The sequence below is a fragment of the Scleropages formosus genome, chromosome 9 (assembly GCF_900964775.1).
Source record: "Scleropages formosus chromosome 9, fSclFor1.1, whole genome shotgun sequence".
NCBI lineage: Eukaryota > Metazoa > Chordata > Actinopteri > Osteoglossiformes > Osteoglossidae > Scleropages > Scleropages formosus.
The window spans coordinates 8178911-8249852 of record NC_041814.1 but is presented as its reverse complement, the minus strand read 5'-3'; the positions used below and the strand labels follow the sequence as shown (position 1 = coordinate 8249852).

General features: G+C 43.9%; 3 protein-coding genes across 5 annotated transcripts; all 3 read left to right on the top strand.

Annotated features, from left to right (window-relative positions):
- Window positions 1–15653: 15653 nt before the first annotated feature.
- frem1b (Fras1 related extracellular matrix 1b) lies at window positions 15654–46637 on the top strand. The gene is made up of 35 exons (XM_018726727.2): window positions 15654–15889; window positions 16001–16095; window positions 17307–17614; window positions 17996–18195; window positions 18776–19099; window positions 19396–19504; window positions 19751–19882; window positions 21586–21930; window positions 22483–22625; window positions 22853–23049; window positions 23493–23583; window positions 26626–26793; window positions 27297–27505; window positions 27921–28014; window positions 28455–28707; window positions 29044–29238; window positions 30827–31012; window positions 31097–31293; window positions 31446–31671; window positions 32692–32836; window positions 33337–33478; window positions 33794–33989; window positions 34858–35122; window positions 37010–37424; window positions 41031–41232; window positions 41347–41491; window positions 43493–43622; window positions 43740–43812; window positions 43931–44080; window positions 44236–44513; window positions 44629–44685; window positions 45228–45428; window positions 45838–45956; window positions 46094–46179; window positions 46317–46637. The coding sequence occupies exons 1-35, from the start codon at window positions 15656–15658 to the stop codon at window positions 46562–46564; spliced, it is 6558 nt and encodes a 2185-aa protein (XP_018582243.2). The 5' UTR covers window positions 15654–15655; the 3' UTR covers window positions 46565–46637.
- Window positions 46638–49418: 2781 nt separating this feature from the next.
- Window positions 49419–56524, top strand: atpaf1 (ATP synthase mitochondrial F1 complex assembly factor 1). Of its 2 annotated transcripts, XM_018726697.2 has the most exons (9): window positions 49419–49678; window positions 49986–50094; window positions 53338–53391; window positions 53623–53685; window positions 53794–53844; window positions 54132–54179; window positions 54854–54949; window positions 55364–55471; window positions 55922–56524. In XM_018726697.2, the coding sequence occupies exons 1-9, from the start codon at window positions 49458–49460 to the stop codon at window positions 56102–56104; spliced, it is 933 nt and encodes a 310-aa protein (XP_018582213.2). In that variant the 5' UTR covers window positions 49419–49457; the 3' UTR covers window positions 56105–56524. The 2 variants fall into 2 exon arrangements, with proteins under 2 accessions (XP_018582213.2, XP_018582216.2); XM_018726700.2 differs by lacking the exons at window positions 49419–49678; window positions 49986–50094 and adding an exon at window positions 50759–50914.
- A 372-nt stretch (window positions 56525–56896) lies between these two features.
- On the top strand, window positions 56897–66047 carry rab3b (RAB3B, member RAS oncogene family). Of its 2 annotated transcripts, XM_029255149.1 has the most exons (6): window positions 56897–57477; window positions 57763–57883; window positions 58393–58617; window positions 64658–64776; window positions 65082–65206; window positions 65491–66047. In XM_029255149.1, exons 3-6 carry the CDS (start codon window positions 58393–58395, stop codon window positions 65676–65678), a joined length of 657 nt encoding a protein of 218 aa, XP_029110982.1. In that variant the 5' UTR covers window positions 56897–57477; window positions 57763–57883; the 3' UTR covers window positions 65679–66047. The 2 variants fall into 2 exon arrangements, with proteins under 2 accessions (XP_029110982.1, XP_018582211.1); XM_018726695.2 differs by lacking the exon at window positions 57763–57883.
- Window positions 66048–70942: the final 4895 nt, after the last annotated feature.

Sequence of the window (70942 nt, the reverse complement as noted above, 5' to 3'; positions counted from 1 at the left end):
ATGGAACACCTGGGACTCAACGCAGACTGGGGCATAAAAGGCTGCATCAGAGCAGCAGCTGATGCGGAACCTTGTTCAGCCTTCTCCTTTGCGACCTTCTAGCCAATTCCTGTTCTCGAACGCCTTCCCCGATCCCGTCCCTTGTTCCCACGATCCTGTGCCTCTTTATGATCATCGACCTCTTGCCTGTGTACCGACCTTGCCCTTTGGATTCTCCCTGTTACGACGTTCGCACCTCGAAGACCATTTGCCAGTTCTCTGACCTCCTCTCTTGGATTTCCCCGAAGACACCACGTATACCGCTCTGCACTTGGGTCCGCCACTTCCTTCCAGAGCCAGACTTGACAGAAGGTTCCGCCTGGTATACGGACCCAGCGGAGCTAAACCGTCTACAGGCGGAGTTGGACTCTCGCGAAGCACACTTGACAGGTATAGAACAGACGCTCAACAACCTCATCACCTCCTACAACCAAGTGGTAAGCGTGCTGAAAACGTCGCGGGCGGTGCCCGCCCATTGCAAAACGCACAGCCGGTCCTGCAGCGCCTGACTCGTCAAACACAACACCGTCTCTATCACGCAGCTTCCACTTGTCTCCCCCGACCCGCTTTGAGAGGACCCCAGCACAATGTGCAGGTTTCTTGTTTCAATGTGAACTCATTTTTTCCAGTATGCCCCTTGTTTTCAACACCGAACAGAGCCGGATCACCTACATACTCTCCCTGCTCACGGGCAGAGCGCTTGATTGGGCGACAGCACTCTGGACAAATGACTCACCCAGCACATATGGCATGCACAGTTTAAGAGCCGGTTCCTCGCCATTTTCGGACTGGTTCACCCAGAAGAACATCTGAGTGAAAAACTTATGGATCTACAACAAGGTAACCGACCCGTGGCAGATTACGCCATAGAATTCCGTACCCTCGCAGAGCGCAGCAGTTGGGGAGAGAAAGCTTTGTTGGCTGGTTTTCGCCGTGGTCTAAACCCGCACATCCGCAGAGAAATGGCGTTCCGAGGAGAAAGATGGACCCTAGATCGGTTCATAGAAACCGCTGTTGCTGTAGATCACCAGATCAGAACCCAGGAACCAGTCTCAGAACCTGCCCCAGAAAGATGCTGTCCCGCTCAGCAGGAAGCAGAGCCAATACGGTTGGGGCTTGGGCGCCTGTCCTCCACAGAACGGCAGCGAAGACTACAAAAGCACCTATGTCTCTACTGCGGTGACTCCGCTCAGTTCCGTCTCCAGTGCCCTGTCTGCCCTGAGGCCAACGTAAGTGGCACCCTGTGTTGTACCCGTTATGTTGTCATGGGGCACAGGACAGGTAAAGACTCAAGCTATGGTAGGTTCGGGAGCAGCAGGGTGCTTCATGGACACTGGTTTTGCTTGGACCCATAGTATCCCGCCCAAACCCATTGGGAGGTGTCTCAAAGTGAAAGCTCTGGATGGCCAGCCCCTAGGGAAAGGTTTTGTGGACCACCAGATGGCACCTGTAACTGAGTGTGGGGGTATGTCGCCAAGAGATGTTGCGTTTCTATTTGATTACTTCTCCGGAGTTTCCCCTGATTAGGGTTCCCTTGGCTCTCCCAGCATGACCTGGTTTTTCAGTGGAGTACTGGGGAGTTGGTGGCTTGGGGACCCTAATGTGAGAGGACATGCTTAAAGCTACCCTGCCGAGCTACGTCCATAGAAGGCTCAGAATCTGCCCTACAGGTGCCAGTTCTTCCCGAGTATCAGGATCTTGCTGAGGTTTTTAGCAAAAGACACGCATCCGAGCTACCACCACATTGCCCGTGGGACTGTACAATTGAACTCCTGCCAGATACCACGCCTCCGCGTAGTTGCGTTTATCTCTTGTCCAGACCCGAGCAATTAGCCCTCCAGACATATATCACCAAAGCCCTAGAAACAGGAATCATACCGCCATCTGCATCTGCCAGGTTTTCTTTTTTTCGAAAAGAAAGATGGGGGGGCTATGCCCCTGTATTGACTCGGGGGCTGAATAGCATTTGCGTGAAATACCCACGTCCTCTGCCTTTGATCACAGCCGCCCTTGGGAACATCCAGCAGGCGCAATGGTTCACGAAGCTAGACCTGAGAAGTGCATACAATCTAGTCCGTATCCGGGAGGGTGACGAATGGAAGACTGCTTTCAGTACCACCCTGAGTCGTTACGAATACCTGGTTATGCCTTTTGGTCTTGCGAACGCACCCAGCGTATTCCAGGCGTTTGTAAATCATGTGCACGGGGACATGATCAACAGTGGCGTCCTGGTATACCTTGACGATGTTCTGATTTATTCTGATACGTTGGCCAGGCATGTAGTGACTGTCTGACAGGTGCTCCAGAGACTGTTGCAAAACAGATTATATGTGAAGTTGGAGAAGTGTGAATTCCACAAGCAGCAAGTCTCCTTCTTGGGGTTCATACTCACCCGAGACAGCATTGCTATGGATCCCGGTAAGGTCCAGACCATCCAGCAATGGCCTCGCCCGACCCCCCCCCCCCCCCCCACTAAGGCTCTCCAGCAGTTTTTGGGGTTCTCTAATTTTTACCGCTGGTTCATCAGGAACTTCAGCATGATCGTCGCCCCACTGACAGCGCTTACAGCGAGTAAAACCCCTCGTCTCCTGTGGAACCAAGAAGCCCAATGAGCCTTCAAGACCCTCAAACACAAGTTTTCTACAGCCCCCATCCTGCATCAACCCGACCCCGAGTTACCATTCGTGGTTGAGGTGGATGCCTCAGAGTCAGGGGTAGGCGCTGTTCTTTCGCAGAGGCAAGGTAAGCCCCTTAAACTCCTTATGACAAAAAAATCAAGGCGTCCGTTTACCCCGCCCGGTATGGGGTCACCGGGGCCCCACCCTGGAGCCAGGCCTGGGGGGGGGGCTCGCATGCGAGCGCCTGGTGGCCAGGTCTATGCCCACGGGGCCTGGCCGGGCTCAGCCCGAAGCCACAACGTGGAGCCGCTCTTCGGTGGGCTCACCACCTGCCGGAGAAACCGTAAGGGGCCGGTGCATTGTGAGTTGGGCGGTGGTCGGGGCCGAGTGCCCGGCCGACCCAAACCTCGGGCGCCAACTCTGGTTTTTGGGACTTGGAATGTCACCTCACTGGCGGGGAAGGAGCCTGAGCTGGTGCGGGAAGTTGAGAGATACCGTCTAGATATAGTCGGGCTCACTTCCACTCACAGCTTGGGTTCTGGAACCACTCTACTCGATCGAGGGTGGACTCTCCACTATTCTGGCGTTGCCCAAGGTGAGAGGCGGCGGGCTGGTGTGGGCTTATTAATAGCCCCCCAGTTCAGCCGCCATGTGTTGGAGTCTACCCCGGTGAATGAGAGGGTCATCTCCCTACGCCTTCGGGTCAGGGAACGGTCTCTCACTGTCGTTTGTGCTTATGCGCCTAGCGGCAGTGTAGAGTACCCGGCCTTTTTAGAGTCCCTGGGGGGCGTGCTGGAAAGCGCTCCCAGTGGGGACTCTGTCGTTCTACTGGGGGACTTTAACGCCCACGTGGGCAGCGACAGTGATACCTGGAGGGGCGTGATTGGGAGGAACGGCCTCCCTGATCTGAACCCGAGCGGTGAGTTGTTATTGGATTTCTGTGCTAGTCGCGGTTTATCCATAACGAACACCATGTTCATGCATAAGGGTGTCCACCAGTGCACTTGGCACCAGGACACCCTAGGTCGGAGGTCGATGATCGACTTTGTAGTCGTTTCTTCTGACCTTCGGCCATATGTCTTGGACACTCGGGTGAAGAGAGGGGCTGAGCTGTCAACTGATCACCACCTGGTGGTGAGTTGGATTCGATGGCGGGGGAAAAAGCTGGACAGACCTGGCAGGCCCAAACGCATAGTGAGGGTCTGTTGGGAACGTTTGGCGGAGGCCCCTGTCAGAGAGGTCTTCAACTCCCACCTCCGACAGAGCTTCAACCAGGTCCCGAGGGAGGTGGGGGACATTGAGTCTGAATGGACTATGTTCCGCTCCTCCATTGTCGGTGCGGCTGTTCGGAGCTGCGGCCATAAGGTCTCCGGTGCCTGTCGCGGCGGCAATCCCCGAACACGGTGGTGGACACCGGAAGTAAGGGATGCCGTCAAGCTGAAGAAGGAGTTCTATCGGGCCTGGCTGGCTCATGGGACTCCTGAAGCAGCTGACAGGTACCGACGGGCCAAACGGAGCGCGGCTCTGGCAGTCGCTGCGGCAAAACTCGGGCTTGGGAGGAGTTCGGTGAGGCCATGGAGGAAGACTTTCGGTCGGCCTCAAAGAGATTCTGGCAAACCGTCCGGCGACTCAGAGGGGGGAAGCGGTGTTCCACGAACACTGTTTACAGTGGAAGTGGTGCGCTGCTGACCTCAGCTGAGGATGTTCTCGGGCGGTGGAAGGAGTACTTTGAGGATCTCCTCAATCCCTCCGACACGCCTTCCGTAGAGGAAGCTGAGGCTGGGGACTCGGAGGGGGACTCGTCCATTACCCTGGCTGAAGTTGCTGAGGTAGTCAAAAAACTCCTCGGTGGCAAGGCTCCGGGGGTGGATGAGATCCGCCCCGAGTTTCTCAAGTCTCTGGATGTTGTGGGGCTGTCTTGGCTGACACGCCTCTGCAGCATCGCGTGGAGTTCGGGAACGGTGCCTCTGGACTGGCAGACCGGGGTGGTGGTCCCTCTTTTTAAGAAGGGGGACCGGAGATTGTGTTCCAACTACAGGGGGATCACACTCCTTAGCCTCTCTGGGAAAGTCTATGCCAGGGTACTGGAAAGGAGAATCCGACCGATAGTCGAACCTCGGATTCAGGAGGAGCAATGCGGTTTTCGCCCTGGCCGTGGAACACTGGACCAGCTCTATACCCTCACTAGGGTGTTGGAGGGTTCGTGGGAGTTTGCCCAACCAGTCCATATGTGTTTTGTGGACCTGGAGAAGGCATTCGACCGTGTCCCTCGTGGCATCCTGTGGGGGGTGCTTCGGGATTATGGGGTTCGGGGCTCGTTGCTACGGGCTGTTCGTTCCCTGTATGACCGGAGCAGGAGCTTGGCTCGCATTGCCGGCAGTAAGTCAGACCTGTTCCCGGTGCATGTTGGACTCCGCCAGGGCTGCCCTTTGTCACCGATTCTGTTCATTATTTTTATGGACAGAATTTCTAGGCGCAGTCAGGGAACGGAGGGTGTCTGTTTTGGTGGCCGCGAGATCTCGTCTCTGCTTTTTGCGGACGATGTGGTCCTGTTGGCTTCATCAAGTCAAGACTTGCAGCGTGCACTGGGGAGGTTTGCAGCCGAGTGCGAAGCGGCGGGGATGAGAATCAGCACCTCCAAATCCGAGGCCATGGTTCTCAGTCGGAAAAAGGTGGATTGCTCCCTCCGGGTTAGGGGGGAGTTGCTCCCTCAAGTGGAGGAGTTTAAGTATCTTGGGGTCTTGTTCACGAGTGAGGGAAAAATGGAGCGGCAGGTCGACAGACGGATCGGTGCGGCATCTGCAGTAATGCGGTCATTGTACCGGTCTGTTGTGGTGAAGAGGGAGCTGAGTCGTAAGGCGAAGCTCTCAATTTACCGGTCGATCTACGTTCCTACCCTCACCTATGGTCATGAACTCTGGATCATGACCGAAAGAATGAGATCGCGGATACAAGCGGCAGAAATGAGTTTCCTCCGCAGAGTGGCTGGGCGCACCCTTAGGGATAGGGTGAGGAGCTCAGTCACCCGGGAGGAGCTCGGAGTAGAGCCGCTGCTCCTCCGCATCGAGAGGAGCCAGTTGAGGTGGCTCGGGCATCTGTTTCGGATGCCTCCTGGACGCCTCCCTGGGGAGGTGCTCCGGGCTTGTCCCACTGGGAGGAGGCCTCGGGGCAGACCCAGGACACGTTGGAGAGACTATGTCTCCCGGCTGGCCTGGGAACGCCTTGGGGTTCCCCCAGAGGAACTGGAGGAGGTGTGCGGGGAGAGGGAGGTCTGGAGTACTCTGCTCGGACTGCTGCCCCCGCGACCCGGCCCCGGATAAAAGCGGAGGAAGATGGATGGATGGATGGAAGGTAAGCCCATGAAGTTATATCCTTGTGCATTTTTTTTTTCCAGGAAACTGTCTGATGCCGAACGAAACTATGACATAGGGAATAGAGAACTGCTAGCAATCAAGTTAGCCCTTTTTTGATACTTACGGATCATAAAAATTTACAAATCTGCGGACAGCACGGCGCCTCAACACACGTCAGGCCAGGTGGGTCCTGTTCTTTTCTTGATTCAACTTTACTGTCACTTACAGACCAGGTACAAAAAACATCAAAGCGGACGCCCTTTCCCGGCTTCATGATGAAACGCAGGAGGTACCAAAACCAGACTACATCCTGCTTTGTGGCACCCATTCAGTGGGACTTCACCCAGGACCTTCCCCAAGCACAACAAGCGGACCCCGAACCACCAGGTAAACCTTCCAGAAAACAATACGTTCCCCCAGGTCTGAGAACCACACTCCTACAATGGTCCCATGACCATCCAGCCACGGAGCACCCGGGGTTTGGGAAGACCCAGGCAAGAATACAGCAGCTCTACTGGTGGCCGTCTCTCCAGGAGGACATACAGGACTACATCCGGGCGTGTCCAGTCTGTGCTCAGTCCAAGGCTTCGAATCAGAGTCCAGCAGGGCTCCTGGAACCCCTGCCAGTACCCAACCATCCCTGGACGCACCTAGCGTTAGATTTCTTGGTGGACCTCCCTCTGTCTGAGGGTAAAACCTCCATATTGACGGTAATCGATCGATTTTCCAAGGGCTGTTGCTTGATTCCTCTGCCCAAGCTCCCCTCCGCCTTGGAGACCGCAGAGTTGCTGTTTCATCATGTATTCCGGCTCTATGGTATACCCAAAGACATAGTGTCCGACAGGGGTCCTCAGTTCACATCGTGTGTCTGGAAGGCTTTTTGGAAAAAAACTCGGGGTCATGGTGAATATGACATTGGGATACCACCCTCAAGCCAATGGGCAGGTAGAACGGCTACAGCAAGATATCGGTCGGTACCTCAGAAGCTACTGTCTTGTACACCCAACTCACTGGGTTCGATATCTTCCGGGGGCAGAATATGCCCACAATACGCTCACCCATATCTCTAGAGGTGTCTCCCCATTCCAGTGTATCCTAGGGTACTAGCCGCCACTGTTCCCATGGCAGTCGGGATCCAGCGATGTGCCTGCTGTGGACTCTTGGTACCGGACCAGCAGTGAGGTATGGGCAGCTGTCAGACGACACATCCTAGAATTGCAAACCTGTATCAAGCATCAAGCCGATCGACAGCGGCGGCACCCCTCCCTCGCACCAGGAGAGAGGGTATGGCTATCAACCCGGGGTCTTCAAGGACCCTACATGTCGAAGAAACTCAGCCCAAGGTACATAGAACCCTTCAAGATTACCCGTAGAGTAACCCCGGTCTCATATCCCCTGCAACTGCCCCAACATCTATGAACACATCCAATGTTCCACCTGTCCTTCCTCAAGCCCTTGGCCGCCTCACTATACCAGCCAGCAACTGCGCCTCCGGCCTCAATACTCCTGCCTGACGGTGGCGCACCCGCTTATGCTGTACGGGCGCTCCTGGATTCCCGGCGCCATGGAGGGGCCCTTCAGTATCTGGTAGATGGGGAAGGATACAGGCCTGAGGAACGTTGCTGGGTGGCAGCACGAGACATCCTAGATCCGAGCCTCAGCGTCGACTTCCACAGAAATCATCAGGGGCAGCTCCTCGGGGGGGGGGGGGGGGGGTACTGCCACGCCCACATCTCCGAGCCATCACGGAACACCTGGGACGCAACGCAGACTGGGGCATAAAAGGCTGTGTCAGAGCAGCAGCTGATGCGGAACCTTATTCAGCCTTCTCCTTTGCGACCTTCTAGCCAATTCCTGTTCCCGAACGCCTTAACCGATCCCGTCCCTTGTTCCCACGATCCTGTGCCTCTTTATGATCATCGACTTCTTGCCTGTGTACCGACCTCACCTTTTGGATTCTCCCTGTTACAACGTTCGCACCTCGAAGACCATTTGCCTGTTCTCTGACCTCCTCTCTTGAATTTCCCCGAAGACACCGCGTATACCGCTCTGCACTGGGGTCCGCCACTTCCTTCCAGATCCAGACATGACAGTAGGTATTTCTGGTGATAAAAACCCATCCCTTAATTTAGAACTTGAGTAGCTGCTGGTATTATTGTGGGTCAGTTGAATAGCAATTCAGCAAGGGCTATTCAGAAATATTAACAATTGTTTCAGTATGACAGCACACATAATAAAATCATATACATTTCAATTAAAATACTCTTTTGGAGGTTCAGCCATGACTGAGTTTTCAGGCTTTTTGCCACACTCCTTGACTTCCATATGCTGTCAGTGCAATGATTGTCCATAGCATTAAGAGTCCTTGTCAAGCCCGAGCACACAGCCAAGAGCAAAGATGCGATTAACTTTACTGTAGGTGAACAGATTTGCTTCAGAAGTGAAGAACATACTGCTGTGCATAACACGCTTAAGGTGGTTTCCTTCCCCATTTCTTACCTAAACTCATGCTACCTTACGGGTGCAGCTGGTAGCATAAGGGTTAGAGCTACTGCCTTTTGACCTGAAGGTTGCAGGTTTTAAGCTCACCTCCAACTATAGCATCCCCAAGCAACACACTTACCCTTAACTGACCAGTAAAAATGACTCAGTATATACGGGTGATTTGTTACAATTTAGTTTAAGACTGAAAGCTGGAGAAAAGCATCAGTTAAACAAATAAAATGTAAATATTACACATTTTAAGTATTGTTAAGCAACATTTCCATCCAGTTCTTTAACAAACCACAAAAGCCATGATTAACCTGCAAGTTCAAGATCTTCGGTCCAGCTGCCGGGGAATGACGTGTCATGCCATACCTCTAAGACCTGAACTCTCATTTTTAAAATAAATTCACTGTTTAACATACACTTTCAACTTTATTACTTCTTTGTAGGTTGGACCACAGTCCTGCTCTCCGGTGGGTCTGGGGTTCGAGTCCCGCTTGGGGTGCCTTGCGACGGACTGGCGTCCCGTCCTGGGTGTGTCCCCTCCCCCTCCAGCCTTACGCCCTGAGTTGCCGGGTTAGGCTCCGGTTCCCCGTGACCCCGTATGGGACAAGCGGTTCTGAAAATGTGTGTGTGTGTGTGTACTTCTTTGTAATAGAGCTCGTTTTATACTTGTTTGTGTTATGTAGAAATAGACCAGTCGAGTCACTGAGAGGGGCAAGAAAAAATTATAGAAATGGTGGCAAATACTGTCAAGGTGCTACAGTGCAACAAATCTATTTTGATGAATGTCGCTTTTTTATTTGAATTCAGCTACTCTGAATAGCTATATAAATCAGCTGTGGAAAAATATTGTTCTTTCTGCTTTCTGGTTAAGGCCATAGACAGTACTGTCATACTTGCTCCTTTCAATCTTGTACTGCTATTCAGTGAGATGTTGCCCCTATGCAACTTTGGTGGTATTGTGCATGTAACATGAACTATTTCGGTGTTGTTCTGTTTTTAAAGTATTTTTTCTTGGATTTACAGATATGAATAAAAGCGAATTTCTGAAAATAAATTTGTGACAAACCTACATTCAAATGATTGTCTGGACTATCAGAAAACAAAGAGAAATTTTCATCGCCTAATTCTAACTGAAACATGGATGTTACGCTGCTGCCAAAGGTGATTTTTTTTAAAATCCAAAGTGAATAAAATACATTAACTTTGTTGATAACTGAGGAAAAGTCAAAGCCCAAGTGTGACAGCACCCCGCAGGCTCAGGTGGGCATTGAGCCAGTACTGTGCCATGTTTGCGCTTCGTTAAAGTCACATCGCAAAGGGTACCAGTCAGAATGCATCAACAGTAAGTGGACTTTTGATTCAAATGCAATTAAAACTACAGCATCGTTTCTGGCGCTTTGTCCATTCAGACACAATGGCAAGTAAAGATGTGTGCATAGGAAGAACAGGCAACAAACTTGAGCCAGCAACAAACTTGTGAAGAAGGGCTGTACCATGTCCACATGACAACAGTGCAAGGTTTTGTTCCATTTTCATCAGTCCCGTTTCTTAACAAGGGACCTCACTTTTAAACTTGTTTGACCAGCAGATTGTTCAAAGGTTAAAGAAATAAAAGTTTTATGTTCAGCTTCTTGTGTTTCATGGTATCGGCTCTGGATCACAGCAATCTTGGAGTTATTCAAAATCATTCAGTAAGTACAAATTCTTGACACACACTTGCTGAAACCGCTTGTCCCAAGCTGGGTCGCAGCAAGCCAGAGCCTAACCCGGCAAAACAGAGTATAAGCCTGGAGGGGACACAACGAGGACAGGATGCCAGTCTGCCACAAGGCACCTCAAGCAGGATTCGAACCCCAGACCCAGCAGAGAGCAGCACCCGGCCAAGTCTGCTACGCCACCGCGCCCCCTAGAAGTTCTTGAGACATAGTTATTAACTTTTCACACTCATTCTTCATAACCATTGTCAAGATGGGACCAAGTGAGCTGTTGGGTGTAGTGTGAAAGCATCAAAACATTTTAAAGAACCGTTGGGGTCAAATCAGCAGCGGATCATAAAAAACCTTTTTTTTTTCCCCAAGTCTGAACACACCGCAACATTGTGAACAGTCTACTGTCACACTCCTGAGAAAAACCGAACCTTCCCATCGTTGATTTGTACACAGAAAACGATACAATATTTTTAAAAGTGCCGTGTGAACAAGGGCCTTAATGGAAGCTGTTCTCCATAAACAAATGTAGAGCGTTACACTGCAGCAGTAAAGTCTGCAGCTGAGATTTCCATTTGCCTGTTTCACCTGGGAGATTGTGGCTCTCTGGAGAGGACACGAGAGGCTAATTTGAGCCAGCAGCCTAATCTAAGCAGAGAACAAGTGGCCGTGTTTTGTGTCAGTGCCTTGTTAAACATGCCTCAACACATTCCTGATTGGACGGAGTTGTGGACTAATGGGGTCTGACGGGTCTGTGCCATCAGCTCTGCCTGCGTGCATCCCCAGATCGGCGACAGTAATCACTGAACACTTACTGTTCACTGAGCCCATGTGTGTGCAAAGACCGCAGCTTGCCTCGTGCGTGCGTGTGTTTGTGTGTGTGTGTGTGTGTGTGTGTGTGTGTGTGTGTGTGTGTGTGTTTTGTATGCCTGAATATATGTTTTTGCAATTTCAATAACAATATAAGGGTGATCTACCAAATGACAGCAATTCAGTTAATCAAAAAAAATCATAGGATTCTTATGAAATATTCAGTCAATTCTTAGACAGGGAATAGAAAGTTTCTCCCCTCCTTTTTTCAGAGCAGAACTTAAGCACAAGACTTTGTTGCTGAATACTGTCTTCAACATTTTTCTAAAAACAGGAAAAAGATATTTAAAAATTAAAAGAAAAGAGTTTTCATTTTAGTAATATAATCAGCACTGATGAAGTTACAGCTTTATTTGCCCAGATCCATGAATATGTTTGTCACGGGCAAATGTACGAAGAAAGGCATTTTTTTTTCTTTAACATGTACTGTTTTATTTAAACATTTAGCATTTGTTTGGGAAAGTCCTGGAATATGAAGGATATCTCAGAGCATTGATTCTTATTTCAATACAAGCCATTATTTGTGAAATTAGATATATAATTTAAATTTATTTATTTAGCAGATGCTTTTCACCAATGAACTCTATGCAGTGTTATCAGCCCAAACACCTTATTCACCAAGGTGGCTTACACTGCTAGATACACTACTTACACTGGGTCACTCATCCATACATCAGCAGAACACACACTCTCTGTAACTCACACACTGTGGGTGAACCTGAACAGTGTTAGCCAGAAACAATGAACTTGCTGTACTCTCTTGATCTGATCGCTAAAATACTTCAGACCAATAATAGTTTGAGTGTACACTGGCAGGGCTGGTACACCTGGCAGAGTTGCTGTCTTACATTGTCTGGGCTGCATGAACATCGGCTTGAATCCTGCTCAGCTTTTGTGGAGTTTGCATGGTTTTTTTGTGTTTGAGGCAGGTCCCTCTGGTTTCCTTTTGAAGTTCAAATACAGGCATTTCAGGTTAATAAGTGACATTAAATATTGTTTGAGTGTGACTGCATGATGTGACTATCCACAGTCTACTTGACTGGCATCCCTTCCAGGGTGAACCCTGATGGCTCTAGCAGCCTAGGCTTCTGGGACAGGGTTCAGACTGCTGCAACTCTAACTTGGAGAAGTGGTTAATGATATTGAATGAGCGAGGCTACACCGACTCGTGCTGAAAACATTCAGGTTTTAACTTTTTGAAAATATGAACCTTTTTCCCAGGTTATTTAATTGTTCTAATAGCATTTTCTTCATTTATCCTTTCAAAATGCTGTTTTTTTTAACCTGTATTATTTTTTACAGTGCATATGAAACTATTATCCTAATATTAATATGGTAGGAACATGAAGAATTCAGTTTCTCTTAGCATTACCTACACACTTTGCTTAAATGGATGAAAGAGGAGTGACTCAACCAATTAAACAGTTCAAAAGCAAGGCATGTTTAACTCATAAAAATAAACTCTTACAATATAGGGAAAATGTTCTTAACTTATTAATCACTATTAAACTGACATTTTTTTTTCTGATTTCACTTACACTGCCCATAAATGAACTATTTTGTCAACCAAGTAAACTCCAACTTATCTCACTTTAAAGGAGACTGTAACTGGAAATTGACAACAGTCAATGGCATTTGACATTTACATTTATTAATTTAATGTTATAATATATGATATATAATATATAATAATAATAATTAATTTAATTTTCTCCAAAGCGAAGCTGTCAGCAAAAACACAAATTTGTGATACAATGAGATCCACAGATGATGTTACCCTGACAGTGGTGAGGTGCGGGTAATGGTTGTTTTTCTTATTTTTAAGGACCTAAACTTTAAACATTAAATCTGAAAAATTCTGAAGTAATGAGAAGTAGGTGGCACAAATATAGCAGAAAAAAATTACACTTCTTTACAGTCTTTATTTAAATACTGCTCCCCTCGGCTAGTAGTACCAACAGTGAGTAGCATAAGAGCTTAATTAATTAAAGGGAGGTGTTAACTATGAACTACCTTTAATATATTGTGTCTTCATACAAAGCAACACCTCCATCCTCCATTTGTTTCTTTCTCTCGTGATAGTTTCCTGAGCCTGTGGACATCAGCCCAAATAACCATAAGTTTACACTGTATAAAGGTAAGCTCACTCCTCCATATTCTATCCCATGCTGACTGATATCTAGAGCAGTTAAAGTACATGTTCTTAAGAATTAATAATCCTTAGGAGTTTTTCAATGACACTCTTGTTATGAATTCTGTTTAAATGAATTTTTTTCAGCGAATTGAAAAAACAACATGACAGAATTCTTGCCAAAAAGGACCTTTGCTGCTTTCAGATATTATTATTACGTATTATTCTATTATTATTATTGGCTGTATCACAGTATGGTCACTTTTCTCTCAACCTGTGCACCAGCTGAATAAATCTAAATAGTTGTGGTGTCCGTGTGTGTGCTCAGTCGAGGAAAAGACCGGAAGGAGTGAAGAGGTCAACTCTGCAGTCTCTGCTCAAAGGAGTGGCCCAGCAGGGAAGAGGTATGTATTTGTCCCACAGGTCAGCCTGGGGCAAGAAGATTTTAGTAGAGTACCCATGTGTGCATGTTTGTCTGCGTGTTTCTTTGTGTCTGTGTGTGTGCACGTGCCCATGTGAATGTGTGAATGGTTCCCACGATCCAAAACGATCCAAACAACCAAAAAAATCATTTCGCAATTCAAAAATTCTTCTTGGAATGCTTCTTTCAGCATTTTATCCACAAACTTTTACCAAAGAATATCTTTGCCTCTTTGCCATGAATGAGTTCCTGAGCTCATTATGTGAGCTATTCAGCCGCAAGCCAGGGCTATTTTTCTTCCTTCTTTCCTTAGTACAGCAGGCATCTGCACAGGGGCCTGAGGTTTTCCTTCCCTCTTTGGGGAATATGAACATCTGGGCTTGTGAATGCAGGAGAGCGATAAAGAAGTAAAACTTTTGGAGCTGTTCTGCACATTTCCTGTGTTTTGAGGTAAAGCTCTCTCTCTCGTTCTCTCTCTCTCTCTCTCTCTCTCACTCTCCCCCTTCACCCATCCCATGTTTTTTTATGTTGCCCTGCTCCTCTTAATGGTCTGGCAGAGAGACAATCCCTAACAGCCACCCAGACCTTTCTTGCTTTTGTTTCCTTCATCTTTGTTCTGGCTTTTCCTTGTTTTTTTGTGGAGCAATGGCCCCTCTTTGTGAGAAGGTGCTCGAGTGTAAACAGTGACTGCGCAGTCATCGGGAGGCCACGCTGACAGAATTCCTCCCTGAGACGGTGCGGGTACAAAGTAGAAGAGGCCGCGAGGACATCTCCAGCTGCAGGTACGTGACAACTGTTCCTCTCCCTACAGCTTCATGCCTCTGACAGGATAAGCCCTTTGTGAGAGTTTTTGCGCAATTATAGGAGTATGAATCCAGTTTTTGGGGAAAAGAATAAAGAGAGGTTCTTGTACCTTGTTTCTGTGACTTCTTTTCTCGTTTTACCTGTTTCTTCCCGATTCGGGTATGCAGGCCTGCACCATTTTTTGGAAGTGATTCTGTTGTCTCTTCACAAAGCACCTCAGTGGGCTGTCTGAGCGGTCTGCAGAACAATGAGCTTGAATAGAAACACATTTTGATTAATCACTAGTGAGGAATTTACATCAACTGCTGAATGCTGAAGGCAAAATTGTTTAGGTAAGACTGAAGGAACATAACACAATCTAGACAATTTACACGTTGCCTTCAAAGTTTGGGTGTCATTCCAAACTGTTCTCACATTAAATATGGATTTGGTCTTATTTTCAATTTTTTGGTGTGCTCTCTCTTCCTGTAAGTTGTTGTCACACTGTGCAGCTTCAGCGCTTTCCTGATTTGCGCTGGTTATTCATCTGCATTTACTTCTTAAGGGAAGCTGTCCTTCATCCATGGAGAAATAAAATAAGAATTGGAACATGGGACAGCAGGGTAAATGAATATTTCCAACAGATCCCTGAGGATCTCAAATATATTACAATTAAAAAGGCAGACAAAACTCAGAGGTCTATGTAAAAATGCCTGTAGTACCAGATCTTTGACTACATGTTGTGCACTCTAACCACCTGACACCTAAAGCTCTACAGCCTCACTATTGTCTTGCTGGATAGGGTAAGAAGTGACTAGGCAGCTTCAACTCATAGCCTTTTGATCTTTCCACCCATTTGGTTCCCAGCACCTCCCTAAGGTCACCTTGCTTAACCCCTGATTTCCTGGCATTTACGTCTCTGAAGTGAAATGAAGGGTGAAATGGTTTTTCGAATCTAGGTTTTAAGTCACATCAGAATGCTTATTGGTACTTACTGATGTAAGTTAAACTGAAACACACCTTTTTTCTTTCCTTGAAGGTCACAATAAATGAACAAGTACAGGAGGGCAAACGCATTGTTTGAAAAGTTCTGAGGACAGAAGCGGGTGCCAGAAGAATTCACTATAACCAGCATAACTCATTAAACTTGTTTACAGTAATACTTTCCTAGCTCGCATTACCTCAACTTTGACTCTGACATTCAAACGCCTGTAATAAAGCTGGCTGAAGTTGCTCCCCCAATGGAAGCTTCAGTCATCTGCTGGGTGTTTTTCACCCTGTTGACCTTGTCTCCAGTCCTTTGGGCTCAGAGTATAGTGCAAGTGCATTCTGGGCTCCAAGTCAGCCGAGGAAAGTCTGTTTATGTGACCAACAAGGATCTGCAGCTCAGTCTCCCTGATGATGTGAATTCCTGCAAGGTGGAAGTGGTATTGAATGAACCCGTGACACAAAGAGTTGGCAAACTCACACCTCAGGTATGCATGAAGACCGTATGGAGACACAGCAAAAAGATTTCGTTGAAAATCCCTCATTCAGCCTGCTTTCATTTCATGTACAACTCCAAAAAATAATTATCTCTTTCTTAGGTTTTTGACTGTAACTTCTTACCTGATGAGGTCAAGTACATTCATAATGGTAGTCCTTTACTGGAGGAGGACACAGTGATGCTAAGAATCTACAGGTGAGTCATGTCTTACAAGTATCTCTCAGCTTTTGTTGTCTTCCTCAATCTTTATTGAGGAAACTGGACAACTCACTCACTGCACCCACTTCGTTGGTTAAGGGGTAATATTTAACTAAAGTTTCTCAGCATTTTGAAGCCATAACCTGATCCTGCAGATAATTCCTGTAAAACATTCACAGTGTCCACTTATGCATCACACCACATTTTATTCAGGTTTTGGTCCATGCTATAATGTATCTGGTTTTCCAGGCTCCACCGTTAAGCCTTTACTTGTGATCCAGAATGTTGTGCCATGTGCTGAGTTCAAACTGCCATAGTGCCTCTCCTTCCTTGCCTCTCACCCTTGACTTCCTTTAGCTGTTCGTACCAAGTGAAAGACTCGAATAGCTGCCTACAATTCTTTAATAGGATCAGTACCCTAGCACCTACAGAGCCTCTCAATCTCTGGATGCTCAGTGGTCCCACTCATAAGGGGTTCAGAATCAAAAGAATGAAACTTCTCAGTTTTGGCCTACATGTGGGAGAATGAGCTCCTTCTCACCTGCAAAACGGCCCTTTTAGAACTCAAGAATAGTCTCAAAGTTCATCTCTATCTGACCACATCTCAGATCACCTCTTAACAGCCACCTGACTGTGTATCACACTGTCTGCTTTCATTATCTGTGTATTTTCCCTCTGACTTTCACTTGTCTAGGCAGATAGATGAATTACATGTGCCAGGAAAAACAGAGGTATCAAACAAATAATAATAATAAGTATTATTATTATTGGTGCCCCCCAGCCTTGTGCCCTGTGTTGCCGGGTTAGGCTACAGCTCGCCACAACTCTGCCTGGGACAAACGGTTTCAGACTCTGTGTGTGTGTGTATTATTATTATTATTATTATTATTATTATTATTATTATTATTATGTCTGTATCTAGAACTCCTTGTTGTGGAACGGTCCTTTTGCAAGCCCTGAACTCTGTGTCATGCTGGGGGAAAGCATCTGCTAAATGAATACATGTAAACATAAATGAACTTCCCAGAAATTGTACTTACAAAAACTAAACGTACTACAAATCACATCAAAACAAAGAAATAATGTTAAAACTATCTTAAAGCATATATTATCCCCTGGAATTCAAACTACAGTGTAAAAACATTTAAATCCATGTATTTTGTTTGTGTTTAATAGATTTTTTTTTATCCCTGTCTTGTTTATCAAAGATTTACACATTCTGAGACTTTCATAGAGACTGTTCTGCTGAGGGTGAGTGTGGTGGACCCCCATGACAGCCTTATCCAGTTTGGGAGAACTCCTTTGGTGGTCCCTGAGTTCTACAGCTTGTCTAACATCATTGACAGCAGAGTACTGACATTCCAGAGCAGACCAGGAGCGATCTGCAATGTCCGTCTTCTCAACTCTGAAACTAGCATGCCAGCATTTGGACAGCTGGTCAAGGGCGAATCCTCCATGTCAGTCCCAAAGACAGACATAAGAAGGTCCTCTGGAAATAACTCAGAGGCAAGAATGGGTAAGTATGGCAGCAACTGTTCATTCATGAACCAAAGATGTTGGTTTTCTAACTGCCAAAATTTTCAGACAGAAATCAAGCTTGACTGTGTGTCAGTGTGCTGCTGTGACCTGGCTTTGGATCCAGGATGTACCTCACATGATGCCCTGTTCTTCCTGTGACAATCTCTACCTCGACCCAGTACTGGACATGATGTTTCCGAAAATGGATGGCTGGATTGTTATATGACTCACTCATTCTGTATCTATCACCTTTTACATTAAGACAGGGTTATGGTACTCCATAGCCTATCCCAGAAGAACAGGACACTAGTTCCACTGATCAGACATACTGCACCTTAGTTTTGTGCTGTTTGTTCTTCAACACTGTTGTGTATTCCAGGTAGTCAGACTCGAGACTCATGTGCTGGTAACAAAGCCTGCATCCATGGCGCTAAGGAAGTACGTTTTTTAAAGGCCAACTGTGAGGAATTCCTGAAATCAGACTATAAGTACCAGCATCTCAATCCTCCATCCCCCGAGATTGATTACATTACAATCAGAGTGGAGCTGCGGGACAACATCTCCAGGGCACTGTTGGAGGTATTGAAATAGCAGCATTTGCTCTTAGTTATGGCATCCCTAAGACAATCACACAGTGAAAAAGACACTGACTGAAAACAAAAGCAAATGAAAAGGTTGTGAACACAAAACACCTGCCACACACACACACACACACACACACACACACACACACACACACATTTTCAGAACCGCTTGTCCCATACGGGGTCGCGGGGAACCGGAGCCAACCCGGTAACACAGGGCGCAAGGCCGGAGGGGGAGGGGACACACCCAGGACGGGACGCCAGTCCGTCGCAAGGCACCCCAAGCGGGACTCGAACCCCAGACCCACTGGAGAGCAGGACTGCGGTCCAACCCACTGCGCCACCGCACCCCCACACCTGCCACATTTTATGCAAAAATTCAAACTAATAGTTAATCATTAATATTTTGTTCTCAATGGGAATAACAATACCTGTTTCAGAAGCTGATATTTTACCACTGAAATTCAAGTGCCTCTGAATAATTGTGACTTGAACTTGCTTCATCACCAAACCCTGCATCACATTCAAATTTTAGCAATAGTTATACTGTTGCTCTCCATGTCTCTGTAAATCAGACAGAAAGCACTTGGATCCCAGTCCTAATTCATGGTGCCATGCAGAACCAGCCCCCCCATGCTGCCTTCATGTCAATGTTCATCCTGGAGGTGGACCAGTTCATTCTCACTCCCATGACCACTGCTGCACTCGATGCCAAGGACGATGAAACCACTCAAGACCAGTTGGTGTTCAACATTACTAAGCCCCCACCAGAGGGGTATGTCACTCACCTGGATGACCATACCAAGCCAATCACCTCCTTTATCTGGCAAGACTTGCATGAGATGAAAATTGCGTATCAGCCCCCTAACATAAGCTACACTGGGAGAAGGAACTATGAGGTAATATGCTGTTCTTTTCCTTTTAACTCTGAATAGGTGAGCCACTTTAGTTTGCTCAGTTATAGTGTTCAAAATTAGATGGAAAGTTGAGGTGTCAAGAGTTTACTAAAAGCTAGTTAGATGTTTTCATAATTTTGCTCTATAATTAAAACGTGCTCTAATTGTAACTATACTGCTATGTTCTGTGAGAAGAAACGTGTGTTACGAGTGACTTTGTTAACCCTTTTTTTGAACACCCACTGTTGAGCAAGCAGAAAATAGCTTTTCTGAACAAATCTTCTCTACTTGCCTTACAGGTTGAGTTCCAGGCCATTGACACTTCCTTTGCTACCAGTCCTACCATACTGGTTCACTTCTCAGTCCGGACCGCAGAAACAAATGCTCCTCGAGTGTCCTGGAATATGGGTACCATTAGCATGTAGCTAGCCAGAGTTTTAACCACACTGTGAACCTGTATCTTGCAGGACATTCGCAGTTCTTTCGTAGTCTTTGTGTTCATGAACAATTATGATTCTAGAAGATTTTCACTGTTTAGTTCATTCTGGTTTTTCTTTTAATGTTGTTCTCAGCATTCTCTTGCCATTGCTGATGGTGAGATGTTAAGGATATGACAAGTCCCATTGTCACAATGATGATGTGTGGTTTTTTTAGGACTGGATTTACTGGAAGGTCAATCCAGACCAATCACCTGGGAGAATTTGCAGATTGTGGACAGTGACAACATCGATGCAGTCTATTTGGTGGCTGTGGAGGGACCTTCACATGGGCAGCTGAGTGTGCGAGGTAAGAATGATTAATCTTGGTTATCGAGCCCTGCAGCTTTTAGGGAGCAAAAATCATCTGTGATTTGTGCCAGATTTAAATACTCTGAAAAACATGGTATGATGCAAAATAAACAAAAGAAAAATTTGAGTGCGTTGTTGGTGTATGAAAACAATTGCACATTGATTAAAATAGTCAAAATTAAAACAACCAGGTGAAGATGCTAAAATTAAATGAGTTTTCTTTCTTTTTCTCTGTATGTTTTCCATCTGTCGGACGGCAATGTGTTTCCTGGGACCCATATGTGAGGTGGCCTGCATGTGTTCGCTAATCAGGTGTAAAATGTGCTGTAGACAGTTCGCCAGCGGTCCTCTTTTCTAAGGAGCGGCAGCGTCTGTCTTTCCATGTCAGCGCACTCCAAGGCAACCTTTGTTTGCACTGCCCTTGAATGGAGCATATTGAGGAGACTTATGCCATTTCATGCCACTCTGCAAAGAGTCCAGATGTACGACACACGCCTTTCTCTGTTAGAGAGATCTACATTGTGAAAAACAGTGTCCAGGTTATCACTGCTCTGAGGGGTTTAGCAGAGACAACATGCCACAAACACCAAACCAGAAAACTCAGCACACATCCAAGTAGCAGAGAGCTTCATACTCAGATGTTGCTGTTATATGTAGCATGTTGTTGTAAATTCCCATGTTGGAACTTCTCCAGACCATTGCACAAGAACCATATACTAATGCCAGTCTTATGCAAGACCATCTGATCAACACCAGTGTCTGCTCAAACAACAGAATCTGTTCAATGCATGTGGTTCATTTAATTGCTGTTTATGCTTCAAAAAAACCATACTGACCGTTGACCTTCCTGGGCAAGGAAATATTATTTTCCAAAAGTTTGGCTAGTACACGCTTGTAAAGGCACCTGTTTGCTGCATTCGGTTGGGCTATTCCAAAAACACATGGTTTCTCTTGAGGACATTGGTTGGCACTGGGAATTGTTCACTGTGGACCTCTGACTCTGGGACTTTTACGCTGGGGAGAGTCACCATTGGACTAGTCCAATGCCTTCGGCCAAATGGAAATCTGCCTCTACTTCCACATAGTGCCCTCAGAGTTGGGTACCTGCATTAAGTGTGTTTATATTTTTGGGCCTGATGCCCACAGCCACCTTTGGGCCCAATTACCAAGTTTTTTCTCTCTGTCGGACTTGTAGCCGTTTCCCTTGGTAAAGTAGCTAATTAGGTTTATGTGAGACCATTCATCACTCAATCTGTCTGGTGACCTTGCCCTTCTGTCTCCCTGGCAAGCAAGAGCAGCCCATCCTCACGTTGGGCAGCGGCCTGCCAGCCTGGGAAGGACGCCATTTTCCTTTCTGTTTTCCATCGATGAGGGAGAGGACACTAGAGCCAACTCGAATGCCTTCAGGCAAAAAAAAAAATTATTTTCATATTCTGAGTTAAAAAAGCAAAAAAATGCAGGGACTTGGACAATTGTCGATATAAAATATTTATCTATTGTTTATACAGATAGGTGAGCCACATTTAGTTTCAAAGGCACGTTTCAATGACATCTGTGTTTTTCCACACTTTTACATGTATGTTATAACTATGACGGTTAACTAGGACACTAAACTAGAAGAAAAACAATAACTCTGTGCGTCAAGGAAATAAGCTGCCACATTAAAATATGTTTTATTTCATATATTTGATTTCTCCTTAGGTGGGAAAGGTTTCATGTTCAAGGTGCAAGACCTGCATGAGGGTGTAGTGGTGTACCATCATTCAGACAGCGACACCATAAGGGACCATATAGTGTTCCGCATCTCTGATGGTCAGCACAGCATTCGACACAAGTTCCCCATCAATATTCTCCCAAAAGACGATACACCTCCATTCCTCATCAACAATGTGGCATTTGAGGTGCAGGAGGGGGGTTCTGTTCTGGTGGAGGAATACATGTTATTAGCCTCAGACTTGGACTCCAGCGATGACTACATCTTCTATAAGGTTCTTACAGTTCCACGAGCCGGAGAGTTGATTAAGAGGTCATCTGCCCAGTTCCCAGGCAAGTATGATCCTTTTCTCCTTGATATACATCTGCATAGTATAGCAGACAATGAAAAATATTGCGTAAGATAACGGGACTTTTTTAAAATTCTGAAAAACTATAAACCAGGCTTCATACTATACGGTACTGTGAAAATTGTTCATGAAAATTAGAGTTCAAGAGAAATCTTTAAGGCAACCCCCTACCTTCAGTATTGATCTTCCAATCACAGATAACATAATATTTAACATAATAGGTTTAAAAAGCCAAAGAAAACTCCAAAGTCTCACATACGCTGCTCAAAGCTCTCCACCACCCTACCATTTCTTTTTCTTTTAACTGAGGTCCCAATAGGGGGCTCAGCTACATTGTCTGTTGCCAGATGCAAGCCCTCAAAGCAGGCCGAAAGCCAAAGTCAATAATGTGGTGTAAGACTTCTTATTAGTGAACTGATATTGTGTAAAAACAAAATCTTTTTAATAGCCTTGTACAACAGTATTTCTGTATGTTAAGCGAGAATACGGGTAGGTTACAGTTTACAGCGTTAATTATTCTTATTTTTTCTTACAGGTGTGCCAGTGACTAGTTTCCTGCAGAGAGATTTGTCTCAGGGCTTAATTTATTACAGACACTTTGGTGATGAGGTATTTGAAGATTCATTTGACTTCATCCTCTCTGACAGCCACCAACCCCCAAATCTGTCAGAAAGACATGTGAGTTTCTCTTTATGCTAGAAAAACAGTGGGAGAGTGGTGTTTGTAGTTCTAACACCGTTGTTCCAAAGGAAGGTGCAATATTATTTTTTAAAGTGAAAGTATAAACAGCCATTCATGGTGGGTTATGGAGTCAATATGAATTACTATATGCAGTTCTGTGTACATTTATGGAAGTGCTCAAATGTTTTGCCTTTGGTTTTTGACTCTCTTGTCTCCTTTTCCAGACTGTGGTGGTTCATGTTTCTCCAGTAAAGGACCAGCTGCCAGAGGAGGTGCCAGGCAGCATCCGTGCCATCACAGTGAAGGAGACAGAAATTGTCCACCTCACCCAGAGCCACCTGCACTTCAGGGACCAAGAGTCTCCTGAGACAGACCTCATGTATTCCATCATTCAGCCCTGTTTCAGCCCCACAGCATCCAGGTATGCTTATGGTGGGGCTCAGGGCTGAAAGATCTCAGCATAAAGAGTAGATAAGGGGGTAGAAGGTACACAATATAACAATCAACAGAAGACCTCAGAAGTCACAAACAAACTCACAGAATGACACACACACTGTCTGAAACTACTGGTCCAAAGCAGGGTCGTGGCAAACTGGGGCTTAGCCTGGCAGCACAGGGCTTAGGGGCTGGAGGGGGCACACCCCAGGACAGGATGCCAGCCTGTCACAAGGCACCACAAGCAGGACTCGAACCCAACACCCACCACACAGCAGGCCTTGGCCAAACTTGATGTGCCACCGTGTCCCCCCCCAATGAATAGAATTTACAGCCTAATTCAATCATACAGATCAGATACTTTTTTTGTATTTTTACACATTTTTTTAGTGTTTTTCACACTTTGTATTTAAACACTCATTTTGGCAGGATGCAGGATGCCGGCAGGCTGTTCTATACTGACAGTGCATACTCCATGAAGAAGGATCCCACTGTTCCAGTGCTGAAGTCTTTTACTCAGGTAATCAAACAATATGTCCTACAGAGTTATGAAAGCAGGGGGGGTTTGCCTCCTGTATAAAAAAACATATTGCCCATTACTGTACCAGAGTTTTATATTTCTTCCTAACAATAGGACTTCGTAAAGCAATGTGTTTTGATTTGCTTATTACGTCAATAAATAATTTTTTAATGTAACTGCTAAAGAAGTATCCATCAACCCTTCCATCCATCCATTATCAATAACCATTCAGGTTCACATTGCTCTGGAGCCCATCCGAAAAGAATAGTGTGAAGCAAGGTACACCCTGAATGTGGTGACAGTCCACCACACAGCGATTGCATATTTATTCACTCACACATGCACACACTACATACAATTGAGAGTTACAAATTCACGTAAAACATGTCTATGGACTGTGGTAGGAAACAGAAGCACCTTGAGGAAACCCACATAGACACGGGGAGAAGATGCAAATTCTGCATACAGCTGGATTCAAACCCATGTCCAAACCCCACAGCTCAGGAGCTGGGAGGCACCAGCGCTAGCTAAAGAAACATATACAGGTATCCCTCGATTTACAAGCTCTCTTTATCTAAAATTTCGATATAACAGCTCTTGGCTTTTCATACCAGTTTTTGGCTGATAGAACAAAAAATCAGTATGAAAAGATTTATCCAAAGCATGTCCAAATTTCACAGCCATACATTGTAAAAAAGAAGTGGAAGTGCAGTAACGTACTGTAGTTGGTGTGTCCGCATCAAAACCTCAGTCTGTTGGTGTGTCAGGAATGCAAGAGCGTTACTTTAAGAAAGTGGAACATCATGGAAAGTGTATTAAATTACACAGGAGTGTCTCTTGGACATAGTGGGTGTGTTATTTAATTGAATGATTGTATAGAGAGCAGAGCAATAGGCAGGAAAAGTTGAGCTGATGATTTTTCAGGTATATATGCATATTTTAAGAACAGTGCAGCTTTAAAAAGTAGTTCACAATAAACATGACAGGCTCAGTATATCCCTGTTTGGTTCATTGTTCACCCTGTGCATAACTCATCAATTAAAAAGAAAAATGGGAAATATCTTGGAGGAGTCCAACTCCAGAAAATTGCCATGAAGTTTCTCAGCGCAGTCTCAAAGCAAGGCAGCAAAGGTAACAGGTGTAATGCATTTTTGTATTATTTCCTGAGATGTATGTTGCTTTGGAGAAAAGCATCTTAATAAATAAATGTAAATACAAATGTAAATGTTTTATATTTGGTTGAAATCATAGGTTGATAGTTACATTGGTGTTTTGCAGTCGTCTAGTGATATTTGGTTTGAGGCTTTCAGATGGACTAGGAATCCATGATTATTATTCCCAATTACATTCACATTTACATGTACATTTATTCAATTAGCATACACCTTTCTCCAAAGCGACAAACATCTCAGAGAAAAATACAATGAGTGCATGACATCAACAGGAGGAGATACTTGGATGCAGACACGTGATTCCAGAGTACAGGCAATTTATCACTTTCCACCATATGTACCAGCATATGTTACATGAGAGATTGTACATTATTACATTAACTCGTAATGTAGCTTGTGCACGTTACATTATTAAACAAATTGCTATTTAAAAATTATTAAACATGAACACTTACAGATTTATTATGCACTGAGATCCAGGGAAAAGTGAATCTGAAAGAGGTGAGTTTTGAGACCGTTTACAAATTTTGAGAGAGATTAAAAAGTTCTGAAGGAGAAGGGAGGGTCATTCCAACCACATTGGAGTCAAAACCAGAAACCTTAGTGTTTTTTTTTATACCTTTTGTGTGTGGGACCACCAAGCAGGCAGAGGTGGAAAACTGTAGTAGTCTGATTGCACGCAGAAATGTCTGTTTCTCTGGGCGGAAAGCAAAGGAAGAGTTGGATATTGTGGGCATAGCAGTGATAGAACAATCTATGGGAGGTGATGACAGGGTCGAGGGAAAAGGTGTGGATTGAGAAGAGTAGGGAGCCAAGTACCGAACCCTGTGGGATGCCAATTGAGAGAGGCTAAGGGAATGATCAGGAGCCCCGCCAGACTACATGGTAGGATCTATCTGATAGGAGGACTCAAACCATATCAGTGCAGTTCCTTTGATGCCAAGCTGTCCAAGAGAGGACAGTAAAGTCTGGTGGTTGACAGTGACAGATGCTGCAGATAGGTCGTGAAGGATGAGGACCGAGGAGAGGGAGGCTGCTCTAGCCAACTGGAGAGCATCTGACACTGCCAGGAGAGCTGTCTCGGTGGCATGTCCATCTTTGAATCCAGGCTGATATCCATCGAAGAGATCATTCTGGGTGAGGAATGCAGATAGCTGATCACAGGTTGCCTGTTGCCAGAGTTTTTGACAGAAAAGGGAGAAGGGAGACTCGCCTGTAGTTCTGGACTAAGTCTGGATCCAGAGAGGGTTTCTTTAACAGTGGTGAAATGAGGACAGTTTTGAAGGCAGATGGGAAGCAGCCAGAGGAGAGCGAAGAGCTGATAATCTTGGAGATAAAACTGATATACTGTCAGTTACAAAAATGTGAAATAGGCTTTTGGTATGCGAAATTTCAATATCCGCTCTGTTTTCAGGAACAGATTCATTTCGTAAATCGAGGGATGCCTGTATAGTAAAATAATTTAATAGAAGAAACCTAAAGCTTTTGCTGGGTGCTTTAATCTTCTACTTCAATATTGGTCTAGTGCTTTAAGAATGAGTCAAGTAAAGTAACATACAAATAATGTAACTATTTCCTTCAGCTTCTTTATTCAGGGAATTAAACATGAAAAACTTTCTCCGAAACATCATCTTGCTGTTGAAGTGACTTAGCCGAAGTGCGAAAGATCCATCTTTCTAAGGCTAGAAGTTCAAGACTATACTTCTAGAACGATAAAGTACTGTTTCAGCAACATTTCCCCAGGATCAAAAGAGTCCATTTTAATTTTTGGTACCAGGCACCTCTTAGTAAACTTACAGGCCGTGTTGTGTGTCCCAGCACCCCTCTGCTATTATTTTCATAGCACTTAATGCTTTGTCTGTATCTCCAGCATGCAGTGAATCACCTGAAAGTGGGGTACATGCCCCCCCTCGAAGACATTGGACCAGAGCCTCTTTTTGTGCAGTTTATCTTCTCTCTGAATGACCAGCACGGTGGCACTCTGAGCGGCCTTGTCTTCAACATTACCGTGATGCCAGTGGACAACCAGCCTCCTGAGGTCATTCATGTTTGTTTTTGTATAAGAGTATGTAAGCGTGTGTATGTGCATGTGCAAGTGTAGTCGAGTGTGGATCTGCATTTGTGTGTTTTTGTGTATCTGTGTATGCATGTGGCAGTTCTTTCGAAACATACTGCCACATGAACAGATCTTTAAATAAAGTTTAATGTCATTCTGTGCTGATGACACCTCATGGATGCAACACTCAGATTTTAGCAGTCTAGGTATTTGTGCTGGCATCAAATACTGTGAAGTAAGACTCCAAATGACACATAAAAAGATGCGGGATTTGCAAGGGTAGACGTGATGAGTTAACTTTGAGCATCACCAAAGAGAATTATCACTGGATTTGCCCAAATATGGCTGCCAACTTGGAGCTTTAGCCAAACAAGAGAGTTGCACCTCACAGCAATACTGAAGTTAGGAAAAAAGTGCTCTAACTCTATGAGCAACTTGAGCATCTAATGGGTGTCTGAAAAGTGTCTTTGTGGTCTGTGTCTAAGATGTTCACCAACTTGATGAGGGTGGAGGAGGGAGGAAGTGGCTTCGTGACCGAAGAGCACCTCCTGGTGCGGGACACGGATAGCCAGGACACCCAGCTGATGTTGCAGCTTCAAACAGCTCCTCGGCATGGACAGCTGGAGCTGCAGGGTATAGCGTTACTGTCAGGGGACAACTTTACTGTCCAGGACCTGAGGAGGCTCAGAGTCAGGTGTGTGTGACTGTGTGTTTGTTCTGGTGTTGTGTTTGCTGGGCAGTGCTGAGTGAGTTTTGAATTTTAGTATCTACTGTGTTCTTTATAAAGTTGTAGTGTAAAGTAGTGGTAAAACAAGGCAGTGTGGAACTGTTGAACCAATGTAGCTGAACTAATCCACATACAGCAGTCAAAAGTTTGAGCACTGAAATGTGTTAAACAGCCCCATGTTGGTGAAATAAAGGCAAACGGTAGCTGTTTTCTAAGATTTGGAGAATTTTTAGAATTTAAAGAGACAACATAAATGTTGTCAATTATGAAAAAAGTTTCCAACTGGGTAACTCGGATTTTTACTGGTGGTGTACATACCGTACCCATCGCATTTTTCATTGACATTTTATACACAAAACATGATTCATATATCCCCTTAAAGGTATATTCACGATGACAGCGAAACTCTTGAAGACAGTATTGACCTCAAAGCAACAGATGGCACAAACTCTGCTTATGGATCACTCTCTGTGCAGGTATTACTTTCACCACAGGACCAACATCTTCTGTCCCAACAGCTAAATGATATTGCCACATTAATGATCATTTTCTTCTCTCCAACTCACAAAACTAACATGAACTGGAGTCATTATTAAGGAAGCATTAATGACATGAGTCAAATGCTTAAACATTGACCGGTGAAAGACTGACAATGAATACTATACCCAGCATATGTGAATATAATATTTTCAGTGGATGAGCAAACTCTTTTTTGGGTCAAGCTGTGTGAAATACAAAGGGAAATGTGCTGTTGCTGAGTAAAAGTTCAACAAAGAGGTACTTTTGATCAAAGTGTTGAAATGCTTTAGCAAATACATAGTTTTTGTAGATGGGCAAGTGCATGGGAAACAAAGTGCATGATGTTAAAAATTCCTGCTTGTCACTGTACTTCTGTGTTGTCACTGTTCATGCTCAGATCCTGCCTGTGAATGATGAGCCGCCCCTGCTCGGTGCCGGGCTACGATCAGGCCTGGAGTGTGCAGAGGGGGGACGTGTGCAGGTGAGCGCGGACTACCTGTCTGCCACGGATGCAGACAGTGATGACGCCGAGCTCATGTACATGTTGGCACGGAGGCCAGCCCAAGGAGAACTGCAGAGAGCAGGCATGGCAGTGGAAAAATTCTCTCAGTGGGATGTTGTCCAGGGGTTGATCTTCTACGTGCACACAGGTACAGCACAGCCATAGAAATATATGTATATATATAAATTTATATTTAATTCTTTTTGTATTCAGACTTGTAATCAAAAGGCTGCCAGCTCAAGACCTGATGCAATACCCTTGCACAATGTTGATCACACGAAATGCTCCGGTGAAACAAACAACCATTTGCTAAATTTTATAGAACTGTGAATTGCTTTGTAAGAAATAGTGCCAAACAACTTAACCAAGTTGTAGGGCTATAGTGTTAACTAGGAATGTTACCCATCAGAATATCTCTTCAGAGGTTTTGTTGTTCAGTATGTTTTCAGGTTTCATGAACAGCTGAGCCCTTTCATTCTCCCAGGTGGTGAGATCGGACCCCACCCTGTCTTAGACCCCGTCACCTTGATTGTGTCAGATGGAGAAGCTGGCCCTCTGGAGGGCTGCTGCCATGGAGATGCTCCACCACCACCTGTCCCTTTGCATGGATTCCTTCCTGTATACGACCTCAACATCACTGTACTTCCTGTCAATAACCTGCCCCCTGTTATCACACTAGGTACAAGACTGCATGGGCATCACAGGTCTTTGTAGCTGTTAAAAATGGAAATAAGCTGCTTCCATAACTTTAGTGCCTTTCTGCTTGAAGCTTGAACCTATTGCAGTGTTACAGAAGGGAGGGTGGACTTAACAAGCCAATACACGATATTTAGTCCACCCCACTCTTTTTGTGCTCTGCTTTGGGCTGATGTTTCTTATGCCATGATCAACCTCACAGAGATGAGCAAACACAAGAAGTAAACCAGGACATCCAATTTGCATAGTCCCTTTGATGAGGATTCCAAGGCGACAGGTAGCAAGCCAGGCTAAGTCACGGAATCACTTATCAGCTATTCACATGCCCTGTGCTGGGAGTGTCATTGGGCCCAGTATTGTGCTTCTGCATTCACAACCCCAGAGAGAGGGAGCTTGAGCCAGGACGGAGATTTTACAGTCAAGCCCTCAAATAAGAAAGGAAAAAAACATCCCTAGTTATCAATAGGGAACAGTGACCACATGGAGACAATGAGGGGATGGGGTGGGCACAGGAAGGGGGGCTGCTAAGGTACCTTGGGGGAAATCCCTGTACGGGTTTTGTGGCTGCAGTGCAGCAGAGGCGCACACAGCTGGTTGGGATTAGCATCCGAGAGCGTGGAGAGCGGCGCAGCAGAGAGCACACTCACACTCCCTGCAACAGGGGAAGACAATGGCTGCTTTGGCAAAGGGGACAAAAGAAAGTCCCCGTTCAGAAAGGAAGACACATGACATCACCCCCCCACCCCCCGTTCAGCTGACACTGCCAAGATTTATTCCAACATAACGATCAGAATTATGTTGCGCTAATTCGGTAATCACAGACAAAAAAGGTATCCCCCAAATCTAGAGTAACTTGCAGGGAAACATAATTGTTTAATTAATTTGCATTGAATAAAGACAGACTGGCGTAAGAGCATTAGCACAGCAGTAACAAGAGGAGGCCAGTTTTCCCGTCTCTCCGCATGCTGGCTGATGGTTTTATCGCCTCCATCCCAGGCTGCTGGTCATTAATTTCTCCCCTTGTTGCGGAGCTTGATCCAACCACAACCCCATCAGCGCCCACTCGCCATTCATTATTTATCTGCACGGTAAATGAGAGCAGATGCCAGGGAGAGTGGGCCTGATGGCTTTATCAGCACCCAGGTGGCAGGAGCCTGGCCAGCAGCCGAGCCAGGATGGAGGGCTAACCGGAGAGGGAGGGAGAGATGGATGAGGAGAGGGGTACCGCTCTGTGCTTTCTGGGAGTGTAAGTCAGCGGGGGGATGGGTGACTCTGATTTTCGGACTTTCTCAGAATATGCCTGAGACTGGGCCATTGCATGGTAGTAGACGCCACTCTGTCTCTTGATGTGCATTCTTGAACGTAGCACACTGAAACACTGGTGTGTTTTATTGCCATCTCCAGTCATAATTACTGTTATACCGTAGCCTTTGGATCTGGAAAAGTCAAGAAAAATGGTGATGTTTGCAGGACATCTGAACGTTGTTTGTTAGAAATGGCTTCAAATGTTTAAACAATTATAACGTAGTGATTATGAATAAATGCATATCTACGTTACATGTTTCTGCCAGGAGACATGATTGTGGTGGATGAGGGTTCCTCTGCTTGTCTCTGTGGGGGGTTTCTGGGGGCAACTGATCCTGATACACCCCAGGACCAGCTCCTGTTTTCCATTGATGTTCCACCCCAGTATGGCTTTATAGAGAACACCTTGCCCTCACCCGGGTTTGAGAAGAGCAACGCAGGACTCAGAGTTTGTGAGTTGAACTGTATACTCCTTGTTGTCATTTTGCATGTTTCCACTAGTTCATTGGTGGTTTATTACTGTTATTTTGGTTCAGACTCTTTCAGCTGGCTGCACCTCAATGCAGGGTACATCAACTATGTCCAGTCTCAGCATGAAGGGACAGAGCCTGGAGCTGACCACTTTGTTGTGACAGTCAGCGATGGGGTGCAGAGGTCAGCCTCAGTTCCCTTCTACATAATCATCAGTCCTACAAATGATGAGATGCCCACACTGCTCCTCAGCAACTTCTCTGTGAGTCTACACTCTACATTCTGAACGTTTTTTCCTGCTGTCCTCGACAATCTCTTCTAATAGGTCCTCTTCAACCTCCTCATCCTTTTTATTCCTTGGAGCTTACTTGCAGCCACAGCCTTTTTCAGAAAAGGGATCTCATGTCTTCCCAGGTGATGGAGGGAGGCATGAAGGACTTGACTCCACATATTTTGGATGCGGTGGATTTAGATGTCCCCACAGACACACTCACCCTCTCAGTTGTGGTGCCACCAGCCCACGGGATGCTACTGAATGGAATCTACGGAGAGCAGATGAGCCGCTACAGGGAGATGGGACCTGAACTCCTCCAGAGAAGCCTCAGTGTGATGGATTTCACCCTGCAGGAACTTCGTCACGGTCAGCCTTTCAACGACCTCGAGGATCTGACCTTCCAAGAGCAACACCTAACAACCTAAGATCTGGCTTCCTTTGCCATGATCCTATCAATTTTTTTAAGTTCTTTTAATAGAAATCCTCATTTTTTAAGTCACTCCTTCTGTTCATCATTAAAAGATGTGGCTGTTCAGTTGCAAAATGGGTTTGGAAGCACTTGGTGATTAGTAAAAATCCGCCATCAACAATCGCTTGTCCCGAGGCGAGCCAGAGTCTTACCCGGCAACCCAGGGTGCAAGACCAAAGGGAGAGGGGACATATCCAGGATGGGACGCCAGTCCGCCGGAAGGCACCCCAAGCACAGCTCGAACCTGAGATCTGCTACACAGCAGACACCAGTCAAACCTGCCGCCCCACCATGCCCTTGGTAGAAAGCCTAAGAGACATATTAGGATTTTACTGAAGATTCTTGTTTATATCCTTACTCCATAAATATACAGAAGATCTGTTCCAAAATAAATCATATATGTGTATTATGCAAATTTTCAATGAGTTTTTCCCAAATACCAACTCACCAAGTTCAGCTGTCCTCCCATGCTATGCAATGGGCTCCCACTTTCCCACATCGGGTAAGCTGGGTCCTGCTGAACAGATGCTAGAGACAGGGGTCGTGGAGCTTCCGCCTCCTTTGCAGAGTGTTTTGAAGCTGTTCTCTTCGCAGCTGCCACACAGTCGGTCTGCACTGCGCAACCGTAGACGAAAAGGCCATCAGCCAGGTGCAGTGACGTCAAGCAGCTATCAGTCATTTTCCTTCACTCTCCAGTCTCCCTATCTGAAAGTGGAAGGGATGAGTTTGTAAATGTTGGGGCAACCATGTGCCTAGCATCACTGGGGCAACTATGTCAATAAGCAGTCTCACTGCATGGGGGCTGACTGTGCTACTGGCTTCACTCACTCCTCACCCTTCTCTCCTCTGTGTGCTTCCCCCCTTTCATCCCAACCTCCCCCATCCCAAATCCCACACACATCCTCTACCCTCCACAGGAATGAAGATCATATACATGCACGATGACACGGAAACCCTCAAGGACGCTTTCACCATGCAGCTGACAGATGGCAGGCACACAGTCCAGGGGACGGCGCACGTCCGCGTCCTACCAGTCAATGATGAAAAGCCACGGCTGCTGAAGTAAGGACGCCCTGGGACAAATTTCAAGCCAAAAAGGCGGACGGAAGGAGATATGGGGGTGGGGGGGGGAGGGTTACAGAGCCAAAGGGATAGAAGGGAGGACAACACAACCTGCACTGCACATGTGACATGGGAGCGGGAGGACCTTATAGCCTGGTGACTGGGAATTTGGTTACATCCTTGAGCAAACTGCAATGAGCTCTTTCATAGTTTTTCCTCATATCAGGCCTCTTTTGACTCATTGCACTGGCAGAGGGTTCTCTTGTAAACTCAGAAAAAGCGGAAGTAATGTGTGTTTTTGGCAGACGCCTGCTTGCTTGTTTCTGTGCCCTCATGGATGGCAATGACAGGCCAACCCTGTTTGGCCCATTCTCTCTGAGTCAGCAGGCTGTGATGCATTTGTGTATTTATTTATTTAGGATCCATGTAGAATCACAGCCTGGGCCTTGGAGCTTCTGCTGCCCCTGATGTAGCATCTCTCTTTCTCTCACTTGGGTCAGAAATACTGGTCTGGAAGTGGAGGCAATGGAGAAGAGAATTATCTCCAGTGTGGTATTGGATGCAGAAGACCTGGACACCCCCATACATAAATTGTACTACATCCTCAGTGTTGGCCCCAAGTTCGGACAGCTGCAGATGAAGGTCAGCCGCAAGATCTATACAGATCTACAAAATCTCTTAAACTGACATTCCATGCACATTTCACAGAACTTAAAGGGGGCTAAACAGGCATTTCAGCAGTGCATTTGTGGACATCTGTGATTTCTTTATCCTAAATTTCTTAACAGGCTGAAAAAACCTCAGCGAAAAAGAAGCAGTTATCAAAATTATGTAAAAAAATCTGAGTCAAACTGGGATTAATTTTTTTCCATTGATACTATTTCTTTCATTGATGCCAGTTGCCAGTCTGTTCTCTTTATACTGAGGTGAAAGGTAGTAGAATGTATGTTTGTTCAGAAAGAGGAAGGCTGGATTCATCTGAGACCAGGCCAGAACTTCACGCAAGATGATGTGGAGATGAACCGCCTGTGGTACCTGCACACAACCATGCAAGGAACGAAAGGTCACGACAGCTTCCACTTTTTCCTCACCGATGGGGAGCACAAATCTTTGCCCCACAGCTTCTTCATCTCGCTCCGCACAGTACGAAAAGGTAACGGCTGCCGCAGAATGATTGCTCCCTGGGTTTAGACGAAAAAAATTTAATTCAAATTGGAAAGTGCCCCAATCCACAGTATATTGTTCACATTTCACATGTCGTAAAGCAATGAGACATTCTTTGCAATAAAAGCTATTGATTTATCAATTAAGTGCCAGGCTGCAATCCATAGGCCCCATGGCTGCTGTGTAACTTATTTCTCATTGTAGCCAAATATTTCTGAAAAAGTGAGATCATTGAAAATGGCTGTTTCACTGGCAGCTGCACATTCTCATGAAAGGAACGAGGAGAAGTTTTTGTTTTCCTCTCAGAGCCAAAGTGGCTGCATGCATACATGTATAATTCAGAACACAGGTTATCCCAGCAGTGGCATTGCCTTTGCCAGTTGGGTGAACATGCCAAGCATGGTCTCTGTGGTCCTCCTGGCACCATGCTGCCCCGATCCTAAAGGAGCAAAGGTGCGAATGCCCCCGAACTCAGAGTGAGGTGCCTCCATGGCCCTGTGTCAATAATTAAAGACTCAGAAGGGGAACAGATGTGGATGCCCAAATAAGGAACAAACAAACAAACAAACAAACAAAACACAAAATGAAACCCTCCACGTTGTGTTGCTGCTTTATATTTTACAGAATAATTATGATCCTTTGGCCTTTCCTGCATGTATCTTACTACTTTGTCCTAAAGTAGATATTATTGCATTACTTACTTCTTCTTCACAATGATGCGGTAATTAGATAATGAACATTAACAATGTCCCTATTCCTCTGCTTACTTCTCTGTATTCTGTTGCTTCTTCCTATATTTATGTAATTATGTTGCGTATCCTCTTGCTGACTCCTTGCTGACCCCTCTCCTGGTTCAGGGGACATCACCCTTGTCACCAGGCCCATCACCTTGATGGAAGGTCACAGGGTCGTCCTGAACACAGACATCCTGTTGGCCATGGACAACACAGGCAAAGCAGAAGAGCTGGTGTACACGGTATCGGTTCCTCCGAACCACGGGCACCTTCATGCAGTGCAGCACCCTGGCATCGCCCTCACCAGCTTCACCCAGCTGGATGTGGCAGCCCATCGAGTATGCTATACCCACGATAACAGCCGCTCAGCCAAGCAAGATTCCTTCAGGTCAGAGCCATATTATTATTGCAAAGCCCAATGCAACTCAATGTATGTCCCATGTAAATAATGTGCTTATGCAGTTAATAGTTAAAATAACGACCAGAATCACATACGTATGATTCTCTAATTATTTCATATTTTGCATACTGTTAATTGCTTTTCCATTTACAAACTGAAGTGAACCATGCTTAAGATGAGCCTTTTTTGCATTTTAAAGCTTTCTTGTATTATGCTAATCAAAAATTAATTTATGTACTTGTTAATTTCCAGAACTATAAATTTTTTGAAGGGTTTTTCAGGCCAGACTTCATAGAGCAAAGCATACAGTGCCAAGCAGTGAAAACGCATGGGTGTGAGAAAGAGTAACAGACAGTGTTAGGAAGCATGAACGGGGAGCCTTTCTGCTCTTTGTGTATGCTTCCTCTGCCAATTTGGCAATGAGACGAATGCAAAAGAGCCGTATGGCTGACCTGTCCTCTCTGCATCTCGGGTGCAGCTGCGGCTGCGTTTGTCACCCTGAGCCCTGGCTGAGTTTCACCTGAGGGTCTGCTGGGAGCCGACGGGACCTCCTCGGCCAAGCTTGGAGCACGGGGGGGCAGCTCGATCAGCAAGCACGCTAGCTCTGATCGCTGCCAACATTTCCAAAGCGAAGTGGAGCCATGCCCCACCCCCGGCCTGGCGCTTTCAAAGTGACAGCGTCTTTGGCGTGGTCCCCTACACGTCTCCCCAGCATTCCCTCTATCCACCTACCCGTCGTGGCTCAGTACCAGTGAACGCAAGACATGCCATTGCCGCGCACCTCTGTGTTGCTGCTGTGGTGCGACTCCTCGCTCCTCCTTGCTGTGTCTGTAAGGATGCGTTATGGTGGCAGTGGGCGGTGCAGAACCGTGGCGAGTCTTTGCATGTGTTCTTTCCTTGATCACTCGCAGCAGTCTGCATGAGCAGACCCTCAGACGGCATGACACCTGAGCCAACACCTGTGTGTCAATCTCAGCCCAGGTAACACCAGGCCAGGCACAGAAGGTGTTTTCATTCCCCCATTTTTTTCTTCACAGTTCCGTGACAGCACATGATAAATGGACATTATTAAGAAAATAATAACTCCGCCTGGTACTGGCTGCCATGGCTTTTAGAAGAACATCCTTCAGATGGGGATATCTCTGCACAATTACCCAACAAATGTGGGACAATGCTGATGCCAGATGTTTTGCCAGTTTTGCTTAGGGAATGAGCTTTGCGTTGCAGGCTTTGCCATGATGGTGGCACTGGTTGTTCGTCCTGCTACGCGTTGGTTGGTTGGTAGGATTTCAGGTGCATAGATGCAGGACTGTGCGGACCAAGGTGCGTGGTACTTTGGCAGCAGTCAGAGGAGGCTAGCTCTTGCTTAGCCCAGTCCCTTCTTTCAGCTCTGCTACACTGTCAATAAGATGTATTCAGCGGTTGGTCTGTTGCGCTCACACCACACTCCACTTGCGGACTTTGCATATGTCGAGTGCAGTCCAGAGACGGTTTTTTTTGGTTTTCTCAGAAATAAAATTCATTCTGTTATGGCCCGAATTGCTTGAATCTGACTTCAGTGTCTTAGAGCTCTTGTTTTTCAATGAAGGAAGAAATCTGGAAACAGCCTCATGTTTCACCGATTTTGTGGAAAGTGGTCTTATGCTAATTTTATCATAAATTCAGACGGTTTTGCATTCGGACAGAGTTACTGCACATGACTCTTAGCCGTTTAACTCAGCTGTTTGAAATGTTTCATAGAAAATATCTTGTGAAACAGTGCAGTTGGAGACCAGATTTGCAGTTTTTTCTTTTACACGCATCCTTCGGTGATCCTGTTTTCTGTGCTTTGCTTGGCTTTCTCACAGTACTTTTGTACTCTAATTCTTCATACAGCTTTGTCATCAGCAATGGTGTCACATCGAAAAGTGGCTCCCTGCTCTTCAATGTGGAACATGGTGACCGCATCCCTCCTACCCTAGTGACCAACAAAGGGCTCCAGCTCATGGAGGGTACAGTGGCACTAATCTCTCAGGACAGTCTAGAGCTGACCGACCCAGACACCACAGTGGATAACTTGACTTATGTTGTAACTCAGCAACCCCTTCACGGAAGGTTACTACTAAGAGGACAGCCTCTCTCCCAACCAAGATTCACACAGGGTGATGTGAACAACTTGGACCTGACCTACCGGCAGCAGAGTGTAAAGGCCCAGATGGATAAGTTTGCTTTCCTGCCCTCCGATGGTACAAACAAAGGGTTTCTGCTGCATGGCCAGCTGAGAGAGGATCCAGTCATTTTCATAATACAGGTAAGTGTTCGCTTTGATTCAGATATCAGTGAATTAAAAGCTAAACACAACAAATTTCATTTTAACAATATTTTTCCCAAAAACAGTCTCAGCGGAAATGAATTCTTTCAAAGCAATCTAGTGTTGGTGAAGTTATTTATCCGTGTGGTTTGAGACTGTCACTACCAGATGGGCCAGTGGGGTCATGTAGAAGTTAGATCACCTTGCAAGCACCTAGAGCAATAAATTACCTTGCAATCAAAGGACTTTAAATGATTTTAAATTTACACTTCTGCTGCAATACCCCTGAGAAAGGTTCTTACCATGACTCAGTTCCAGATTGTTCAAATGATTATTTAAAAGACTTAACTTTAAGAATCCTACACAGTCATTAAGTTCTTTTTCACAATTTTCCAGTCAAGGTCATCTGTCACATTTTATGTTCTAGCGAGCAATGCTGAATTAAGAGAGATTAATTCAGAGACAGACCTTTTGTAAAAATTTTTCAACAGGCATACAAAACTCAGACGAATATGTATGTACTGTATGTATGCACTCAAATATACATTTTGTTACGACTGATATTAATAGTTAAGAGAAAAGCTAATCTTGTGGATCCAGGTTTTAGTCATAAATTCTGTGACTAACAGGTGTTGATGAAATATCTTTATATGCAACACTTAATGTCATCACAGTGAGATCTTTAAAGAATTTTAGAACTCCACACTTTAAAAAGGCATGAAATTACACTTATTGTTAAATTTCAGCATTTTTGAATTTACCAAGTTCAAACATTTTTTTCACTCAGGGTTAATTAGTAAATCAAACTCTGAAGCACAAGAAGACATGTATTTATTCAGCAGACGCTTTTCTCCAAAGCAACTTTCAGCAAACTCTTTGTGGTGTTATCAGCCCACACACCTTATTCACCAAGGTGACTTACGCTGCTAGATACACTACTTACACTGGGTCACTCATCCATACATCACTGGAACACACTCTCTCTGTGTCACTCACACACTATGGGGGAACCTGAACAGCATGTCCTTGGACTGTGGGAGGAAACCAGAGCACCCAAAGACTTACACTGCTAAATAAACTACTTAGAATGGGTCACTCATCCATACATCACTGGAACACACTCTCTGTGTCACTCACACACTATGGGGGAACCTCAACAGCATATCTTTTGACTGTGGGGGATATAACCTGAGCACCCGGAGGAAACCCACACAGACACGGGGAAAACATGCAAACTCCACACAGACTGACCAGGGAGCGAACCCATCTCCTCTCGTACACCCAGGTGCTGTGAGACAGCAGCGCTACTCGCTGTGCCACCATACCACCCTCAGGCATTGGAACAAGCTATAGATACACTATTTGTTTAATAATGGAAAAGCTTTTATGCAGCGACTCGTGTGATCTACACTAGTTCATATGGTGGAATGTAACAAATGGACTGTACTCTAGAATCATGCATCCAAATCTCTCCTTCTGTTGATATAGTACACTGCGTTTTTTTCTCTGAGATGCACGACACTTCGGCGAAAAGCACCTGCTAAATGAGTAAATGTCAATTTAAATGTAATGAAGTATAAGGAACTTTGCAAAACAGCATTAAAATCTAACTAATGACCTAAACACAGCCGTTAAACCCGTAAATGTCAGCAATGAGGTTCTAAAGCGAATGAACTGCTACAGCCAAATAAGCTTGTTGTTTTGCAGAGTGAGGTGAAGGAAAGGAAGGAGTTAATGTCAAGCCCCCACTGTATTGCATGCAAAGCAGAAAGAGGTCTCGGTCAGGTGTAGCGGTGGAGAGACACCCCCTCACGTGGCCCCTCGTGCACTATAATATTCTGTGGAGCTGCCAGCGAGGCGGCTAACGTGCTGGCCAGCACAGCCTGCCCTGTGCCTCTGGGGGTGGGGGGGGGCACTCTGCCAGCGCAGGTGAGCGGGCCTGTTGCGGAGGAAATTTCCTGGGGCCTCCGGGACCCCCGCTCTCTGTCACTTGGCTGGAGCCGCTCAGTGCCGAAGCGAGCCAAAGAGGAGAGTCAGTTTTCTGCCTCGCGCTCGAAACCTGTCGGCCCCGAGATGCCACCGTGCATCCGGGATTGTCATAAATAATGTCTGCAGGCCTCACAAGCAGAGAACCAAGTGTGCAGAAGTAATGTAGATGGTAACCATACCTGGACCTACCAGCCCAGAACGTGGACAGAGTCCAGATGTTCTCATGATGCTAAGAAAAACAGCAAGAACACATTAACTTTAGTTTTACAAATAAAGAGGAAGTGCTGACTCTTACAGTCAGAATAAGAGTAAGATTTAAATGTTAGAAATCGTAATAGATATGAATTAACCGCTGGATTCATGGTCATTTAATTTCCTTACTCCACTTTTTTCCATTTTCATCAGCTGCTTGTCCTTTGCAGAGTTGCAGCGGTCCAGAGCCTATCCTGGAAACACAGAGTGTGAAGCAGGGTACACTCTGGACAGGACTATAGTCAATCACAGGACAGTCACACACATTCATGAACAAACACACAAGCAGCAATTTGAAGTCTTGAGTACGCATGAAATAGATGTGTTTGGGCTGAGGGAGGACACTCATACAAACATGAAGAGAAAAAGCAAACTTCCGCAAAATCTGAGTCACCCACGAAACTCGTGTTCAAAATTGCAGCCGCAGAGCTGTGAGGTACCAAAGGTACCCGCTGCACCATTGGGCCAGCTCATCTATCTCTGTCCATCCAATTTCAACAAATGCTCCTGGAAGCACTGGGTGCAAGGCTGAAGGGGGGTGCAGCCTGGACAGGATGCCAGTCCAGCTCATTTACATCTATTTATTTAGCAGATGCTTTTCTCCAAAGGGACTTCCAATGAACTCTATGTAGTGTTATCAGCCCACACACCTTATTCACCAAGGTGACTTACACTGCTAGATACACTTACACTGGGTCACTCATCCATACATCAGTGGCACACACGCTCTCTGTTACTCACACACTATGGGGAACCTGAACAGCATGTCTTTGGACTGTGGGAGGAAACCAGAGCACCTGGAGGAAACCCACACAAACATGGGGAGAACATGCAAACTTCACACAGACTGAGCAGGGCTCAAACCCACACCATCTCATACCACCCAGGCACTGTGAGACAGCAGCACTATTAACTGTGCCACCATGCCACCCATTCATGTATTTTTTCATTTATATTTTATCTTCAATTTTTTAATATAATTTGGTAGCACAGTGGTGCGGCGAGGAGCAGTTCTGCCTCACAGCACCTGAGCTATTAAGACATAGGTTTTAATTCAGCTCAAACTATGCAACCCAGACCAAGACAAGCATTTAAAGAAATTGAGTGTGTAAATATAATGTCAGGCAAAGGGACTTTATATTATAATCATATTTTAGAAACATATATCTAGAATCTTTACGGGACTGAAAGTATTCATTTAAGTTTCTTTTTAACTGATGTTAGATCATGACCCATCTTTCCAGGTTTTTCAGATAACACGAGTGGAACTGATATTAAGAGGGTTCCCCCTACTGGTAATACAATATCATAACAAAACTTTGAAAGGCAGAGAAGGAATGTGTCTGATTAGGTTGCTTTGCTTAGGTGGAGCATGTAGATAAAAGCCCCCCAAGCCTGGTGACCAAGAGAAGCCCTAGTACAGTGGAGAACCTGCATGATGGCAGGCAGGGCATCTACATCACCTCCAGAGACCTGCGGGCATCTGACCCTGACAGTCCAGATCAGGAGCTGGAGTTCACTATCCTCAGACCACCACATTTTGGGCACTTAGAGAACATCCTCACAGGTGAGGTCAAGGGGGAAAAAAATCTGCTACCCTTGAATTTTGCTGAAGGAATTCAAATCCAAAGAAGCTCTGCCGCACTGACAGATTCTAACATCTCCGTCCACTTCACCTCAGGGGGATACATAAGAGGCCGCTTCACACAGAAGGACCTGAACCAGCGTGCGGTGCTGTACATTATTGACCCCAGTGTGGAAGTGACAGGAGACAGCTTTGAGCTCCAAGTCAGTGACTCTGCAGGAAACACCATGCTGCCGGAAGTGTATGTTGGGTTGTCTTCAGCAGTCATTCTCTGCTTTCATATCAATACTCCTCATCATGTAACAGGATTTCTGACAAAAAAATTTTATAGTCTCACCTAGCACCTTATTAGGAACACCTGTGCACCTGCTCATTCATGCAGTTTTCTAATAAGCAAATCATGTGGCAGCAGTGTAATGCATCGAATCACGCGGATACAGTTTAGGAGCTTCAGTTAATGCTCACATCAAACACCAGAATGGTGAAAAATGTGATTTCATTGACTTTGACCGTGGCGTGGTTATTGGTGCCAGTGTATGTTTGAGTATTTCTGTAACGGCTGATCTTCTGGGATTTTCACTCACATCAGTCTGTAGAGTTTACTCAGAATGGTGATGTAAACAAAAAACATCAAGTGAGTGGCAGTTCTGCAGATGGAAACACCTTTTGGATGAGAGAAGTCAGAGGAGAATGGCCAGACTGGTTCGAGCTGACAGAAAGGCTACAGTAACTCAGATAATCACTCTTTACAACTGTGGTGAGCAGAAAATCATCTCAGAATGCAAAACACATCAAACCTTGAGGCTGATGGGCTACAACAGCAGAAGACCATGTCAGGTTCCACTCCTTGTCAGTCAAGAACAGAAAGCGGAGGCTGCAGTGGGCACAGGCTCACCCAAACTGGACAGCTGAAGACTGGAAAAATGAATCTTGACTTCTGCTGAGGCACACAAATTGGAAAGTCAGAATTTGGCATCAACAACATGAATCCATGGAGCTAACTTGCCTTGTGTCAACAGTCCAGGCCGGTGGTATAAGAGTGTGAGGAATGTTTTCTTGGCACACTTTGGGCCCATTAATACCAGTCAATCATTGCTTGAATGCTACAGCCTGAGTGTTGTTGCTGACCTTGTACATCCTTTTATGGCCGCAATTTACCCATCTTCTAGTAACTGGTGGTGTTGCGGTTTAAGCGGCTGCCTTTGGCTCCGAAGGTTGCTGGTTCGATCCCTGCCTCTGGCTATAGTGCCCTTGGGCAAGGTGCTTGCCCTGCAATGGCTCCGGTACCTTTGCCCAGCTGTGTGCCTCGGTAGATAGTTGCATCCCTGTGATAGACTGGTGTCCTGTCCATGGTGTGCCCCTACCCCCCCCACCTCATCCATTCAGCCTTGCACCTAATGTCTCCAGGATAGGGTCCAGCTCGCCACAATCCCATTCAGGACAAGCGGTTCTTGAAGCTGGTTGATTGGATGGTTAGTAGCTATACTTCCAGCATGATAATACATCATGTCACAAAGCAAAAGTTGTCTCAAAGTGGTTTCATGAACATGACAATGGGTGCAGTGTTCTTCAGTGACTTCCCAGTCACTGGCTCTGATTCTAGTAGAACTCCTTTGGGATGTGGTAGAACAGGAGATTTACAGCACAAATGTGCAGAAACTGTGTAATGCAATCATGTCAAAATGGACCAGAATATTGAAGGAATTTTCCAACATCTTGTGGAATCCATGCCATGAAGAACTGAAGCTGTTTTGAGAGCAAAGGGAGGCCCTAGTATTAGTATGTGTTCCTAATAAAGTGCTCAGTGTATACACATATACATTTTATACAGTACATGATATATATATATATATATATATATATATATATATATATATAATATATATATACGTGTTTTGGGGGCGCTGTGGGGCAGCGGGTTTTGCCGGGTCCTGCTCTCTGGTGGGTCTGGGGTTCAAGTCCTGCTTGGGGTGCCTTGCAACGGCCTGGCATCCCGCCCTGGGTGTGTCCCCCCCTCCCTCCAGCATTACGCCTTGTGTTGCCAGGTTAGGCACAGGTTCGCCGCAACCCTGCTTGGGACAAGCGGTTTCAGACAGTGTGTGTGTGTGTGTGTGTGTGTGTGTGTGTGTGTGTGTGTATAGAGAGAGAGAGGGAGAGAGAGAGAGAAAATAAGTGAATCAATATTACATAGTGGAATTCACAGATTGCTGATTAAGTAAAAATTTTGCCTTGTTCCTGGCAGCCTGGAGCTGAAATGGTCTCGTGTAGAGCTGTCAGCGACGTGTTTCCGTGTTTGTGAGAACATGGGGGTGTTGCCCCTTCAAGTGACACGCACCGGGAACAGCGCAGACCCTGCCTATGTCAGCATCCAGGTATGCTGTGATATCTAAAAATGGGACCTGAAATCAGAAGTGAACTAATTACAACAAGCAACTGCAAACTTCCTGTAGCCTTAAATATGGAGTTCTTGATATTTCCATATATTTCAGGTGGAAGAGGGCACTGCCAAAGTGGGGAAAGATTTTACTCATAGCTCAGCCAGTTTGATCCAGTTTGATACAGGTTAGATTTACTAGGTATTTTAAGTATTGGAGCGAACCAGTGTTTTTATGGATTTCTTGCCATTGATTGATATTGTTTTTTTATTACACAGTCATTTTCATTGTTTTTTTTCCTCCAGGGGTCAATATCAAAAGTTGGAAAATCAATCTTAAGGATGACGGACTGGAGGAGAACCATGAGAACTTTGAGGTGGTCTTGAAAGCGCAGAAGAATGCAGTTCTGGGTCAGAAAAACCGAGCAACTGTAGAAATTGTGGACCCCAGAGGAGGTGAGAAAAAAATGCATGTTTGCATTATACACACTGAGGGAAGTAAGCCTCAGTAATTTTTATAACACATTTCATTATAATTCTATGCTCATAACAAAATGACTCAAGGAGACTAAGCTCAAAATCAGATCCAGCTTTACTGTTTTCTTCATCAGGGAGTTGTGACCCACATGAGTTAATAGTTGAGGAGGAGCAGAAACAGACCCAACCATTTCCTCCCCCTCCTGTCCACATACCACCTTCACGCCCTGAGGAAGCGCAGGTCCCCTACTCACAAGCAGATTTCCCCTCGGAAGACCACCGGCCTCCTCTTTGGGGAGACATCCCGAAACGTCACCCCTTCCCGGACTACACTGCGGGAGAGGTACAGGATCAGGCCTACCCAAGTGCACGGAGGAGGCAACTGAGAGTCCTGGGCAACCAGGAGCACAAAGTAAGAGGTGTCTTCTGTACTGAATCATAGATGATTTCAGTCCAAGTTCAACCTAATTTATTTCAAAGCATTTTTGAATTGACACAACATGATGTAAAACTGAGGCCTTCTGCAGTCACAGAAGAACCTCCTGTCAGAGATTGAGCTGAGGAATGGAGAGAAAATCTGGAAGGTAAGAATCTTTGCTGGAACAATGAACCTGTGGGGTCAGGTTAATACTGAAAATGTTGCAAAGTACTGCAAGTCCAAGGTGGTGGACTGACAGAACATGTGGGAAACGGAGGGACAACAGAACCGATTTGGTTAGTCCACCTCCAGATCTTCAGATCAAGGATGTGGGGTTTCTGCCATTCCATACAAGCAGAATATATTAGCATTTACGTCTGTAATATGATGTTGGCAGTTTGTGTCGAAAAGGTTTAATGTACAAATGAATTACACATAGTCATGTAGTGCTTTTCCTCCAAAAATCCCAAGTGCTTTACATTGCATTTGAAGATTACTTAATTCAGCCACCAAGGATATATAGCATTCACCTGTGGGTAATGAATAAATAATTGATCAATTTGTAACCAATGGCAACCATGTTGCCCCAGTGTACAGGATACATCATTTTTTGTGATGAGATACCAAAATATCTAGATTTAGCCAGATTTGTACATATTTAGCCTCCTTGTACACTGGGGGATGATCATGTCTTTCATTCAATGAAAGTTCCATGGGATAAGTCCCCTGAGGGTGGAGGAGGAGGAAGACCCTTTGATTGTCAAACCGGTGCCCCAAGGCCACACAGAGGTGGAGGTCACTCCTATCTGGACCTGGTCTGAACATCTCCTTCACCGAGAGCCAGTGGGAGAGGACCCACAGGGTGACTCCCCTCGACCTGCATCTCACACTGCAGAACACATGCAAAAGGTGAAGAGATCGCCATACGGCATGCAGCCAGGAACAGTTGTTTTAATGGTGGTTAAGCAAGTGACCAGTTTCAACACAATAAGAGTCATAGAAACAATACATTCACAAGTTATTATGCACTCATTCTGGGACAATCCTTAATCATTGTTGGGTGGGAATTTTGCATTTATCCGCCCATTTGTATGGATCCATTTCTTAAGAGATACGCTAAAAATTTTTCACCCATATTGATTTCTCAGTCTAGTAATTGTTGGTATTATTAATCAGTGGCTTTGTGGATTTTATTATCTGCAATGAAAATTCTGAATGTAATGCAAAGGCTGATCTGAAAACATTAAGGAACCTTCCAGCACGGAATCCTGTGCTAAATGTTTAACTCTCCATGTTTCTCCTACCCTCTCTGTCTCAGACTGGGAAGCCCAGTGGCAGCATCTGCCCTGCAGGCTGGACCTCCCACAAGGGGAACTGTTACACCCTGAGCCAGGGCAGGGCCAGCTGGAGCAGCGCTCAACAAGCCTGCACCTTAATGTATGTGTGTTACATACAGGCAATATTGCTGACAACACCATCAGCAAATTTACATGAATACACCTGGAATGTCAATGTCAACAACACAAAAACCGTGCACTGCTTACAAAACATGTATGATGCCTTTATATGTACAGGTTCAACAGTAATTTGGCAAGTGTCCACTCCAAAAAAGACATGAAGTGGCTATGGAAGTTTGCCAGCAAGCAGCCGTTCTGGATCGGTAAGGGTCTAGTCGCTTGTCGGTTTTGATAAATCACACTCTCAGACACTCATTCCTAATCTATGCATCAAACACGCATAGATCAGGAATGAGTACGCAGGCACACGTCTGACTACTCTGTCATTGTGGGTTTACAGGGCTGAGTGGCACACCAGGGCAGTGGGCCTGGACTGATGGCCGCTTCATGACATTCTCCAGGCTGAGGAGCCACAGCAATGCTGAATATCAGTCCCTGGATAGCACTGGTCTCTACTGTGTGCTGGCCCAGAACCAGAGGACTTGGACACCAGAGAACTGCACTGCAGGCCCAGAATATAAATACATATGCTCCGCAGCAGTCCAGGACATCCTCATGTCACAGCAAAGACCATCTAGTACAAAATAGCATAATGCATTTCCACAGGAATAGTCACGCAAACTGCATTTTTTTTTACTATTTTTATTAACTTTAAAAAAATGAGTTTAAAATGACTGAAAATAAAATCAGTTATTTCCGCAGCCTCCCATCCTGAAGGTTGAGCATTTCTTCTCATATGCCTATGCAATGTTAGTAATTTTTGAGCCACTTTCAGCTTTCTTTATTAACTACTCAATAAAAAGGTTAGTAACACAGATCCCTTTGATTTATTTACAGGATACGTTAAGTCTAAGATAAAGTTATAATATATTAAATACTTTGGCATTTTTACTAAGACCAAATGTGTCATACATTTGTATGAGGTGTTTTAGAACAGATAGACAGTTGGTGTCACAAAGCCAGAAGGTTTTTGTCCCTCCATTTATAAACATTTACATTTCTTCCTTTAACAGATTCTTTTCTCCAAAGCAACTTACATCTCAGAGAAAAAGACAGTCCATTACATCAAAAGAAGGAGAGATTTGGATGCAGACACGTGATTCTAAAATATAGTTAATTTGTCACATTCCACCATATGAGCCAGCATACACCAAAGGAGAAGCTGCATAAAGGTTTATCCATTATTCTTCAATTCTAAGCACAGAATTATTCAGCACAAACATTTACATCTCACAAGTTGCTGCATAATTTTTTTTCCATTATGTCACACTTCTTACATAACAAAAACCAACTACACACTGCACATACATTACTACCGTATAGAAAATCACAGCCCGTCACAACCATCCATGAAGGCAAATACAGATGACAAGTGAACTACAGCCTGGGCCACAAAATTAACACCCATTTTTCTACAATATCATCAAAAGCCACCAAAAAAAGTGGCCGTGTTTGGACAGTCCTAAGGGGACCAAGTTGAGCGAGACTGCAACCGCTGAAATTCGCACCCAACAGCGAACGGAGGCGCAGAACGAAATCAGCGCACACGAGCTAAACTGTAAGTGCGAGCAAGACCACAAGGTGGCGCTCGTCTCGTGTTCGTCGGCCGCGGGAAGTGCTGCAAAATCCCAATTCGGTCTCCATAAATACGGACAAAAGTTTTTGTAAATTGAAGTAGGGGTATTAAATGGGTCCTAAACTACAGTTCTCGTAAACCGAATTCTTGGACATGGTTGTACCGCTTTATTCATTCTTGCTTTTCTCCAAAGCCACTTAGTTATTTACATATGGTAATTTGGACTAGAGTAAATTCATGGTGAAAATGCTTTGCTGAAAGGTGCTACAGCGGGAGCGAGGATTCGAACCTGGTTTCTTAAAGAAGGCCGTAAAAAAAGAATAAAAATAAGTAACTATTAACAATGAAACTTTAAATCATGAAGAATTACTCTCGCAAATTGTGTCTTTATCATACATATGTGTTACATCACGGATATGCACAGAATGTTTTTCTCTCTTTGGTACTTATTGAAATTTGTGGTGCGGGGATATTTTTCCATGAGAAACAATGTTTCTTCCCAGTTTTATTTGAGAACAAATATTACAAATATAATCAGGGGGGCGTGGTGGCGCAGTGGGTTGGACCACAGTCCTGCTCTCTAGTGGGTCTGGGGTTCAAGTCCCGCTTGGGGTGCCTTGCGATGGACTGGCGTCCCGTCCTGGGTGTGTCCCCTCCCCCTCTGGCCTTACGCCCTGTGTTACCGGGTAGGCTCCGGTCCCCCGTGACCCCGTATGGGACAAGCGGTTCTGAAAAAATGAAAATATTACAAATATATATCATGCATTTGTGTGATCGTGATGAACGTCGGTGCATGGTGAAGGAAACAAACTGAAACTGTACTGAAGGATCACATGTCTGCATCTATGTTTCTATCTCGTAATGTAATGTACAAATAGTATTTTCTACGAGATGTACGTCGCTTTGGAGAAAAACGTCTGCTAAATGAAATGTTAATATAAAATACAATTAAAAATACAAGACTAGCATAATAACAACCGACAAGGGAGGGGGGGGAATAGAAAGAACATGAATAAAGAAAATAGAAAGAAAATTAAAAAAAAAACAAAGCGCAAGATTAGCAAATACATGAATATTGGGATATTTACAATTTGCCCCAAAAACAGTTTAATGCCTTGCGACGTTGTTATGGTTTTCTTATTAGAAGATGTTTATGAAGAGAGGAAAGAAGAAACTGTAAATCAGTTTGGAACAGCAAATTCTTGATTATTATAATTCTTACCTAATTTAGTTAGGGCAAAATTTAATTAATGCCCGTTTCTTTATGAATATGAAATTTACTTAATAAACAGACAAGACGAATTGCGCTATCCACATTTTTATTAGCAGATTCACTAGCATAAAAAAGAGCCATAGAGACAATAATATTAACGAGCCGAGTAAAAAAAGAGAAAAACAAAGCTACCATAACATAAATATTTGGAATGCAGACCAAAAAAGAGAGATGAGGGACTGTTTCCATTTCAATCGAGCAAAAAAGAAGCAAGATTTGTCCGTCAAATCTGCTTCTCTGTTACGGGGGTAATATTTACTATTAATTTGTACGTGTTTCTCTTCATTAGGAATCAAAAATGCATTGGTGCAGAGCACATTTTGTGAGGATGAACTGACTTCTTCTTTGGAAACATTAAGTAGTGTAAGATAATTCTAGATGCACAAAATGTACAAAAGTGTCATTATTTTACTCTAGTTTCACAACCTTCCTGTCACTGTAACAAAACGGAAATATTTACAGCAAAGACACCCAGCTGTACAAATGGCCAAATACCGCTACGGGTCGCGTCACAGTGTGGAACATTGGAGAAAATCGCCCGCCAACTGAACGAACGGAACCATCGCCTTGGTCTGCGGCGGAACGATTATTCCATTATTGCTGTTTCCGTCCGCGGAGCCGAGGCTCCATTCATGAGGGACGGCGATGAGAACAAGATGGCGGCGGCCCTGGTTCAGATGGCTTGTCTGTACCGCGGGATGCTGGCGGTGCGGACAGTGGGCGGGAGGCCGCTGATTCCCGGCGCGGTGCCGCTTCGGTTGCGGGCCTTTTCGATGAAGAAGGAGCGGGAGCCGCAGCTGGAGGAGAACCCGTTCTACGGGAAGTACGCAGACAAGATCAGGGAGCTGCGCAGGTAGTACCCCGTGCCGAAGGGCCCGCAGTGCATGCTGGGAGAACGCGTAGCTATTTTGATCAATGATGCTGTATATGAGACGAATGAACTGCATAGCGCCCCGACACGCGAACTGACCGTACCTCGCCGTCCCTGTGCTCGCAGAAGTCACGTGATGTTGCGTGTAGCGGTGCGCTTCGCCAACTTCCAGCTCATGATGATGCTAACAGTCCTTCCCTGAGCCTGCAGCGGCAACTGCTGTTCAGCAGAGGAGCCCTCATGTCTGTCTTTAATTTGTTTGTTTGTTTGTTTGTTTCACTGCTCTAAGCTCTCGGCCCGGGGAGTTTAGAGCACGAATGGAGAAGCGGGAGGAGGTGACGAGGGAACCGCTGGGCATCTCCACACAGGCCGAGTTTGCCCTAGTCGTGGAGCAGGAGGTATGTATGTAATTACAGTAATAATAGGTATGTAATATGTATGTAACGTATGTATGAGCTGCTCTGCCCACAGCCTCACTTCCCCCGACTCGTCCTGATGCTGCCGTTCGCTCTGCCCTCAGAGTCGGGCTGTTTTGAGCGAAAGGGAAAAGTAATCACTCTCTTTTTTTCTGTACATTACACAAAAAGCTCAAAGCAGGCTAACTGCAGAGCAGGTAGCGGTAACGTACAGGTTAAAGGTTCGGACGAAGACAAACTCGTATATTGGAGAGGGGTACTAGAGGAAAATAAAATCAATGACCCGAGGCCTCTGGTGAAATCAGGAACAACATATTACGATATGCTTAACCCTAATACTGTAGAAGAAGTAGGAGCGATAGTTAAGAGCTTGTGTTACAACAAGGCTCTGGGCCTGGATGGATTACTTAATGGATCTATCAAAGCCATCAACACTTACATCCTGTGCCTCCTGTTTATGGAATCCTAGTGTCGGGAGCAGTTCCCGAATATTTTAGATCTAGCAGGACAACCCTGATCCCAAAAACATCTACACCTAGGGATGCAACAGAATTTAGACCAATTTCTGTGGGGAATGAGCTGAGGAGGTTATAGCATAAAATTCTAGCGAGGCATATGTCAACATACATACGACCAAATATGGTACAAAATGGTTTTCCCAGTATAGACGGATGCAGTGCTAATATCATGATCCGTAATTCCTTCATAGATGACGCCAAGAAGAATCACCAGGATTTAGCGATTTGTTTCATCGACCTGCGTAAAGCATTTCACTCTGTAGCCCATGACTCCATAATCAGAGGTGCCATAGCTGCAGGGGTGCCAGAATATATCTGCGGATACCTGAAACAATACTACTTGTCTGGAACAACCAAGCTACTTGGACAGAAGATCCAGATAGCAAACGGAGTTAAACAAGGAGATCTGTTAAGCCCTCTATTGTTTAACTGCGTGCTGGTTGAAGCTATCGAGAAAGTCCATCGCCTTAATAGTGGTTATAAGCTAAAAGACTTCAAATATAAAGCTTTGGCCTTCGCAGACGATATGGTGCTCGTAGTCGGCACAGAGATTGGACTTCAGAACCAACTTAATACCTTGCTAGAATGCTTGACACCCAATGCCAAGAAATGTGCCATACTACGGGTCATTGGTGATCCAAGAAATAAAACTTCTTACTGCAGTCCAGAGGCTGTAGCATACATATGGCAGGAACAGGTGCTATCTGTAGACATTGTTAGCACCTATAAATACCTCGGGATATATTTTAGTGCCCAAGGTAGACACCTCTCAGATCATGAGGCCCTAGATAATATGCTGAATAACCTGAAGAAAGCCCCGTTAAAACCGTAACGGCGAATGTTCCTGTTAAGAACTTTCATATTATATAGAGTCCAGTATTAACTGGTCCTTGGAAGAGTTACTGCAAAGATATTGAACAAATTCTAACAGCATCATTAGAGGTTTTATAAGAGCGGCACTGAGGCTACCTCGCGATACCCCAAAAGGATTTTTCTATAGTAATATAATGGATGGAGGACTGGGTGTGCCTGACCTGCAAACGCAAGTTCCATACATTAGACACAACAGGATGCAGAACCTGAAGAGGATCCTGGAAAAAGATACATAAACATCACCAATACATACAAATTCACCACCAGGTTACAAAAGGACTTAAAATTGATGGAGCAAGGTGGGATGACAGTAAGCAACAAGGCATCCTGTAGGAGTTACTGGGGAGAACAGCTTCACACCAGTCAGGATGACATGGGTCTCAAGAACATAAACCAATGCCCACAGGCCAGTTTCTGGGTTGGAAATGGGATGATATTGTTATCAGGCCATAATTATATCAAAGCTAAACACCAAAAAAAGAAGTATACGGGGCTGAGGACAAGCATCAAAATGCAGTGAGGGATGCAACGCAACAGAGAGTCTTAGTCATATCATGCAGTCATGCAACAGAGTGCATGATAAATATGTCCTTAGATGCAACAATATCAACAAAATGCTTATGAAGCTCATTACTGCAAGGGGATACCAGGTCAACCTGGAACCGCATTTAAAAACTAGTGATGGTATCAGAATCCCTGATCTTATATGTCATAATAACAAGCAGTTGTTTATTATAGATACTATTACAGCAGATGCCAACTTAGGTGACACCCTGAACAAGGCCTATAATGAGAAAAGAACGAAATAGGAAAGAACACAGGTCATAGAAGAAGCAAGAGAGGTTGCTGGTGACAAAAACTGCGAACTGGAGGTCCATGTAGGAGCACTAATCTTCGACTGGAGAGGCGCACTTAGCAAGAAGAGCCTCGACCTAAATAGACAGGTTGGGCTAACGAAGGAGAATGTGTATTTTCTCAGAGTCAAAGCCTTGGAGGGAAGCGTTGTGGTGGTGGACGCTTTCAATTGAAGAACGACTAGGACTGGATGTTGGATGGAAGGATACAGAAAACATAGTGAAGACTAATGATGGTGATCACCTAAACCCTTGGGGGGTAATCACTGGAATGAGGAGGGGCTTATCCTACTTTTCGCGTGCCGACTGCGCTTTAAACAGTCGAAATATTGTCCAATTGGGCTGGGGTTTTAGTCGGTAAGAGTCTGACAGTACCTGTATGTAAGTTTCTTCAGGTCTCTATGATGGATTTCCCCAGCCCTGGCTTTCCCAAAAAAAAAAAAAAAATGCTGTCGTCTTTGGACCTGAAGGTCGCAGGTTCGAATCCCACCCCACCTCTTGCTGTAATACCTACATTGATTCATTTAGCAGACTCTTTTCTCCAGAGCGACTTCCAGTGAACTCTGTGTAGTGTCAGACCACACACCTTATTCACCAAGGTGACTTACACTGCTAGATACACTACTTACAATGAGTTACTCATCCATGGACCCTTTGGCAAGGGACGTACCCTAAAAATTGCTTCAGTAAAATTAAACTATTAATCACCCAGCTGTATACATGGGTAATTAATAGTTTAAAACTTGAGGAAAGTGCCAGCTAAATGAATAAATGTAAATGTAAGTATGATTTGTCCAAAAAGGTTTTAAAGCCCATTTAAGGTCTGCAGTGTTCCAAAATACTGTGTTCTTCCAGTTGTCTTATAAGGTTTTGCCCTTTGTGCAATGTAATTTATGGACCAGTAAGAGTGAAACAGATCTCTTATAAACTCAGAACATGAGTACAAGGCCGTGAAAGTAAAATTATTTCCTTACTTGCAGATGGAAAAGCAAAAGAAAAGTGCAGCAGGCTCTGGAGTATTCACAAAAAACAAGGTAATGACACAAATGCCACAAGGTTCAAAATAAATGCACTCCATAATGTGGGACTGAAAATCTTCTGTTAGTTTGTTCACAGAAAAACACTTCTTGTGCTCTATCTGTAATGCTTATTGAATTGATTAATGCAGTAACTCTGTGGCCAGCTGGCATGCAGGACATTTTGAAATTGGCTTCTTCTATATCAAGTCCTGCTTCCCATGTCATGTTTATTTTTGTTTTTGGCAGGCTCTGGCATCCATTCTTAACATCGATAAAGTCCAGGACAAGTCGGGAAAGGAAATTGCAGAGGTGCAGTGTTTTGTTTCTGTGGCTGACTCTCAGGAGTATAAGCTAGAATTTCATCCTGATGAACAGTCATATACTCTGAAATGTTAAATCTCCTCATCTTCATTTTAGCTGTGGATGCAGTACTTTGCCACAAAAGACACAATCAGTGCAGTCATACCAGTAAGTTTATTTATGTCACAATCTTTCCATTTTTAACAGGAGATTTATTACTACTTTTATGTTTTTTTTAAAACGTTTTCAGAGTTGTGAGCTGTGCATAATTTGTGAGAACTGCCATTAGGTTATATATTTTCACAAATTAATCCAGATCACATTTGGTTGAATTTATCTGAAACTGATTCCTTTTGTCAATGTATTGTACAAATAGAACTAGTGGGAAATTATTTAAAATGTACCATATATTTTAATGTAGAAGTGATCGTACTGGTTTTATGTGTGTATTTCAGGGAGAAACATTTGAAGTGATGTTCAGCAGAGCCACTTCATGTCCGACTGTGAGTATCTTGTTCAAAGCTGAGACCAGCATGGTGCGCGTCTCCTGTCAATCTGCGATGCGGCCACGTGGTGGCAGTGTTGCACTACTGAAAATACCGTTATGACCACTGCAAGGGTTCTGTTTAACCAAGCTCTGCAAAATGTATGTGCCACTGCTGAAAACATTTGTTTTCAAGCTCTAGCCGAAATTTTCATCTAATGTAAATCAACTATTTTTCATGTTTTGCACTAAACTCATAATTTTGGAATATTGTACTTTTTAAAAATATTCAGAGGTTTATTACAAAGGCTCTTTTCAGTCTAAACATTCTGGTTTTATACTTTAAAAAAAACCTACATTGGGACAAAAATGATTTCCTGCTATATTATTTCCACTTTATTTTTGTCATTTAAGTGCTTCAGGTATATTTAATGTTTTAATTTGTGTGTATACCAATGCTTTTAGCCCAAAGCAATATTCACTGAATAAAAACTGAAACAGTTGCAATATGTAAATGTTACAAAAATGTGATTATTTATTGTGGAAAATACTGTAAAAGTAATTAAGGCAACAAAAGACTTTGACACTGACAACTGAGTTTTGGTAGTCAAGCTGTTTTAAATGTTATTTTTGCATAAGTGTTGAGAATCAATGTTTGAAAATGTATATTTATATTTTCTCACAAACCCAAAGTTCCTGTACGCCCTTCCTCGGAAAGAAGGCTACGAGTTTTTTTTGGGTCAGTGGTCTGGGCAAGAGCTACATTTTACCTCCCTGATCAATGTCCAGGTACGATCATTCAGTCTTACTGGCTATAAAAATGTCCTGCATTTTAGAATCATAAAAATTTTGGTGAGTCCCAAGACTAACATGATTATGGCAGAACCTTGAGTTGATGTTGGAGATGGACACCTGTATTTTCATTTGACTAAAACATGATCAGTTTTATTTCATTATTGTTTTTTTTTCCCTAGTAATTTTTCTCTTCCCAAAAGTAACATACAGCATGACCATTTCATTAGCTAATTATTTTAGTAGAGAAATTCAGTCTAAGAACCTTGCTGAAGGGATCTACAACAGGGCCTCTAATATGAGTTTTACTTGAGAGCCTTCTGGTTGCACGTCTGTGTTCAGCCACTACCTTGGCTATCAGCTTCCCTTGGTGCTTGTACTACACATTTGTTTCTAATTGCTGTTCTTCAGACGATGGGAGAGAATGCCCCAAGCCAGCTGATCCTGTACCACTACTCAGACCTGCAGAAGGACAAAGGGATTGTCCTCATGACTGCTGAAATGGACTCTAAGTTTATAGTATGTGGTGACCAGGTTTTGTTACTTCTGTAGCTCAACACAGCAGTGAAGATCTTCTGCCCACAGAATTGCCTTTCAGTAATTTCAAACTTGTGTGAAATGAAATGCCTACTGTTACATTTACATATATTCACTTAGATGCTTTCCCCAGAGCGACTTAACAATGGATGCTATGTAGTGTTACTAGCCCACACACCTTATTCACCAAGGTGATTTACACTGCTAGATACACTTACACTGGGTTACTCATCCATACATCAGTGGAACACATTCTTTGTGTCACTCACACACTATAACTGTTAGCTATGAATGTCCTTTTTATATGCAGTGTAGCAGTAAGCTTATTTTCTGCAAAGTCCAAGTTGCTTCATGTATACAGAGACTAGACTTAAAACATTCTTTAAAAAAAATTTAAAACACTTGTTAAAATTGTAATTCTTTCCTTTGCAGGGTGTACACCAAGCTCAGTGCTTAGCCAATCAGGTCCAGCTTTTCTATGGCACACGGCGTCAAGAGACTTTCGCACTGGTTGAAACTTTCAACCACAGGCCATTGCACTTCAAGCACACATCTGTGATCGCGGAGTTGGAGCAGAGTGGCATTGGTCCAGGAGTGCCTTCTGCAAAGACTTAAGCCCAAAAATGCCAAGAACCAAAGAACTCAAGCTCCGATACTAAGGATGTTTTATTTATGCACTTCTCCCTACGGACACTTGAGAATTTAGCTATGTTTATGTATGTGCTTCAGTCTGTTCTCTTCTCAGTTAATGAGGGGGTGGTGGATGATGTTCATGACTCCTCCTGCAACCTGTAAACTCCATGATACTGAGTGGAAGGAACTGGAAAACTGCTTTGTTAAAGCTGTTGAGAGCCTTAAAATGTGTTCTTCTGGATCTTGTCTGAGATGCTGCCAGGTGTTGTGCTGCAGACCATATCCTGAGAACAGTGCAACGTGTTATCTCCTGCGCACACTGGTGTGACGTATAACCCTGTCGTATCAGTTGGCAGTAAAACCATCTGGGAGGTACAATAAAACTGGTAAAAATAAACTCCATTATATGCTTCGGCTGTAATATTTTTAGCAAATCTATGCTTTACGGGCAGTTCCACATTAAGCCTCTGCTCTGTGGGAGCTGTTCTGTGGACACAATTACTGGATGCTGTAATTATAGCCCAAGTCGATCAGGCAAAAGCAGCAGCAATATTCTAAAATTAAAATACCTTTAATGATAAATAATTAGAATAACGTTAGCAGAGGTTAGCCTTTGGCTGCTTTTGGTGCATATGTTTATTTTTTAAATAAACGTATGGCGTTGGACAGACCGTGTAAGTCTTCCAGCAGACGTGAGTGTTTATTTTAACAGCGTAGAAAACGACAGTATTCCCATGGACACGGGAGGCGGCCCACGTGTCCGTGTTCCGACGATTGGCGACATTCGGCGATGACTCATGTTAATTTGTATTCCGATTGGCCTCTAAAAATACAGAAAATGATCACGGATGACTCATAAAATAGTATAAGAAGAAAACATTGTTTCTGAGTGTGAACACTGCGATATTTTAACGGAAACCCGGTTTAATGCTCGATTGCGCGGAGTGGTTTTACAGTCAGCGTCGGTGTGAATTCAGGTGTGCGTGCGCGCGGCTCCTCGTTCGGCGGAGGGAAGGTAGGGCGCGTTTCCACAGCCGGCGTCTGTGACGCTCCACCTCGCACCTTCGGACGAGCTCTCCTTGTGGTTTGTGTCACGGCAAGCTTCGGCGAAGCGAGGGCTCCGCGTAGGACTTCGTGGAACAGCGCGTTTCCTTCGTGAAGAGAGAGAGGGAGAGGGTGTGTGTGGGGTGTGGTTGTTGCGTGTGTTTGTTTGAGAGAGAGCGCGGAACCCACCCGGCCGTGTCGAGCGACTCCGTCCGCCGCGCGTCTCCTACATACGAACAGCTGGTCGGGGGCAGCAGCGCGTGCAGCGCCTGAGGAGCCGAGAACGCAGAGAAGGAGCGCAGGAAGAAAAGGTGAGCAGCGACCCCTTTCATTCCTAACGTCGCCCGAGTTCATTCGTTTCGCTCTAGAGACAGCGATTTCGCTGCGTTCCGGCCGTTCTTACTAGTCTAGTCGGTCCATTTTGTGTTCATTTTGGGCTGTGAACACAGTTTATTGTTCCCGACGGTTGCGACCATCCCGTCCACGCCGAGAACCGACGAACAGCGTTACACCCTTCATAATAATGTGTGGCCAGGCTACCTCATCATATAATATATTATATTGTCTTCACGCTTTTCTTTTTTTCCACACGAAAGACGTGTTGAGGCCGCACGCGGACTGCAGGGTGCGAAGCGCCGAGCGCCGCTGACTGTCGCTGAGCGCGTGCGGAGCGATTCAGCGGAGCGGCGGCCGAAGGGCGGCATCGCCTCGTTACCGGTAACCAGCCGCGCTCTTCTCTGCGGCGCTTCCGAACTTAATCACCTGGAAATAACCCAAAATGAGGCACTTAGCAGGGCCACATTACAACCCGCGAAAACTTTATTCTGCGTAGTCTCCGTTCCAGCTTCTCCTTAGGCGTGTCAGCAGCAGGTTTTTAATCATCATGTTTATTACAACAATGAATAACGGTAACGAGGACGTTTGTGCTGCGCAACGGATAGGGTTGGGATTGGCACTCTCCATCATTAACATACTTATCATGTGCTGTTCTTGTAAATCAGTAACCTGTTTTTTACAAATGATTCCTAGCCATTGTCAGTGATGTATCTGGTAAAATATGGCCGCGTTTCTTTGCACAGACCTTTTAAATTGATTGATTGCTTCCTTGCCTTGGTGACCCAGTAGCACCAACATCCATGTGTACCTGACTGACTGCAAAATAATCATATTAACAAATACATTTATGGTGGATATTCTTTGTCTTTTGCCTGCTTTTTTGTCTTCAGATGGCTAAAGCAGACTACCGCATGGGCCAAAGGGATGGATCCGATCAGAACTTTGACTATATGTTCAAATTGCTGATCATCGGCAACAGCAGCGTGGGCAAGACCAGCTTCTTGTTCAGATACGCAGACGACTCGTTCAGCAACTCCTTCGTCAGCACGGTGGGCATCGACTTCAAGGTGAAGACCGTCTACAGGCATGACAAGAGAATCAAGCTGCAGATCTGGGTGAGTGTTTACAAAAAAAAAAGAGATGCTATGAACAGGATGAGTCCACTCAGTCCATGTTGCTCATGTGAAACTGAATAAATCAGAGTCCTTCCATTCATTGTCACCCACTGAAGCAGGTGTATGTGATGGTGTCTCTATTCATGTGTAATTTCTTTTGAACTGCAGTGACATGACTCCGTTAGTTTGCTCACCTCTAAGAAATGTTGTTAATGAGTATATTCATTGTACAATGCCAGTTCTACCTCTTTGTCCATTATAAGCAAAGGGTAGTGCAGTGAGTGGTGTTATTCATGTGTTCTCTTTATATCATAGACTGTATACTGTAACAGTATATAGTTTATAACCCTTAAAGCTGGACTGCTTCTTGTGACAGTAAGGCCCTTAGGCCAGATTATCTGGTCATAAGCCCAAGATGTAGAGAATTACCCTGGTGGGCTGTCCTTGCTGCACAGTGAACAACCACGTGTCTGATATTCATTTATGGTGTACAACAGCCATTTACAGAGAGAATTTTAGTCTTTATTAAGTAATTATTCAATGTGAAATATGGAAGTTCTATATCTTTTGATGTATGGAAAATGAAAATGTAGCATTAACTATTACCAGCTTGTATTAAATATTCAGCAATGTTCAGTTAAGGAATATATTCAATATGCCTTTAGCCATGTTTTTAATTTTTGTTTGAAGATGAACTGTAAAAGTGAAATCATGTTTCCAAGCTCAGTAATAGATTTGATCGTATGGGGATAATGTAATTACCAATGGGAATCAAAAGCATCTAAATTCTGCCGTAACTTAACTGGAAGTTCACTGGAAGTGACATATATTAAGTTTTATAGGGGTTAATCACATAGCTGTTATGTAGCTTTAGCTTTGTCGTCATTAACTATCTGTTAAATATTAAATGCAAATAATGTAAGCCCTAAATAGCTGGGCCTGAAGTATGTCTCTACAAAGTTAAAGTACTGCTGTAAATTTGCAGAATCGTGAACTGCTTAAATTTAGCAGTCTGATACAAGTTGAAGTGTATATAGCAAGTTACGAAAATAACACATCTATATTCCATCTTGCATAAACTTGACACTTTGTTTAAATGATCCAGGAAAGCCGTTTCTTTGAAAACCCAGTTGTTTGCTATGCTGTATCTCTGTAGTTCTTCATGAATTAAAGCTCAGAGCAAGGTAAATTGGGTGTAAATCTGTAAATCTTAACCTTTCTTCAGCAGTCGTTTCTCTAATTATAGTTTTTGTGTGGCCTGGAGCTGTACGATATTGAGATAAAAACCCAATTTCTATGTTAGCATAGGTGCAGGTTTGTAGTGGGCAGAATGACATAATTGCTTATATCTTTTAGTGCAAGAAAAAATCAGACACCCTAGAGAAAGTCACTTCTGTGATGACAGCTTGAAACAAATCTTAGATGCGAATTGCACTGTATTTAATAAAATACATCTAAGATAAACAAGCAAAATGACTTGCCTAAAGATGTATGTATTTAAAAATGGGGCAGCTGGTAGCGTAGTGGTTAGAGCTACTGCATTTGGTCCCAAAGGTTGCAGGTTCGATCCCCACCTCCAGCTGTAGTACCCTTGAGCAAGGTACTTATCCTAAATTGCTTCAGTAAAAAAAAAAAAACCCAGCTGTGTAAATGATTGTAAGCATGTAATAATTGTGACCTTAACATTGTAAGTCGCTTTGGAGAAAAGTAAATGTAAAAAGATACTCAGAACATCATTGGGAAAGTACATGACTACTGTATGTATTACTCAAGTTTCATGCTCATATACCTATGTTTTAAAAAAAAAAAAAACAGAAATTTCTCAACTAAAAGCTCTTATTTTCAGAATTAAGGCTGTCAAAATTATTATTTTCTGAGTAGCTTCAATTTAGTTCGAAAAGCTACCCATCAAATGGCACCCTGCACCTACGCCTCCTTTTGTGCACTCTCACACATTGAAATTCTCAGACCTGGAGCACTATTGTAAACCAGAGCTGAGAGACTGAATGTATTCGCATTAAAACAGTTCTTGGTCTGAAGTGATGTTAATGTTTTGTTCAGCTGAAAATGTAACGATCCCATCCGTCTCACTAAGGTACAGTAACGTTTGAGTCCAGTGTGCCATTGGTCTAACTCTGTCCCAGCGTTATGTTTACAGGCAGTCCCCAGGTTATGACCATCCAACTTACGTACAACCCGTAGTTACGAACCACCCCTCGTAAAGCCTGCTATATTAAAAATTTGAGTTGCATACAATAGTTTGTAATAACAAACGGGCGCCACTTTGCAATGCTCATCAACACATTATGCGTCTACATCGGTTCGTCGGCTCATGGGCGGGGCGTGAGAGTCCACGGCAGGATAGACGTCCTTCTTTTTAGTCGGACCACGGTGCTGTTAAGTGTCTTTGGCTTTAATTTAATGTGATGCAAGTGATGGTGATGCATCCAAGAAAAGGGAAATGATCACGATTGAAACTAAAGTGGAAATAATAACGCGCCCGGAAAAAGGTGAAATGCCAATGAACATTGGAAAAGCAAACGTTAGTGTTTTGTTATACCTACACTCACACACACATCTCTTCTCCTCCTCTCTTATAAACACTGTAGCAACATTTATCTCTTAACAATACATGTAACTACATTATTTATATCATTATCGTTACATTTTATTATTACTACTCTATATTAAAGATGTTTTAGTGTATCCGGAAGTGTTTCTTTAATGTTTTTGATGCATGGAAAGGTACACGATATACTAAGACAAACATTTTGCTAATTGACATTGGATACGAATCGTACCTAACTGTTCCAACTTAAAAACAGATTTAGGAACGGAACTCGTTCGCACTCCGGGGACTGCCTGCGCTTTACTTCATTTAGCGGACACTTTTGTCCAAAGCGACTTCCAGCGAGCACTGTGTAGTGTTATCAGCCCACCCCTTATTCACCAAGGTGACTTACACTGCTAGATACACCAAATGAGCATTATAGGACTACTCCCTTGCTGATCTGAGGGTAAGTCAAAAAGTATCTGCAATGTTTTGACTTTTTTTCAAAAATGTTTTGAATTTTTTTTGACTTACCTGTGTAAAATGAATTGACTACACAGCAAACGGTAAATAGAAAATACCCTCAATGTATTATTTCTACCAGGTTAACATGAAAAAATGTTTCAGCTCAGCCTTAGTACGAAAGTTAGTATCCTGAACCTCCGTATTTTTAAAAATCCCTTTATTATTAGCTTTGTAATTGTGTGACCTTGATTTATTAATGAAATTACTTTGAGAATATATGTGTGGATATTATGTTAATACATGTTAAAATATGCAAATAAAGCAATTGAGGGAAATTTACAACTTCTGTCACTGTGCAGGAGTTTATGACAAGGCTACAATTCAAATCTTCCAGTCAAAACAATTAAGTTAGGAAATTCGAGTCAAGCGTGCTTTTGTGACATGGCTCCTGTTTGCATCCCTAAGGGAAATTATAGGTGTTCTTAGTTTGCCAGTTTTCTACAGTGTGAAATTGGTACCTGATGTTTTGCCCTAAATAGTGTGAAGTATGCTGTATGATGGTGATCAGGTCAATGTGGGAATTACAGCTGTTTTTCAGCTGTCTTGGATGCTTGATAGCATTTTTGGGCTACTAAGGAGGGGCTGCTTAAGGTAGGGGGTGGGTGGGGGACAATTCAACATATTTAATGTTGTTTTACTTCTAATATGTGGCCTTTCTGATCTTGGTCATTATGTAGTGTGTGCAAATACAAAATGCAAACAGCACACCATCATTATAACCGTCATTGCCACATGTGTGTTTGGATTAAAAACCTGAATACAGGATACTGTTTGAGTCACTATATTACATAATTTTCTGAATGAAGTTACAGTTCATTGCAGTCAGCATTGTTTTCTCTTGACCTGTTTAAATATATAATTTTTGAGCTATATCTGAACTTTTCATGCATTGAAGAAACCAGCCTCTCTCTTCAGCCTTTGGAAGCGCTGGAACATTTTGGTTTTCCGGAAAACCAGAATTGCACCGCTAGGCTGACCGACTGGAGTATGTGGAGCCATAGCTCCTTCTACATTTAGGCCTTTGAGCTGCAGTTCTTGTAAAGTAGAGAAGGTCAGATGAGTTCACCAGAATATCTCATCAATGATGGTTGTCATGGGAGCAACATTTAACGATACTCCCAGGCAGAGATTGTCTTAGGCAATTAAAATGGCCCCTCGGGGCTGAGGGGTTGAACCCTCCTTTGGAACACGGGGGGGCCAGGGGCGGAGAATGAGTCCATACTGACTGAGTAAATTAGAATTTGCAGTAACCGCACACTAATAAACATGGGTTCACCCTGCTGAAATGGACCTTTGCTGCTTAAATGCGGCCAAAAAGGAAACCAGATGTCTTCCTGGGTGTTCAGCATTGGCTTCAGGAACATGCACCTTTCATTTTCTCATTCATTTAGTTGTAGATAATGGACTTTTTGTATTAATTTCTCTTTCGAGTTTAGCACAGCAGAGTGCACATTGAATTAGAACGTACATGATGGATATAAAGGTTAACCGACAGATTAACTTATGAACTGAGTGAATTCAGTGGGGGAAGAAGTGTTCATTAACAACATATTATTAAATTAGGCTTTCCGCTGTTGAGATTTTTTTCTGAATGAAGTCAGGCAATAAGCCAGTAGCAGTATCAACTTTAGCCATAGAAATATTCAGTGCAGTTAATTGTTGAACGATACAGACTGTTGAAGATTGTAACACCATATAATAGGTTTCTGTTGTATGCTTTGTACCATATTAGTCATGTACAGCAAGTTAAAAGTTTGAGGGCAATCTGTTGAATTCTGTCAGCCAAATGCCTTCTTTGTGAAGGTGTTATTAATGCAAATGGTGGCTGTTGCTAGGGATGTGAGATTTAGAAGCAATTTTGATTTTCCAGCATTTCCCAGAACTTTAAAATGTCAGTTATGGGAAAAATGTGTGCTCAAACTCAACTATTTGTTTTGCCTAAGCACCAAGAGAATTTTGCAGTTTCATCAATGTAAACTTGGAAAAAAATTAGTACTGGCAAATAAAAATCAACATTGCAAATAATTCAGCTTTGCATTAAGTTAGAGTGATGCTGCAGTAGATTATATGCAGTTGCTCCCCTGTGATTAAGGTTAATAGGTGATTGTGGGAAATAGTCCTGTCAAGTACAATTAGTGTCCTACAAATGATGGCTAAAGCTTTGCTTTATTACATACTCTGTTGTGTAGTATAAAACAGCACAACGGAGCAGCTCTATCGGAACTTAATCTGCAGAAATCTTAATAAAATCTTTATTACATTTATTTAGCTGAAGCTTTTCTCCAAAGCACCTTGCAGTGTTAAAGTACTTACAACTATTTACAGATTTATGCAGCTGAGTAATTTTTACTGGAACAATTTAGGGTAAGTACCAAAGGCAATAGCTTTAACCACTATACTACCAGCTGTCCTGTCCTTACAAATTACGTACAAAGAATGAGAACTGAAGGCTTGGGTCCATTTTTGAGCTCATTGTGCGGGTTCTCTCTGCACAACTCTGTGGTGTCACTGCTATAGAAAGTGATAAATGACAGAACATTGTCTTTCTAAATCTTGGGGCAGTTTGTGCCCTCAATAGGTACATAGAAAGCATGGTTTCTGTTAGGGGTGAATAACAGGACTAAGAAAACCCAGTGTCTCGCACAGAAAGGATGCGATTGAAAACAAACAGTTTTTTGTTCACATGGTCATGGGTGTCCCACAGATATTATCTTCAAAGCTGGCACACTTTACAGATAGATGATATGCTAAGTCTAAATCATCCCAGTTATCTGGATATGAGTCTTATAATATCACTAATAATTACAAATTGTTCATAATGGTTTTAAATTTAGGGTTTCATACATCAAACTAATTTTGGTTTGGTGAACAACCTAATTTAGCTGCAGCTGTGACATTAGAGATTTATGACTCCTGTACTATGGAGGGCTGATCACATGCTTTGATGTAATTTTTTTTTTGCAGGATACAGCCGGTCAGGAACGATACAGGACGATCACCACTGCCTATTACAGAGGAGCCATGGGCTTCATCCTCATGTACGACATCACCAATGAGGAGTCCTTCAATGCTGTGCAGGACTGGTGAGTGTCACATGACCAAGATGACAGTGAGGTTTCCTTTAACAGTAGGAATCAAGTTGAAGTCGGTCAATTTATACATTGCTTGACATCCTATGACATGTACTGTTTTCCTGTATGTCAAGCGGTCTAAGGAAACTTTGCAGCATTGGTATATTAATCATTTAATTTGTTGAAAACATGTCATCAACATTAGGCTTCCACATTTAGGCACTGCAAGTGTAGTCCATACAAATGAAACATCCAATAAAGAAGAAAATGAGATAAATTTAGGTTGTCGATTAGATGAATTATGTTCTCATCTTCAGGGCGACTCAGATTAAGACCTACTCCTGGGATAACGCTCAAGTGATCTTAGTTGGAAATAAGTGTGACATGGATGATGAGAGGGTGGTGGCCCCTGAGAAGGGCAAGCAACTGGCTGACCAGCTTGGTAAGTGTAGCGGAGGCACAAAATGTACGTCGGCCGTTAAATGGTCTCAGTGAACAAGTGATGGTACCGAAGTGTTTTTCACATAAAATCATAGAAGTGAACACAGATTTGGTGAAGTGCTTTTCATTGTGTGTGTGTGTGTGTGTGTGTGTGTGTGTGTGTGTGTGTGTGTGTGTGTGTATTTTTTTTTTTTTTTTTTTTTTAATGGACTTCTTGGAGACTGATTTTAGTGGGGGCGTAAACGGTGACGGCATTATATCATCGGTATGTGCTTTTGTATACAGGGTTTGAGTATTATGAGGCAAGTGCCAAGGAGAACATCAATGTACGACAGGTCTTTGAGCGCCTTGTTGACATCATCTGTGTGAAGATGTCCGAGAGAGTGGACACCGATCCGGCCGTGGTCACTGGTGCAAAAAACACCAGGCTCACAGACAAGCCACCGCAGCTACCTCAAAACTGTGCCTGTTGATCCTGCCCTTTCAACTCGCATCTGCCAACACTTCAGCTTGCACCTGTGACATTTTCATTGCCCCATCACTTCATTGCCCGTGGGATTCACTCATTTGTTAGAGGCGATTGCCACCCCTCACCACCGATGCCCACCTTTCATTGCTCTGCTGTGACTACTATCACCTGGTGCCTTCTTGACAGGTCCAGGAGCTGAGTATGGTCCACAGCCCAAGCACGGTACTGCCTTTCTCTCAGTTGTAGCACATTCAAAGCTCCAGGGCATGCAACATCACAGCTGTCCAGATGGCAGATTTAAAGATGTAGAAAGAGATCAGAGTTTGTTCCCAGCATGGTGACTTTCCCTTCTTTAGCTTGGAATAAAAGCAGGTTTTTTGTCCCCCCCCTTCTTTGTCACTTTCTCATGCCTTGAATAGGAGCCAAAAATTTAGCTGCTTCAGTGAAAATTATTGGAGACTAAATCATTATCCATTTATCTCACCCTGCTCCTTCATTAAAAAAGCTATTAGAGATGAAGTTGTTGGACATAAGTTTAGAGTGTGAAGTAAGGCATAGAGAAATACATATTTCAGAGGAATCTAATTGAGTGCAATTTACACAAAATAACCACATAGATTTTGAAAGACTCTTGTGAACCCCACCAGACCGTCATCTCAGTTTTCTTTATTCTCAAGATGCATTTGATGTATTGACCATATATGTTGAGTGCTGGTCACAAGCTGTTGCTTATATGATTTCTAGCACCTGGTGGTACAATAACAGAAGCTTTTTTTGAACATGTCAAATACTTTCTACACGGTACACAAAAAAAATTAGATTTGGTCAGTGACTATTGTCTTGTAAGAGTACTGTTTACAATTTTAAAACTTACAGTAACTTGAATGTGTACTTTATTGAAGAGCATTATATTTATTAGCTAGGTAAACTGCAGCTGTGTGATAGTCAAGTTTTAAAATGTATATTAATGTTTGTGTTTTAAACTGGTCACTTTCAAACTGGAACTGCTGAAATGTACTGCTTTTAGGGTCGTGTTTTTATTATTCCAAGAACATTTTAAGAGTAGTAAAATGCATAAGGTAGAGCTCTCCAGTAAATGTCAATGAAAATATTCCAGTAACCACTAAATGTTACGTCTCAGGATAATTACAAAGCTAGCCACTGCAAGTAGAAAATTTAAGATAATTGAAAAAATTTATACACATAACTAGTACTTGTTTATCAAGCTTCCCTACTTGCACAATATTGAGTTTATATTGAATAATTGTTAACTATATGCTGTAACATTGGTGTCTTAATGTAATTATTTTTTTAAATTGTGACATTGTTAGAAATTATAATGGAGTTAAATGTATATTTATTTTACTTCTAATGAGTACTTATGTATAGTACATTTGAATGGATTCAATATATGGCCAAAACCAGCTGAGAACAAAATAAAGATAAAGCACAAACTAACTGTACAATTGTTTATGTGACTGGTAATTTTTGATGTTTGGTTTAATAAAAATACATTTTCTTGAACATACTGTTTGCGCCTGCGTTAAGTAACTTGGACATAAACTGAATATGTCTGAACTTGTCAACTGCTGTTGAGACCACTGTCCACAACTGATCAACTGATTGGTCATATTATGAAAATGGAGAGATGTTATTAAATATTTTAGCATGCTATTGGGAAGATGCTGGTGATCACAGGTGTTGGTGAATTTGCATTTATGTTACATTCATTCATTTAGAGAATGCTTTTCTCCAAAGAAACATATCTTGGAGAAAATACAATGAGTACATTAGGATAATGCATAAATGTCAATACATAAAGACTTGGATGCAGATGTGATTCTAAATAACAATTTCTCACATCCCACCATATGAGCCAGTATACATTGCACAAGTAGCTGCAAAAAAGTCCATTATTCAAAAATTTCTAATCACAGAATTGCAAAACATAAATATTTGCATGTTTATCATGCACTTAAGAGATCAGGGGAAAAATGAGTCCAAAAGAGGTGAGTTTTAAGACTCTTCTTAAATGTAGAGAGAGATTCAGCAGTTCTGAGTGAGAGGGGGAGGTCTTTCCACCACAATGGAGTGAGAATCATTGTATTTATGCCACTTTTTATTCTGGTGAGTACAGTAAAGGAGAAAGGTTGACATTAATAGAGACCATATTAAGATGGAAAGCTTCAATACTTCATTTATTCATTACCTGGTCTTTTTTACCTATGAACATACTTCTGCTGTTACTGGTGGCCAGTGTGACAAAGTTAATTCCAGTATTATTCTGTGTCATGTGTGAGCCTATTATAACTACTTAAGTTGTGCCGCTTTCAGATAGTGTAAATACTTGTAACTGCTCATAGGTGTTGATCTTCTTACACTTAGTCACTGGAACTGACAGTTTTCATTAACTACTCTTTGTATACTTGTGCATGCAGAGTTCTGGCTAGTGAGACCTTCAGACTATTGCCACAAAGAAATGTTCCTTGACAGCCTGGAAAAGTTCTTTTGATTTCTACAGCATACATTCCATGTTGTTGGATGTGGTTGGGCACGTCCAGGGAGGGAAGGCAGGGTTTGGCTCTGGCCATTTGCGGCGGTTGTGGAGTGCTGCCCCAGAGGCAGACAGACGCCGGTTGGTTGTTGAGCAGGTCCGAGGGCAGGAAGAGGAGGTGAGGCATACAGAAGCGGTCACATTGGTGAAGCAGGGTCAGTGGGTGAACTGGAGGAAGTTGCGCTGGCAAGATGTGTGGGCTATGGAGGTGAGTCGCCTTAAGTTTGTTGTTGGAGCAACTTATGATGTGTTACCAACGCGACACAATTTTAAGCAATGGGCAGGTGGCGATGGTTCTTGTAAGTTGTGTGGTGGTGTGGTGACGCTGAGGCACATTTTGTCAGGGTGTAAGGATAGTTTGGGGCAAGGGCACTATACGTGGCGCCATAATCAGGTTCTTAGATGTTTAGTAGGTGTGTTTGAGAGTAAGCGGCAAGTTGTTAATTCTCTGCCTGTGGGCAGGTTAGCTAGAGCAATTGGTTTTGTGCGGGCAGGAGAGAGTAGCACTATGCAACGGCAGATGTGCCCTGGTAGGTGGGGTAACGCATGGGACTGGAAGTTGTTGGCTGATGTGGGCAAGCAGCTCCAGGTTCCGTAGGTCATTACTGTTACTTCAGCGAGGCCGGACACGGTGTCATATTCAGAAGGTGAGAGTACTGTGTACTTTGTAGAGTTAACAGTGCCATTCCAGGATGCTACTGGGGAGGCATACGAGCAGAAATTGTTAAAGTATGCTGATCTGGTGGCAGAGGCAAGGGACCGTGGTTGGCGGGCTCATGTGAGGCCAGTAGAGGTTGGTGTTAGAGGGTTTGTGGCTAAATCAGCTACAGTATTGTTGGGAGAGTTTGATATTAGAGGCTGCTCATTAAAGGTGGCAGTGAAGGAGCTGTCTGAGGCAGCTGAGAAGGCAAGTCAGTGGTTGTGGTTGAAAAGAGAGCAGGGTAGTTGGGGTTACAGGCTGGAGGGAGGTGTGTGATGGTAGAAAGTTAGTGGCAGGTGATAAGTAATGAGAGGCAGCTGGTGATAATTAAGGAGGTGTGGCCTTGTCAAGTAGGATAGTTCAAATCTGTGGAGTGGCACATTTGTAGTTGGTTTGGTGGTAGGTATGGAAGTAGGGTTAGAAAGTGTGTATAGAGCTGTGGTTTATCTGGTTGAGGGTGAAGGCTATCCAGGGGGGTGCTTCTGGGGACGCTGGATTGCACTGTTGAGCCTTCCAGAGGTGTCATGGGCCTAATTCAATGAAACACCGATAAAGGGAGGTGCCCACTTGATAATCTCAATGAAATACTCATGTTGGCGCCTGGCTGGTGTGGTTTGTTGGTTTGGCTGGTGAGTTAGGCTTGGTCTGGTGATTTGGCTTTGTTGGGGTTGGTTGATGGTGTTTTTTGTGTTGGTGGTTAGCCTTGGTTTGGTGGTAGATCGGATATGGTTTGTTTGGTGTTGTTGGTGGATGTGGTTTGTTGGTTTTTGTGTGGGTGGGTTAGACTTGGTTTGTTTGTTGGTGGTTGTTTGATGGCTGGTTATTAGGCTTGGTTTGCTGGTGGTATGGATTGATGGTTCTGAGTTGATGTTAGACCTGGTCTGTGTGGGTTGTTTAGTTTCTTTTGGTGGGAGTAGGCTTGGTTGGTTTCTGTTGGTGGTTGTGCTGTGGTCTGTAGGTTTGGAATTGTTGGGTGTGGTTTGGTGGTTGGTTATTGTTAGTGGGGTGGCTGGATGGCTGGTTTGTTGGGTTAGGCTTACTGTAGGTGTGGCTTGGTGTTTTGTATTAGTCAGGCTTGGTTTGATTATTTGTTGGTGCAGTAAACCTGGTTTATTGGTTTGGATTTTGGATGGTGGGATTAGTTTTAGTTTGGTGGGTAGGTTAGGTCAGTTAAGTGTCTTGGTTTCAGGGCATGAAGATCTGTGTTGGCTATGCTGAATGTTCTGATATAGGATGGTGGGTGGACTGGGTCCTTGTGTGCAGCTGTTGAAAAATACGCACGGGGTATAACATCTTTTCCTGTGTATCTTGAATGCACTCGGTGTAATTTTTCATGCCTGATTTCAATACATAGATACAAATTTACTTGCAAAGGTCTCAACATGATTTTTATACTTTTGACAGTTTAAAAGTATACATGCAAACTAATTGTGGTTTTACTTTGATTGCCTTGATAAGTATTTCAATTCCAACTTCATGTTCAGACATAAAGGTATATTTTCTAGATTCTTATCTGTGCAAGTAAAATATGTTAGTATTATATACTGTCTTTAGGTAATGTTCAAACTGAAACGTGACCTCTAGAAGAATGAGATCAACACCTACGAGCAGTTACAAGAGTCCTGGAAGAGACACTACTCTGCCCACTACATGGCTCTCCTCATGCAATCCAAAAAATGTTGGTTGATCTTAAAATATCTAGTATAAATGAAATTGAGCATGCATAGCACAGATTAGCAATAGGAATAATAAATAAAAATACAGTACAGCAGCATGAATAATACTAAATGACAAACATTTAAGTCAATAACAGGGCTTGTTGGCATAGCATACTAACCAGGGACAGAGGTGCACATATTGTCCAAATGTGAAATATGATACAATGAGATGTGACACTGCACTGACAGACATTTGTCCCTCATCCTGTGGAGACACTTGATATTCTGGATGAGTACCAATGATCTCTCCTAGACCACCAACACTATCACTGGCCAAGAAAGCCTAGGAATGATGA

Coding starts and splice junctions, on each gene's coding strand:
- frem1b (XM_018726727.2), top strand. CDS start 15,656: ATGGAAGCTTCAGTCATCTGCTGGGTGTTTTTCACCCTGTTGACCTTG. Junction 33,479..33,793: donor TCGGACAGCTGCAGATGAAG/GTCAGCCGCAAG, acceptor ATGTTTGTTCAG/AAAGAGGAAGGCTGGATTCA. Junction 44,514..44,628: donor TGGGCAACCAGGAGCACAAA/GTAAGAGGTGTC, acceptor GGCCTTCTGCAG/TCACAGAAGAACCTCCTGTC.
- atpaf1 (XM_018726697.2), top strand. CDS start 49,458: ATGAGGGACGGCGATGAGAACAAGATGGCGGCGGCCCTGGTTCAGATG. Junction 53,845..54,131: donor CAATCAGTGCAGTCATACCA/GTAAGTTTATTT, acceptor TGTGTATTTCAG/GGAGAAACATTTGAAGTGAT. Junction 55,472..55,921: donor AAATGGACTCTAAGTTTATA/GTATGTGGTGAC, acceptor TTTCCTTTGCAG/GGTGTACACCAAGCTCAGTG.
- rab3b (XM_018726695.2), top strand. CDS start 58,393: ATGGCTAAAGCAGACTACCGCATGGGCCAAAGGGATGGATCCGATCAG. Junction 64,777..65,081: donor TTCAATGCTGTGCAGGACTG/GTGAGTGTCACA, acceptor TCTCATCTTCAG/GGCGACTCAGATTAAGACCT. Junction 65,207..65,490: donor GCAACTGGCTGACCAGCTTG/GTAAGTGTAGCG, acceptor TTTTGTATACAG/GGTTTGAGTATTATGAGGCA.